The sequence below is a fragment of the Octopus bimaculoides genome, chromosome 2 (assembly GCF_046866305.1).
Source record: "Octopus bimaculoides isolate indiv1 chromosome 2, ASM4686630v1, whole genome shotgun sequence".
Taxonomy (NCBI): Eukaryota; Metazoa; Mollusca; class Cephalopoda; order Octopoda; family Octopodidae; genus Octopus; species Octopus bimaculoides.
Window position 1 is genome coordinate 11,054,415 of NC_142929.1, and position 72,089 is coordinate 11,126,503.

Consider the following 72,089-nt stretch of genomic DNA (forward strand, 5'->3'; position numbering starts at 1 on the left):
GTTCATCTTTTTCTGCCCCTTCACAATATGTTCGATATTTAACTCTATCTTTTTTTCCAAAGCTCTATATGTTTACTAAATATTCTCTACGTTGTTTCTCCGTTACGTTAGTTTGACAGGACAGAATCAAACCAATCTGCATATATTATGAATATATTTATTATTGATTATTTTCCTCTTTTGCATCCTTTTCTTTGAGATTAGCCGCTATTTTTACAATTAACTTTTCATATATATATATATATATACACGTGTGTGTGCGTGTGTACGTTTGTATGCACACACATACACGTTTGTATAAATAGTATTTCCCTGTAGTGGCCTCTTTCTTTCAATTTTTTTTCAAATCTGCTTCGTTCTTCCTATTTTGTTTCTGCTCTGACAGTTGCACATTTCATTTGCTAATTTTTCTTGCCTCCACCAGCTGACATTTCTGTTCTCTAAGGTTTCTACTTGAAACCTTTGGCTTCTCTTTTTTCTCGAGATATAAATTTTATTTCACTCTTTGAATTAATAACGTTTAGATAGACTTTAAAAATAATACTGATAATAGAGAAGTTACCTGCTGGTTTTCAAAATCCAGTAAACATGTTTCTCATAACTTTAATCCCCCAAATTGTACAACAAAGCTATATATTTTTGCTGAGATGACTTTATAGTTATGATCATTTTTTTAATATTTTCTCATCGATGGATGTGTTATCAACAAATGTTTCGATCGATATTCTTGGCAATACTCTACCGATTATATTCTTGAGCTAAGGAATTGAAAAACTGTTTCCAAATTCAATTGCCGGCCTGATTCAGGAATATATTCTAGTGACAAGTGAAATGAAGTCTGCCAAAAACTTTCTCTTAGCAACACATCCAAGGTGAAAGCATGGTATGAAAAGCAGACATCACTAAAAACTCCTTTGCTTCATCGATATTTCTTGTTTAATATATATTTGATTAATGGCCCCCTTCCCAAAAAGTTCGGGCCTTGTGCCTAGAGTAGAAAAGAACATATATTTGATTAATGGCGGCGAGCTGGCAGAAATTTTAACACGCCGGGCGAAATACTTAGAAATGCTTTCGTCTGTCTTTACGTTCTGAGTTCAAATTCCACCGTGGTCGACTTTGCGTTTCATACTTTTGGAGTCGATAAATTAAGTCCTAGTTGCGTACTGGAGTCGATCTAATCGACTGGCCCCCTCCCCCATAATTTCGGGCCTTGTGCTTAGAGTAGAAAAGAGTATATATTTGATTAGCTTCGGAATTGTAATTAAGTATGATAATTGGTAATGATAGTTGTAGAACGAAATTTTGTAGATGACATTTACAATTTTAATGAATCAAAAAAGATGGAACTGTTTATTCTAAACCTTATTACAAGTTTTAATTTGTTTTAATATTGCAGAAGCTTAGTCAGAGGAACAGAAGTACGCATGACATTTTTGCAGAGTTTATCTGATTGCACTTGAAATGGTTGAAAATACTGAGAGTTCAAATACTTGCAACAAAGTGAACTTCACAAAAGCAATTAAAGAATTTAGTGATGTTAGTGGAACCTTCTGTCATCTCCTTCAAAGCCAAGTGCTGTATAAATGAGAATCTTGTCTTTGAAAAATAAGAAAATTAATTTTAAACGCACAAAATCTTAAAGGCTTTATCGTTGCTTCTATTCTACTTTTTTTTTCGGCATCAGAGACAAATTAATTCAATAGTTTGCTTTGTATTTTAAAGAAAGAAGGTTTTGTTTTTTAAAGAAAGGTTTTTTTGCGGGAGATTCGGTTGCTGTGTCTAGCAGAATTAGTTCCATCGTTGATTCTCCATTGAAAGTTTCTATCGAAATTGATTTGTAAACGTTTCCAGTTGAAGAAAGCATGGAATAAAAGGAAAACTACTCAAAGTGCAAATTCCGACGGAAACTGACCTTTCGATTCAAATGCATTTCTGTTTTAACAAAACAACGAATTGGATTCTTAAGACTCCACTTAATTCTTGATCTTCATAAAATAAGTGATAATGCAGCAATGAAGTGTTTTTTGTTGACATTTTGCAATTTGGGGGATAATTTAAACTCGGATCCGCAGGTTAACGAATCGGTTATTAAAATTATATGAGTAATGGTGGTGCTCTAGCATGGCCGCAGTCAAATGACTGAAACAAGTAATAGAGTAAAAAAATGGAAAGGAAGAAACGTGGAACAAATTTCCTTTCAGTATTTAATTAACGCTACGTATGTACCGAGTTCATATCTCATTAGGATCTTTCTTACCTTGTATCCAACCGCTGCAACAATAAATACCAATTAAGTACTGGAATTGATTGAATCGAATATAATCCCCTCTCAAATCCATGGTCTCACACTTAACTAACTAATTATCATGATATATGCGCTATAATATTAATTAGACACACTTTTCATTCTACGCTGCCTAAGTTACGTAAAGCAAAAGATGTGGCGTCTGACAAAATACTAAACTTCGCTTCATTGGTTGAGTATCTCTCGGTCGACTCGCCATGACTTCAGCTAAGTACAAGTCTGTCAAATTTGTAAAACACTATTTTCATGCTGACTGTTGAATTACGCATTATATTTACAATAATTATATCTTCGAGAGAATTGTAATCAGCTTATATCCAACGTTTGTATTTTCTTCAGGACCTGTAAGTTAGGTTGTCGGGAGGGTGTACAACCATTACCTTAATTTAGATAAAGTTTATGTTAAAATAATGACATTAATTGAGATGTCAAGAGCAGAGATGTCTTTGTAGCTTATGATTGGTTGTAACTAACACCGTTCAGGCAAAGATATGTGGTAGCTATTCACGTGTTAATTTGTGTGTGAGTTGACACCAAATAGTTTTCTTCTATTGTAACTCTTTTGAACCGAATGATAACCGTTTCGATAAATTTCATGAAATCTTTTAAGTTCTTTATCTCTTTAGCCGCTGTAATATAAATATAATTTACGTTTTTAGTGCATTAAAATTTAATGATTTTACTTTTTAATAGCAGTTAACTATATAATTATTCTGTATAAAAAAAAAAACAAATGAAGATCTTGGAGTTCTGTATGGCGTCTTTTATTCATGTAAGTTTCTTAAGTTTCGTCATAAAGTTCTAACTAATAATCAACCTGAAAGTTAGAAAACTATTGCTTCTTCCTGGAGAAAGCTAATTTCTCAACCTTATGTTATAGTTATTCTGTAAGCAAGAGAAGATATAAATATATATATATATATATATATATATATATATATATATATAGGTTGTTTATAGAATCGTATGTGTTGTGTAAAATCTAACCTTCAGTTGCCAATTTCATTGCCATACATTTCGAGCAGCGTTTACTCAAATTCGCATTAAAAGTTTTAAAATATCCTTGTATCTTCATATTCTGTAAATTTTAATTGAATTCTTTCAAATTTTGAATTAACTTCCATCTTTTTTTTTTATTATCTTTTGCACATAATAATAGCAATCGATTTTCTCTATTGTAAAACTTGTTGCCTATAGGTCTTGCCTTTGGTTAAATTATGCACCAAAATCTGAAAATAGCATTAGATGTCTGTGAGTCTTAGCGGGGAATAAATTATGCACCAAAATACAGTGCTATTTTTTTGAGATATTATTGGAAATTTTGTTTCAGTCTTTGCGTTCATCATTTTGACGACAAAAACAAAACTGGTTTCCCTCTAAAAACCCAGAGAAAAAGTTATATAATGAATCGAGAAAAAAGCTACATAGAAATTGAGAACGCTAAAACAAACACAAAATAAAATCACAAGAGAGCTGTGCATATTTAAATAATGAGAAGCTGTATTTTCCGTTTGCATCAAAGAAATTCTTATGGTGGAGTATTTTTGTAGGTAGCAAAATGTAATCAGATCGAATCTTTACCATTTCGTTTCCACACAATGTCAAAACCAAATAGCAGTAAAGTAAAGCCAATTTGATTTAAAAGAAAAGTATATATGATTACTTCACAGTTCATAAATTGAACAAGTAAAAGAGTAAAAGAGTAGATATTCCTTGTTAAACACGTTTTATTTTCATATCTCTCGACATTTCTAAAATTCTTATAATATATATATATATATATATATATATATTCAGAGAAGGGGAGAAAGACAAGAAAAGAGAGCGAGCGAAAGATCAGTCGATAGATAGATAGACAGACAGCAGACAGATTCTTAGATGTCTGTCGAACATTTACAAATCATGTCTATTACAATCGGAAACTAGTGGCTTGCTTTCGATTATTTAGCGATTACACTCACATATATATATATGTGTGTGTACATGTTTCAAAATAAGTGTATGCAAGCTTTGCGTCCGTGACATATTGCACTTTTCAAATACTAAACAGACTGAAATAATGAGCTTAGACAATTAAACAAATTTTCTTTCGGAATAATTTTTTGCTTATTGCTGCATACGAAAGAATTAATTCCACTTGAAGGAAGTAGACGGTGATTCTGCTAAATTGAATAATGAAATATAATTTAGGTAAGTGTCATTTCTTTCTTTTAGGCAGATGCAATGGAACAGATATTTTGTATATTCGTTTCTATTCTAGGCACAAGGCCTGAAATTTTGTCGGGAGGGGACCAGTCGGTTAGATCGACTCCAGTGCGCAACTGATAATTAATTTATCGATCCGAATAGGATTGAAGGCAAAGTGGACCTCGGCGGAATTTGAACTCAGAACGTAAAGACAGACGAAACACCGCTACGTATTTCGCCCGGCGTGCTGACGTTTCTGCCAGCTCACCGCCTCAGATATTTTGTATATTATCATATAGACGTAGGAGTGGCTGTGCGGTAAGTAGCTTGCTTACGAACCACATGGTTCCGAGTTCAGTCCCACTGTGTGGCACCTTGGGCAAGTGTCTTCTACTATAGCCTCGGGCCGACCAAAGCCTTCTGAGTGGATTTGGTAGACGGAAACTGAAAGAAGCCCGTCGTATATGTGTATATATATGTATGTGTGTGTGTGTATGCGTTTGTGTGTCTGTGTTTGTCCCCCCAACATCGCTTGACAACCGTTCCTGGTGTGTTTACGTCTCCATAATTTAGTGGTTTGGCGAAAGACCGATAGAATAAGTACTAGGCTTACATAGAATAAGTCCTGGAGTCGATTTGCTCGACTAAAGGCGGTGCTCCAGCATGGACGCAGTCAAGTGACTGAAACAAGTAAAAGAGTAAAAGAGTAAAGAGTATACATGTATTGATCTGATAAGTTCGTGTCACACTAGGAATTACAGATAGACATTGTCTGAAACAACCAGCAAAAATATGCTCACTCCTCTCACGATATGTGTATTTTCTTTCTTATTCTGTTCGCTTATGTTGTATTCTAGGTTTATCTCCAATTATTAATTTGCTATGTTCCCTTAAGCGGATTCTTGATGTTTCTCATGAGTTGTGTTCATGTCTTCTGAGATCGAAAGGACAGCTTAACAGGGTGTGATCTTTTTCTATTATCAAAAGCGTTTATGCAACGTAATCTGATGCAATGAGCAAATAATTAATAGCATAATGTGTCTTGAGTAAAATAAGTCTTTTAAAAAAATCTAATATGCGAATACACGTGGTGACAAGTGAAACATTATAGGTGGTTGTGTATAAAAGGGAAAATTCACAAATCGATATCAATATATGGAAAAAGCTTCTTTTTGTTTACTAATGACGTTCTTGAAAACGGTATAAACTTTGCAACATCCTTCCCAAAATATGTACACTTTATCTTTAGACGACAAATATTTGTTAATTTATGCAAGAATGAAAATCGCACAACAAGAAGTAAGCTACTGACAAGCAGAGTTATCTTTCAGGATCCGTTTTATTTCTCACGTGTTAATGATACACTGTAGTGTGTAATAAAGTCATAATATTTCCTATCTATCCTGATATAAAAAAACGTAAACATTGTGTTTTGAAAAACTGCATCTACGTTAAACCAAACATAGCGAACGAATTTTATTAATACGGTTATTACTATAATGAAAACATACGTTAATGTTTTCATAGCTTATGAAATTAAATTATTTGTGGAAATATATTCCAGAAAAGTTTGCATTAGTTTCCGAAAATAAATCGATTAGATATCCTCATTCAATATACAACGGCTCTCAGTAAGAAGGATTTCAGGATTAATGTTCCTTACTTGAGGAAATATCTTTGTAACCATGTCGCTATACTTCTCTGCTGGAGAAAAGCTATAAAAGCAGTTGTTTCTTTTAAAAAATCTTTGTCAGAAACCAAAATAGTTCACAAAAATCGATTTTTCCCATCGTTCTATTACTCTGTGTAAGAACATTTTTTATCTATAACATTAAGCAAAATATTGAAGTGTTCTACTTGCAATTTTTAGGTTGTTTTAAAGATAAGAAAACAACCAAATGTGTTACTGACTTAAAGAACGTCTAACTTATACATTCAACGGATTAGTTGATAAAAAGATGCATTTCTAAAGTATGGAAAAGCCTGAACCAATAAAAGTTCATTTAATAGGATAAAATATTTCAATAAAGTTGCTAAATCGGGCATGTGTTTCAAATGAATATAGAAATACCAAGTCATTCGGACTAGAAGCAAAAAATATAGAATTTAATCTTTTTGACGTGACGTAGATTTGTACAGAAATATTCGTTTCAATATACATTTATATTTACATGAAGAAATATTTAGTAATAACTCATTTTTCTCAGCAATATTTTATGAGCTTCTACCTAGGTAACAAATACTTTTTAATATACACAATGTTTAATAAATTCATACTAAATTAGTCAAGTTCATAATACTGAAATGCTATTGTAATAATCGACGATAAAATACCGTTTCGAATAACATTCAGAAGTATCTTTTTTCAGTACTTGGATCCAAACTACGCTTTAAACTTTGAATCGTGCTATCACAATTTCCATTTCACTTACTTTTAATCTACCGAGATTGATTATATTAATTTCAGAACAATAACCATAAAACTATTGTGCAATGGTTTTATTTTGAAACCAATATATCAGTTCCGATGCAGTCTTAATGTTGCCAGGGAGTAAATGAATACCTTTTCAACTTGCTGGGCAAAAAAGCTTTCATACAAAATAAACTGAAGAGTCCTGACTGCGAACAGGTAAAACAATTTTTAAACATATACCGACCCTTATAGTTACTTATAAATATTATATGTTAGCATTTAAATGGTATTTCTATAGAAGAGTTTATCGTTTTCCCAAAACATTGCTGATCGAAAATGGGATGAGGACGATTAAAATTTCAGCTTAAAAAATCTAAACTAATTCCAAGTTACTTACGTGAATCGTTTTTTTATTTATCGTAAGTTTTACTTTGTATTATTATTCTTTTCTATCCTAGACACAAGGCCCGAAATTTTGGGGGAGGGGGGTCAGTCGATTAGATCCGCGCCAGTACGCAACTGGTACTTAATTTATAGACCCCGAAAGAATGAAAGGCGAAGTCGACCTCAGCGGAATTTGAGCTCAAAACATGGAGACAGACGAAATGCCGCTTAGTATTTCTCCTGGCGTGCGAACGTTTCTGCCAGCTCGCCGCCTGCTTCGTATTATTATTATCATCATCATTAGTAAGGCAGTGAGTTGGTAGAACCGTTAGCATGCCAGGCAAAATGCTTATCAGCATTTCACCACTCTATGCTCTGAGCTCAAATGCCGCTGAGATCGACGTCGCCTCATTTTTCCTTTTGAGGTCGAAAAAAAGCTGTACCTGTTGAGCACTGGGGTCGATGTAATCGACTCACTCCCTTCCCCAAACGTGCAGGTCTTGTGCCAAAATTTGAAACCAGTATTATCTTCATCACTTGGAATTTTCTTTTAATTAAGGTTCAATTCTTTTCTTCACTCATATTCAGCAGGTACAATAGGATACTTATAAACAGTAGACATGGAGGGTTTTGATAAGGTTAAGGGTTGTCATAGATGTGTGTTAGTTACAAGGGAACAGAAGGTGAGAATGTCAAAATATTTAAGTGGATATGATTGGTGGGAAGTAAGTTTTGATAAGAACGAACTGCCAGACTTTGTAACATATAAAATGTTGTTGGAGGACTTTGGTGGGGACATTCTAGAAGGATCAAAGTATGAGAGAAGTTAAAGGGAAGAAATAAAGTTGCCTGGAAGTGGGGCCGGGTAGCGCCACCATTGTTTTTTTCTCATTTTCATTGTCGTTCATATCCTCATACGTTTTGTGCGATTTCTTTTCTTGTTTTTCTTTTTATTTTCTTGTTTTATGTCCCCACATGAACATGTATTTTCCCCTCTATGTTCGCCCCTAATGGGTAATCAGAAAATCACAATAGGATACTTATGAAAGCGATGGATTTGTAGAAGCACAAAAGTCAGACAAATTTCTTTTTGAGTTATTTGTTCCGGATCCTAACATTCCAAGTTCAAATCCCGTCGAAAACAGTTTTATCTTTCATCCTTCGATGGAAAATAAAGTCGATATGATAAAGTACCTGTGAAGTATTGCTGTTAATTTATCCACTGTCCATCTGTGTTAACATGGGGCGATTAGCAGCAGTACAGTCCAAAATCTCTATCCAACTCATGGCAGGACGTAAAACAAAATGGCACACCGGTTAGTATGTACTGTGATTATATGAATATTGTCTAACGCAGGGTAACTAAATTACTACTAATACACCACATGCACACATTTCATCAGGCTCTCTCGCTTCCTCTCCCTCACTCACTTTTAAGATTGGACTCTCTTAAAGAGGTCCAACGGAAAAGACACTCAAGTTCTTAAGATCCTTCACAAAACATTATTTCATCACACTCACACATTTCAAATTATCGTATAATGTATTTACCTTATTGCATATATTTGTTCAAATGACACTCTAGAATATACGTGTGCGTGTATGTATGTGTGGTTATATATATATATATATATATATATATATATATATATATATATATATCCCTTGAAACTTTATATCAAAAATTTAAAGAGTTTGTGTAGTTACTTTCGAACTCCATGTTGCTGTTACATGCAACAATTCTGCATGAAAGGAAGTGTTTATATGATGTCAAAAAAATTATCTAAATACGATCTCTATTCAAGGAAACTTGGTTTTTATTGGCAAGCCTTTTACTTTTCATCTAAAGCCGTGCTTGTTTCCGTGAAATAGCTCATTGGATTTATTTGACATTTCCTAAGTTTCAGTGATATATTAAAGAAATTACCATAGAAATTTTCAATGTGAATGACGAGAGTGTTTCACCGACGACCTACACAATGCCACAACTTAGCTTTATCTTTGTAATCCCATCTGAAGAATGCAATAAAGAAAAGCTAATGATATTTTTTCTGAGAATACCGACACTGACATTCGGTTGGAATAAAAATCAGCGCGAAAGTGTATCATAAAGGAAGTTTTTTAATTGAGTTGATACAAAGATCGATAGTTACTGAATACAATTAATATGAAATCTAATATGTTATATCTTGCATAGTCTTATTTTATATTTGAAATCTGAGAATTCAGATACAAAACAGAATTGTGACTAATCGGCATTATCAATGACATTTCACTAAAGATGACTTGCTTGCAAACATCATGTATTAGTTTACTACTTAAGATGTATGTTCGCTATAATAGAGCGACTTACTACATTATCAGGAAAATAGATTAGCAACGAGTTAGAACAAATTTTACTGAGATTCTCAAAAGATTGTTTTCATTAAATTTTAAATTGTCTTTAAACTACAAAAACATTTCGGATAATTTCATTATGTAGCTGACATTGTTATAGACATTTCGTTCAAGTTAAACTCATTCTTTCACTTTACCATTTAATCTTTATTGTTTGTGTGCAGAATATGATTCCTTTGATGCGATAAATGTTTCTTTTTCTGTACACAGTAATTTCATATCTTAAGCAATATATTCACTGTAGCAAAGATGTTCTCTTAATCATTAGATCACAGATGCTCCTATGAATACATACTCAGTTTTGCAATGACCTTCATTATTCAAACTACTGACACATGTAACGTAGGTTCCAAACAATGCAGGCCACTTCTCCATTTTTTAAACTTATACGCAGATAAAATACTTACCAGACACTAATCGGCTTCGCTTCACTTTTATATATTATTCATATATGAACAGTCATGATTTTTGTTCAAATATTAAAAGCTTCAAAAGCATATACAATCAGTATTCTCCAGAAAAGTGTTCCAATGAATGAGTCGCTCGTAGATTCAATATTATACGATAGATCAAAATATAAGCTGGCTTTATTTCAATGATTATCACATTTTAAGTATTTATCATTAAAACTCCGAGATTCCAATAAGGTTTACGTGATAAATTTTCGAGTATTTGGAGTTTTGGGGTAAAAGTATACCGTTCAATTATTTTCATATGTAACATTTTACCAAATCCTTTGAGATTTCATTTACTTCATTACATATATGACATGTGATTTACGTATGTAGAAATTTTTTCATTATTGGTTTCAAATTTTGGCAAGAGGACAGCAAGTTGGAAGAAGTGGGTAGGTCGATTACTTTCAACCCCAGTGTGCGAAAAGCTAAAGGGCAAAGTTGACCTCGGTGGAATTTGAACTCAGAACGTACACATATGAAATGCAGTTAAGCATTTTACCCGGCGTGCGAACGATTCTGCCAGCTCACCACCCTAAATTTCTTTATACGTATTAAGGCAGCGAACTGACAAAATCGTTAGCACATCGGACAAAACGCTTAGCGGCATTTCCCCAGTTTTTACGTTTAGAGTTCAAATTCCATCGTGGTCGACTTTGTCTTTCATCCTTTCGGACCCGATGAAACAAGTACCAGTCGATCACTGGGCTCGACGTAATTGACACCCGCAAATTTTCAGGCCTTGTACCAATAGTGGAAACGATTATTGATATGTGTATTATGGCATTCTTTCTGGTTCTTTATGTTTTAAGTTCAAATCCCGGTGTGGTAAACTTTGTCCTTCACACTCCAAATTTGATAAAATAGAGTGCCAGGTTCAACGGCATGCACTAATCCATTTACCTCAAAATTGCTGACTTTGTCCCTAAATTAGGAAGCATTATTTATGTATATATTGACAAACTCTATCATTATAATCAATTTAATGTCCATAAACAACATAGTTTTGAAGAAATGGTTTCATTTCTTTGCATTTCAGTAATCAAGATAAGATGTGACCACCATTTTTAAGTTGTGGATTTTCTACTGAATAAGAAGTTTTAAATATCTGGATTTAGTAGGATTTAATATCTGGATTTGGTAAGGTTTATTTCATTCACCTTTACACAATCAGTATGTATGAATGTTTGCATGTGCTCACAGATAAACGAAGTATAAATTTTCACTTATTAGTTCATTCTAGGTGATAAAAAGACAACAAATAGTTTCTATTTTGGATATCATGAATAATTATTTAACAACAAATTTGAATCACGACAATTGAAATCAGTGCACATTAAAATATTTTAAACAGCCCTTTATTCTTAATGTCATTTAATGATAATGTAAAACCATCTTTGAACATTATAATCTAAAGTTCTGTTGAATCGCTAACTTTTTCATGCAAGGAAGGATGTGAATGCGAAAATTTTATGAGATTTATATTTCTTGTTAACTACCAAACAGTTAAACCAAAATCATAACGTAAAGAGTAGTGAAAAGATCCACAAACATGCTTATGAGCTCAAGGTTATAAAAGAAAAATTCTTCGTTAACTAAAAACAGAGAATGGCTTCCTCGGAGTAATTTTAAATATTAAAAAAAATCTTTCAAAAGGTAACAAGGTATGCGACATTCTATTTTACATTAATCAATTTAAACTGGAAGTTCAAATGAGCTATGTTAAAACCAGGTTTAAAGGAACAAATCCTCTCTTGTAATAGAAAATATTGAAACATAAAAAACTTCATTTTTTTCTACATTATTCAGGTTCCTTAGAGAACGAGTATTTCATTAAATAGAGTTTTAACAGAGATCTCCTAGAGATGAAGATAATTTTTAAGGTATCTGAATTATTGAATATTCATGACATAACATAAAATATTAAGAGCGTTATGACATGTTCGTATGAAAGCCAAATATACTCTTGAACCGAAGGAGTTGGTTTAATTCAATGCCTTACATAAAAATATCATTTTATTTAATAACACAGCGTTAAATTAATGTAGCATAGAAGCCAATCACTTCGGTAAACAGATAATTAAGCAGTCATTGGTCTTTCAACAGCAGTCCTTGGTCTCTCCATCAATATGTCAACACAAAAGTTTTAGGAATCATTCCTCATAAGAAGTTATTTAGAGGACTGGCACTAAGATTAAATTTGATATTGCCTTCAGGATAAAGGACCATGGGCCGTAGTAACTATTCAGTCGAGTTATGCATTTATGCATATTTAATCATCAATATTTTCAGCATATTTGATCTGTTATGCTCGTATCTGTTGTACTCATGTCATATGTAATGAATCTCATAGAATCAGGCATTGTCAAGTAAACACCATTGTGATTCTGGGCTGACTGAATCATCTGACTCGGTTTAAATCTTTCGAATTGCTTCAAAGCAATTATCTATTTCTCCGTTAATGCTATTGAAGCTACATTTTTTGTGCATGGCTAGGAATGTTCCTTAAATCGTCTGAATCGCCTTGAATCTTTTGAACCTCCTCAAGCAAAGCTTTATTCACTTCGGCAAGGTGTTAGCACTACACCTTCGATACAATATTAGCAATGTATCACTCGAATAATGTCAGCATATAATTCAGAATTCACTTACGATTCGAAACGTATCCTAAACTACACATACACACACACACACACACACACACACACACGCACACACACACGCCAACACCTTACATCGTAATTATCTCAACCAGCTCTGCCTTGTTCAACACCCTTACCATAAATACCCCATATTTCATACTCTTTGAAATAAGAGAAGAATTTCTTATGAATGATAATCGACAAACTAGCCATCCACATATTTCTGTTAACAATTGATCTCTGCGTGAATAACCAATAGGGAACAAATTCTCATTTAACTCCTTTAATACTAATTAAATGACAATATTATCGATGTTTTATCACGGTGTGGAATCTGACTAGATGAAACGTACTAAAAGTAAGTCGCTTTAGTTAATCTAAAATATAGCCAATGAGAACAGTTTCATGCATTTCGAATAATATTGTCGATAATGAATTGATAACTTTCTATCTATATTCATGCACTAATATCTTCTATGTCATTATATCAACCCTAAAACTTACTCAATGTTTGTTTTTATTTCAAGCCTAATCGATACATAAATCACTTGCAATGATATCACAAGGATAAAGGATCAATTAATATTGAAAATAAACAGAAAGAAGGAAGAGTAAAGATTGACACTCTAAACACAAGGCACTACTTTAGGCACAAGGTCCGAAATTTGGGGGGAAGGAAGCCAGTCGATTAGATCGATTCCAGTACGCAACTAGTACTTAATTTATCGATCCCGAAAGAATGAAAGGCAAAGTCGACCTCGGCGGAATTTGACCTAAGAACGTAACGGCAGACGAAATACCGCTAAGCATTTTGCCCGGTGTGCTAACGTTTCTTATTTCTTTATTGCCCATAAGGGGCTAAACATAGAGGGGACAACCAAGGGCAGATAAAGGGATTAAGTCGATTACATCTACCCCAGTGCGTAACTGGTACTTAATTTATCGACCCCGAAAAAATGAAAGGTAAAGTCAATCTCGGCGGAATTTGAACTCAGAACGTAAAGCATTTCGCCCGGTGTGCTAACATTTCTGCCAGTTCACCGATTTAATATAAACACATATTTCGTAGTTTATATAAACTTCTCTTTAAAATTCAGTTCATCATTGTAGAATATGCTTGTTGTTATATTATAAGAATTCGGTCTTGTTATGAAATATTCTCCGTTAAATTATCAGAAAGAAACATAACAAAAATATCCGATTTCGCATTATTACGGAAAGGACAGATGTTAGCAAAATATTTTTATAATCTAGTTTGGGCGTACACCAAAGATTCATAGCAATCTACTTACTAGTTGAGAGTCTGGCGTAGCTTCGACGAAGTTATCATTTTTTTATATTGATGTTCGAGAGAGAGAGATGAAATACCAAAGTTCTCGTCTCTTCTGCCTTAAAACTAAAAGGACACATTAGTTAATGTACTTCTCAAACAAAGATACTGTCAAATAATTGGTTATATATCTGCACGTTCAATATTGAACTAAGTCAATTTTCATGCCTCAATGTATCTCCAGTGTAATAAAATAAATATTTGTATTTACGTCTTCGTGGAATTACATTTTATTATCCCAGAACTTTCAAAGATTTGCGTTTATTTTTTGACAAAGGCATATTCTGTTCCAAATGATAATCGTCTACTTTCACTTCTAACTGTAAACAACCTTTTCTAAATCTCGTCCTCTAAGTAATATTGATTTTCTCGCATTTTCAACAATATATTTCTAGTCAAAGGTTGCTTCTTTCAGATTCTTTTTTATTCGTTTAAATGGATCTACTCCTTTCATAACATCTGTTCAATCATGAAAATTGAACTACGTAAAAGTTTAGTTTGCTTATGGAAAATTAAAGAATTTCTTAACGCTTCTGTTATAAAGTGAAATACGTATCCTACGGCAAAAGTTCTATAACTGCTTCTTGCAGATTATAGGATTATGACGACAAACAAATTCAAATTTCCTAGAACCTATTTCAGTGCTTCTTTAATAGAATTAAATGTAATCTCTTTCAAATCATTTATTTGTATGCTATACAATTTCTGTTTGAACTACGTTCTATCAACGATATTATTTCCCAAAATTCATTGTTTTACATGGACGAATCGACATAATCACCGGACAACTTCTTGCGATGTTTGATTATGTACCTTTACATTTTCCCTTTAAATACCCCCACTCCATGATTTATTTACTCTTAATTATTTCACAGTTGATTACTGTGAAGTACTAGTCAATTGATTACGGTAAAGTACTGGTCAATTTATCGAACTTGGTCAGTCCAAAAGTTTGTGATTGTAAGAAAATGTCTAAACATACTTTCACCAAATTATCTAAAGTTGGCTTCTTATTAATCTAATATCTACTAATAAATTCGTATTTAACACATGATGTGTTGCATGAAACAGTATAAAATCAAAGCAGAGATTGGATTTATTAGAATGAAATCTGGGAAATTCTATTGTTATTTGAAAAGTAATTCTTAAAATTCTCTAAGTCTAATTCTTGAAGCGAAGATTAGGAGTAGCTGGAATCCGCTTAGAATATGACTGCGTCTTATCTGTTGACCTCAGAATAATAAAAGATGAGGCCTTTTCCCAGCACAACTTCAACCTATGACGTAATGAGACAAAATTAAATAATAACGGTCAAACGATTTAGAGTTTTGCCAATTTATTGCTCTCTTTGTATCGAAGCCATATTACCTTAGCAGTAGACTGTCAAAATCGTTAGTCTGATGAGAAAATGCTTTGTGTTATTTTAATTATGTTGTTTACATCCTGAATTCAAAAGCCGTCGGGATCGATTCGACCGTTTATATTTGAGGTGTCTTCTTTTTATAAAATGAGTACCCATCGACTACTGGAGCTGATGCAGTCGACTTGTGATCGTCAGAAATCTATATAGACAAGTTGTCTATTTAAACGCATTTTTGCCTTTTACTTGGAAATTGAGTGGAGTTAAAATTCAATAAATTTACAGAAATTATAAAATGTACTAAATATCATAGTACTGAATATATTTAGTCGCGTATCGCTCTTAAACACAAACGCTGTATTTTTAAAGGATCGTTCAACTTTCGGTAAAATTACTATCAGATGTATACTGGAACTAGTTTGAGTAATTATACAATAAATCTTATATCATATATGGGTACGAACACAATATTAAGCAATTAACATGTATTGCAAAACTAAATACAGAACAAAAAGCAAGTTTCCACGGATGGCTCACTGGAGAAACTTCTCTTCTCTAACTTTATACTCTACAGAGACATCAGATTCGTTTCTTAATGCTTCTTTCACAATTCCCTCTGCAGTCATTCTTACGACATTTATTTGATTCCTTATCGTCGTAGAAATACTAATAATATAATAAAAATAAAATAATACTAATAATATAAGGAGTGGCTGTGTGGTAAGTAGCTTGTTTACCGACCACATGGTTCTGGGTTCAGTCCCACTGCGTGGCACCTTGGGCAAGTGTCTTCTACTATAGCCTCGGGCCGACCAAAGCCTTGTGAGTGGATTTGGTAGACGGAAACTGAAAGAAACCCGTCGTATATATGTGTATATATATATATATATATATATATATATATATATATATATATATATATATATATACATATATATATATATATATGTGTGTGTGTGTGTGTGTTTGTGTGTCTGTTTGTCACCCCAACATCGCTTGACAACCGATGCTGGTGTGTTTACGTCCCCGTAACTTAGCGGTTCGGCAAAAGAGACCGATAGAATAAGTACTAGGTTTACAAAGAATAAGTCCTGGTGTCGATTTGTTCGACTAAAAGGCGGTGCTTCAGCATGGCCACAGTCAAACGACTGAAACAAGTAAAAAAAAAAGAAGAGTATACATATATATATATATATATATATATATATATATATATATATAGTTTTAGGGGCCTACGTACAGTTAATTAGCTCCTTTCTGATTTCAGAAAGTTTTTGATACAGGTGGCTATATATAATTTTTTGTGCAAAGAGAAGGCGGATGGTATTGAACTCCCTGGTAAGTAATCCTCAAAATAACCGACTGATCCTTTTGTTTTGTGCGTGAGGAGACTGTAGAATCATTTGTTTACATGTAGACATTTTATTCGATTACATTCATAGTGCCAACTAAGACTAACACTACTACAATAGATAGTACTCTAAAGTAAATTTACAAATACTGATGAGTTTTATAATTAAACAAAATAGATATAAATAGTAATTAAATTTCAGACTGTTTTTATTTTCATTTTTATTGACAAAGAAGCAACAGAAAACGCAATTTAACCAAATCATAGATTCTTTCGAGGGAGTATTAAATTAATTAAAAGTCGCGAGTTCGTTCCACTTCGACTGGAAAATATTTATTATTGCTTAAGTGAAAAGCTTTATGAAGTTAGCGTTCAATTTTAATGAAGATTTCTTTACATCGAAAAATTAATGCTTTTCATTAGAAATTCTAATGAATATTCCAATTTTTTCAATTTTTTTATATACTCTCTCAATTGTTTTTCTCTAAAGAAAGCAAAAAATAAATTGATTTAATTATAACCAGATATAGAAAAACGTCTGTCTCCTGGTTTTCCCGCAAGGAACAACATATCTCGTAAACAATGTATATATGCATGTGTGTTATATTTATATATACAAATGTATATAGAATGTATTTTAAAGTGTTGTTACTATGTTCTAAAGTGTAGCTTCTAAGTTTCATATCAGCATCTTTTTCATCACGAGTAGCAGATTTCGTTCAGTTTATGTTGTTGTGTTGGGTTTTTTCCTTTTTGCTTTTTGCTTTCAGTAAGATAACGATCTGTATGTTATGTCAACCAGTTCGTGCTGTGCAACATTTCCACCAATGTCGACTGTGTTTCATAGTTTCTTCGCATGGTTTTATAGAATGCTACATGTGAATAGGTTAGTAGCTTCGAACTCAAAACTTCTCTATATAGATACATTGAATGGTTCTCTCAAACGCTCACAGTGCAGTCTCTTCTACTCTTCTACTTGTTTCAGTCATTTTGACTGCGGCCATGCTGGAGCACCGCCTTTAGTCGAGCAAATCGACACCAGGACTTATTCTTGGTAAGCCTAGTACTTATTCTATCGGACCCTTTTGCAGAACCGCTAAGTTACGGAAACGTAAACACACCAGCATCGGTTGTCAAGCGATGTTGGGGGGACAAACACAGACACACAAACACATACACATACATATATATATACATATATACGACGGGTTTCTTTCAGTTTCCGTCTACCAAATCCACTCACAAGGCTTTGGTCGGCCCGGGGCTATAGTAGAAGACACTTGCCCAAGTTGCCACGCAGTGGGACTGAACCTAGAACTATGTGGTTGGTAAGCAAGCTACTTACCACACAGCCACTCCTACACCTGAAACCATTTCTGAAAAAGAGAAAGAGGGAAGGATGCATGACTGTTCCTTCGCTGTCAATATATCTCAATACATCGCAGTAATGAAAGACAAAGATGACGCCGATGAGATTTTGAACTTAAAATGCATAAATCTGAAAGAATTATTGTAACAGGTGTGGCTGTGTGTTAAGAAGCGTACTTCCGGCTCACATGGCTCCAGGTTCAATTCCACTGCGTTGCACCTTGGGCAAATGTCAACCTTGAGCCTACCAAAGCTTTCTGAGTGGATTTGGCAGATGGAAACTGAAAGCCCATCGTATGTGTGTGTGTGTGTGTGTGTGTGTCCTTGTTTATATTTTGCCCCAACACCGCTTGGTAACCGGTGTCGGTGTGTTTACGTCCCCGTAACGTAGCGGTTCGGCAAAAAGGCCCGATAGAATATGTACTGAGGTTGATTCATTCGACTAAGAGTTCTTCAAGGCGGAACTCCAGCACGGACGCAGTCCCATGACTGAAACAATTTAAAGGCAACAGAAAAGATGAAAGGCAGCCCATTTGCTCGAAACAAGACCATGAGTCCAACCGACAGTCCTGTTGTGAAATCCATATTATATAAAAATTATTAATTCAATAAATGGCAACTCATGTATTCTAAATAGGATTCGTGAAAGTTATTTTTCCAAGTGAGCTTTCATGTAGATGCACGCATGATGTAAACTAGACACAAACCAAATGTAGAATAGCATGACTCTGTTTTGAACGTTATTTTATATAAAGACTATTACTTTAAAGTATAAACATATGAACATGAATTCCAGCGGCATGAAATAAGGTTTCAGAAATCAAAGACAGCGAATTATTTTTCTGAATGAAACCATATCAAAACCGAAATAAAATCAGCTATTGAAATATCATATATATATGAGAGTATGTCTACGTGTGTAAGTAATCTTTGGCTGTGTGTGTGTGCCATATTGTGTTCCGTTGAAATAGATGCGATTTACATACCTAGCCAAGTGGAATACAGTATTAACTTTTTTCCATTAAAATATAAAAGTTATAAATATCCCCCTTCAGACTGTGTCGATTTCAGATTTCAGACAATTACAAAATCTGATTTGTCTGTACATTTTCATTGGGATATCAGCGTGTTTAATTTGTTTATTCGTGCATAAATTTCAAAAACAAACATATTTTCAGTGATTGAGAGCAAGCATTTAACTAGAGTTTGCTCTATAGAATCTGTTCCAGAATGAAATACTAAAACAAGAGATCAAATTTTTATATGTTATGTCTAAGCAATATGTTTATTACTATCACTGATGATGACAGCCAGCATACAAGGTCTATGAACAATTGCATGAAACAGCACATGAATAATATTAAGTGAAGCCTTGATACTTCGAAATAATGACTTGCAGTGCGCGCTGCTTCTGTAAACAAGAATATTAATGAAAGCACTTTTATAAAAGGAAGACTGTATACTCTGAGGAAAACATTTTGCATGTATACATACATATATACATATGAGTATATATATTATATATATATATATAATACACACATACATATATATATAGAGAGAGAGAGAGGGAGAGAGAGAGAGGCGCAGTTGTGATTGTGTGGTAAGAAGCTTACTTCCCAACCACATGGTTCCGGGTCCAGTCCCACTGCGTGACACCTTAGGGAAGTGTTTTCTACCACAGTATCGGGCCGACAAAAGACACTGATAGAATAAGTACTAGGCTTACAAAAAGAATATTTCTTGGGGTCGATTCGTTCGACTAAAGGCGGTGCTCCACCATGGGCGAAGTCAAATGACTGAAACAAGTAAAAGAATATATATATATATATATATATATATATATATATATATATATATATATATATATATATATATATATATAAAGTATGTACGTGTGTATGTATGTATATTGCAAGAGAAAGCTGAAACAAATACTAGAAATGGAGATAAAAGTATTTAGAGCTTTGAATGAAAAACGCAAGAACAAAATGGTGTAATACAGTGAGTAGTTATGTTGGTTTTCTGACGCTTATCCGCAGATCATTTGTGAACAAGCAGAAGTATTACTGGAGCAATCTCAGACGAGCCAATTCCATCATTTCCGACTTAGTGTATGGGGAACTTCTTTCTCTTATGTACCCTTCTCCATAATCTGCCTTTCAACAACTTGTCCATTAAGGTGTGCAGTTACGTTTTAGAATGTTCGACCCATGGGCTTACGAACATAATGTCTTAGGTTCGAGTTTTGGACAGGTGGCGCGTTGTGTCTTTAAGTAAGGCACTTCATTTCCCGTTGCTCTGGTGCACTCAGCTTTATTGATTACCTGCTGGATGCTGGTAAAACTCTATCCTATCAACTACCACATCCTGGCTGTCCGCTGGTTCATGCGTGTGGGTTTAGAGAGTGTGGTTTTATTTGCTCCCAACTACACAGGCATTTTATACAATCAGCAAAAGCATGTTACATGCTATCAAGTCATAATCACTCGTCAGCGATAACCGGTGGTGCTCTACTTTATAGAACTTAGCAGCGAAGATAATGAATAAACATCTGGATAAACACGTGTTTCCAGTAGAAACTAAGGGTTGTTTCAAAGGCATGTAAGGCTATAAGATCAATTATTTCAACCAATAATCGATAACAGTAAAATAGGAATAAAGGTAGATCAAGTATTGACTGCCAGGAAAATTTTGACAGTGTTTGCTATACGTGTGTCCTGGAAACATTAATCGTAGAAAGAAAACTTCAATATAAGTATATACATCACTTTTGCCATGAGTAAGCGACAAGCAATTCTGCAGATGCAGAAAAAAGACTGAATTATAAAAGTAAGCCTCATTTATGTTAGAAGAGGAATATTTCAATGTAAAATTCACACACCATTACCGTTTTGTATGGCACAAACATATTTGAGGAAAGTGTTAAACCAAACTGAACTTGGATAAACAGACTATATTAACACTAAAAGAATCCACTATCTTTTTTATACGAAAGGCCTAACGTTGAATATATCGGATTATGAAGAACTAAGATACTGCTATTGATAGTAAATTATTTGCATCAAAAATTAATATGAGATTCGGATTTGAACCAGAGCAAGCCTGAAGAATTGAAAGAACACGCGTATCCTGTTAATACAAAAAAAGAATCAGATAAAAAGAAGTTCAATAAGTACTTATTCAAAAATACTTCGCAATCAATTAGCTTTGACAGCACACATCACATACAAATGAAATAAAGTATTATGATTGTAAATTATAGATGCATTAAAATAATGCTTAAAACATAGATAAACCCGAAATAAAACATGTTAAGGTGCATCAATATCTTAGCTATTTCAGTTCAAATAGTAATACTTTTGACGGGAAGCCAAATGAATTAGCAAAACTAGATAGGATAAAAGAAAATAATGACTACATTTAAAATATTCCATCCAAAATCTGACAGAGAAAAATTATATTCACCATGAAGCTAAGGAGTTCATTCTATTTCATAGTATCTACTGTATGACTACTAATACCTGCTAAAACATCTGCTAAAGAACGATGAAAATACGCATGAAAATAAAAATGTGTTTTCTGTCTTCGTGAAGACGATTAAATAGAAAACAAGTATCTGAAGTGACAGACAGTCGGTAAGTGAAAGAAAACGCAGATGATTACTTACGAAAAGAAAAGCAAACTAACATTCCGAACTAAAATGTAGTCACAGAACACCGTGCTAAACTGATGTCAAGAAAAGCATCAAATCAGACAAAATTGAATGAATAAGCATCCTAGAAATAAACCACCCGTGAGCATTTTCACTTTTGGGCAAGACGATGAGACTCTTCGTCTCTTTGACAGTTCGACAGTACTTCATAACCGATCGGTAGGATATTTACCAACAATCTATCATTTTTCTTTTTGATACGTTTGTACCCGATCTCCTCTTCAATTTCTACAATATTCATCTTGTTCTATAGCAGAATCGTTAGCACGCTGGACGAATGCTTAGCGGTATTTCGTCTGCCGCTACGTTCTGAGTTCAAATTCCACCGAGGCCGACTTTGCCTTTCATCCTTTCGGGGTTGATACATTAAGTACCAGTTGCGTACTGAGGTCGATCTAATCGACTGGCCCTCTTCCCCAAAATTTCGGGCTTTGTGCCGGGAGGAGAAAAGAATATTTATCTTGTTCTATAGCAGAATCTTTGTCACGCTGGGCAAAATGCTTAGCGGCATTTCGTCCATCCTTACGTTCTATATTCAAATTCCGCCGTGGTCGACTATGTTTTTCTTCCTTTCGGGGTCGATAAAGTAAGTACCATTTGAGCACCTGAGTCAACATAATTGACTTGAATCTACCCCCAAAATTGCTGATTTGAAACCAATTTTTTGCTGTTCTCCTCTTTAGGGGCTCTCAAAACTAGTTCCGTCAACGGTGAAATTCAGAAACACCAAAGAGGCGTGGACTCTCCGTTAAATTACTTTCCGCTTCTCATTTACCTTTAACCTGGAATTACTTTTAACCTTTTCTTTCTTTGCTTTCTTTTCTCCCGTATGATGAGACGCAGGTGAGTGACCACAACAATAACAACATTGTGTTACAAACTAAGTTCGATGACAGCTATTTTTAGCATCATGATGATGATGACGATGACGACGACGACGAAGAAGAAGAAGAAGAAGAAGAAGAAGAAGAAGAGGAAGAAGAAGAAAGTTTCTGGCCCATTGGAAACTCCCTTCATTTAAACATTATGCCACTATTTGTTTCTTTGGTTTATATATATATCGCTGCCGATTCATCAGTTAGCGTATATATGCGATTTTATTTCCGTACTTTCCATATATATGCTGGCGTAGGTCTGTTGCAAGACGCTTGCTTCTTAACCCCATGGCTCCCGGTTCAATCCCACTGCGTGGCAGCATGGGCAAGTGACTTTAACTATAGCCTCGGAATGACCAAAGTTTTGTGAGTGGATTTGGTAGACGGAAACTGAAAGAAGCCTATCACATATATATATATATATATATATATGTGTGTGTGTGTGTGTGTGTGTGTGTATACATATATATATATATATATATATATATATATGGTGGCGTGTGTTGTGTGTGTATTTGTGTCTCTGTTTGTCCCCCACCAGTGTTTGACAACCAGTGTTGGTGTGTTTAGTAACCCCCAAACTAGTGGTTCGGCGGAAAGAACCGATAGAATAAGTAAGAAGCTTAGAAAAAGATTTAAGTCCTGGGATCGATTCATTCCACTACAATTTCTTCAAGGCGGTGCTCCAGCGTATCCGCAGTCAAATGACTGAAATTAAAGAGAAAAGATATAATTTGCATATATAAAACTTTCCTTCAACCCAAGCGGATGCGTTTTGCTGAAAAGCATCGATTTCCATCACTCCCAAATGGGATTGAAGCTGAGTTATCTCGCCTGTCTATGATTCCAAGGTATTTTAACACCGGCGACATGTTAGTTATACACTCCGTATATATATTCAATAACACACACACTCTCTCACACACATACACACATACACACATACATACACACACACACACATATATATATATATATATATATATATATATATATGTGTGTGTGTGTGTGTGTGTGTGTGTGTGTGTGTGTGTGTGTGTGTGTGCATGTATATGACGTATAATATTTGTAAACAAACGCGAAAGGATGTGTAAGTTACGGAGAGAAATTTACTATGGAAGACTCATACAATAAAATATATTGTTATACTATTAGTCTTCCATAGTAGCTTTCTCTCCGTAACTTACAAAGCCTTTCGCGTTTGTTTACAATTATTATATGTAGTATTAGACAGTTTAAGTATATATTCATTAAATTTAACTGAAATTGATAGGTAAGCGTTTGGCTCAATCAGATGTGCAAGGAACCGTGTTAGAGTTGATTTGTGAGTTCGATTCTGGCTGGGGTTAGCTCATAATTTTTCAGTCATTTGTTTTTATTTTAAAATTGTTGCTTCAAATCGGAGAATAAATTATTATTATGATATATTATTATACAGTTATATATATAAGGAAAATATTTATATATGTGTAGTTGCATGTAATTATATTTAAAGTTAATTTGGAAGTCATGTAATAAATGCGTAGAACTACATCTACACTCCTGTACACCCGAAGGGAAAATGTGAGGAAGACTTGTATCATATTCCGAATTTCATTTGGTTTGGATTCTAAAGTTGGAAAGGTCACAGAGTATCTGACGAAAGTAAAACAAAACAGGCGTATTCATTCATAAGATATTCAGTTGCATTATACTATTTTTTTCATGTAGCCGTGTGTGTGTGTGTGTGTGTGTGTGTGTGTGTGTGTGTGTGTGTGTGTGTGTGTGTGTGTCTGTGAGGAAATCAAGAAGTCATGAAATCTGAACAGTGAGAAAGGTAAATAGAAAGAAAGAAAGATAGAAAATCTATGAAAAATACACTGATAACATGGAAGATACATTACAGACATATCTACCAAAAGCTTTCGTGTGTGAGAATACATCGCTGTCTTGAAGTCTGAAATATAGATATTCTGAGTTGTTTGTGCAAGAAGATGAACAGAGATAACTTTGACAATCAATAAATGTGCGCATCATTATTTAATATTCTCTTATTTCGTTTATGGATTTCTTTCGTTATAAATGTGTCACGTACATATATATATATATATATATATATATATATATATATATATATATATATATACATATATATATATATATATATATATATATATATATATATATATATATATCAGTGAGTACTAATTTACGTGTGTGTGTGTGTATGCATAGACGGTTTGCATACGACTTGCACATGCAAGTGCTACCAGTTGAAATCTCTGCATACCGGATGCTAGCAAGTGTATGGGGTCATCGGGAGAGAATGCGCGCCGTTTCGAGAATTAAGACGAAGGGGAGTGTTATTGTATTTTTTTAGTTCTTTGAGCACTTCAATCACCGCTGAAATGTGTTGGTGCATGTGCAAAAGAAAGTATCGTTAAATACATCGTATAAAGTTATTTGCTTGCTCAAATCTAAGATTAAGCTAATGATCTTTAAGCTTAACAAACGAAAATGGGTTTTCTACGCCACTAATTGCCTTTTTTTCTCGAAGGTAATTAATGGCATAATTAAATTAAAATGGCATTCAAATAGAAATAGAATTTGCATGAGAAATGTGTTTGTCTAAGGCTTATCTCCTCCTTCACATCGCTCTTTTTACACTTAAGATTATTCCATGGAAATTTTCGCCCTTCAAATATATATACCTTTTGGGGTTTTTTTATTATCATTATTATTTGAGAATTGTTTTGATTAAGTCTTTAAAAGTAACTAACAATAAGTCAAACCAATGAGATAATTGCTATGCAGTTGTCGAATCAAAAGTAACAGCCAAATTTTCCTTAAATCAGAAAACAAGCATCTAATCTTGTAATTGTAGATACATTATATCTGACAATATCACCGGATGAAATATCTCTGATCATAGATCTGCATCTTCAAAATTAGCTCGGAGTTAAACAACAACAATAACAACAACTTGAAGAAGTGAGAAATTTACTCGTAAATTATCCATAAATCGTGAACAGAGTTTAGTGTTTAAAGGTGATAACATGATAAAGCATCTATTTATTAAAAATTAAGAATATGTTAAATGTTTGAAAATGCACGAAAGCTTCAGGGCGATTTTATTCTTTACAAAAAAAAAAATCATATATAATCCGCTAAAATGTCTTCAAAAGATGTTAGCGCGAATGCATTCTGTTACACATCTCCTGTGAATTTCTGACATTGTGTCTCAGAAAAAGAAATCAATATAATTATACATAATCAAACTGATTTATTGATTAGAATATCAATAGAATGTCAATCAACTCACAAAGATATTTACATATCATAGTCTTGCAAAATCGAATATGATAATTGTGAGAATTTGACGTTTTATTTTAAATTGAAATGATATAAATGAAAAACAAATATTTCTGTTATTTTGATTTAGGTTTCAACGTATAGACTTTATTATAGCCTACATTGTTTCAAGTTTACATAGAAATATAGTTTTGTCGTATTTGATGAATACTAATTAAGTTTTATATTTGTTATTTGTCCTTTTATGACATCTCCGAATAAATTATATATTGTTCTATTTTAGATATAATTTGTTGTCTGAAATATTCTTTATTCTTCATTTTATATTTGCAATCCCACGACCGTGTGTTGCTACTACTGCTGCAATGCTAATATATGCACAGTTCAAAATAGGCAGTAATGCAACCAATTCCGGCGTTTAAAATATATTGATTCCTGATTTAAGTTCTTCGGTATAATAAACCAGACAATTTAGGCGAGTAATATGATATATTAGAAGTAGCTGTGCTTCAAAATAGTAGATGATGATACATTATACTTCAAGCCTTGTCATTTAACAAAACCAAATTAAAAGAAAATAATGAGTCTCAGTTAATAATACCGAGTTGAAGAAAAATATAGTTATTCAATATATCTGTTTTAACAACATTGTGAGATGTGAAGCAAACATTAAACAATATCCTACGCAGAGAAGAACAATGCGGCGTGGGAAGATGACCTGCAGGAATGAGTCAAAAGGCTGCGACCTAACAACCGCATCCAAATTTGATGCAGCCATCTTGCAGCGATAATTCTTTTTGTTTTTTGTTTTTTTCCAAAAGATAAATACAATGAATAGTGCTCATGAAGTAATGTATTAATAAAACACCACTATATTTGTAAATATTTAAAAAATATTTTTTTTTAAATATAAAGAACGAGATAAAACAACACCATACGTGTAAATATTTATATTCGATCAGATCATCTTTATTTTTTTTTTGCAGGTGTGAAAGGTGTGAGTAGAACTACACAAAATACGTCAATATTTTTTAAAAATCATTTTTTCTTTTACTTTTGCAATTTTCATTGTTATGCTACTTGACAACTCTCCAAGAGGTGTGATAAAGATAGGTGTTACTACTCTTGTGTGCGAACTAACTGCTAATTTATATCTAGTTTCAAATCCATTGCATGATGGCAGCAGCGTGTTGGCACTCCGTCGCTTACGACGTCGAGAGTAGCAGTTGATCCGATCAACGGAACAGCCTGCTCGTGAAATTAACGTGCAAGTGGCTGAGCACTCCACAGCACTCCCTTAACGTAGTTCTCGGGGATATTTAGCGTTACACAGTGTGACAAGGCTTACCCTTTGAATTACAGGCACAGCAGAAACAGGAAATAAGTGTGAGAGAAAGTTGTGGTGAAAGAGTACATCAGATAAACAATCAGTTTGACTTTTCCATGATTTGACTTTCGTAGTTTGGAAGAAGAGGTGTGCTATAGCCATCAGAGATAATCAGGAACCGGGTAATTTGTTGTCAAAGATTGCGCGTCGAAGTTGCAAGAAAAACATGAGAATCTAGGGATTTTGAAATGGCCGACATTTAACAGATAAAAACTGATCATATGAATAAAAGCAGGCATGATGGCTACTAGATACAACGGGGATGGTGAGAGTATCACAAAGTTGGTGTAGGACCTGCCAGCTCTGAGGTTCAAAACTCACTGTAGTAACACTACTTCCTTATCATCTACCCGTCTCTCTCTCTCTCTCTCTCTTACACTGACTATACACACACATACATACATATATAGAGACAGGAGGCGGTATGTCTATGAGCCATTTACGTCACTCTATTAGCATGTGGTTTGATACAAATCACTGCACTAGCCTTTGGCAAATTGTGTAGATTTTGTAATACGTGTTCGTTCAAGATTTCATTTCATAATTAAGCTTAAAATATTTCATACATTACTTTTACTCTTCATTCTGCATTGAGTAACTACTTTCAATACTTCCCTATCTACCCCCGTCTTTCTCTATCTATCTCTCTCTCTCTGTCTCTCTATCTCTGTCTCTCTCTGTCTCTCTCTCTCTCTCTCTCTCTCTCCCTCTCTCTCTCTTTCATACATATACACAGACACATTGAAGGACACGCATGCGTAGACACATACAATAGGAATACAAAATACAAAATGGCTGATAGTTAGCAAGGTGAGACACACATAAGAAAGAAGGAAACAAAGGACCACTGATGAGGTCACAGAAGTGTGACGAAAGAACTCTGGCCGAAATAAGATTAAGATTAAGATTAATGTAATATAAAGCTGAAAAAAAAAAAATTAACACCAAATATACAGTGCGTGTGTTTTTATTGGCTAAACTGGCAATATGACCATCCCCAAGTACAACAATATATATATATATATATATATATATATATATATATATATAGTGTAAATAGCAGTGTAAACAAAAGATTTTTCGATGACCTCATTATATGGCTTATGGAATATTTTACTCAAATATTAAATCTTACAATGAAAAGATAATTTCGCATTTAGTTTATTCTTTGCCTGCTTTTACCCATCATTGATAAACTGTTGTTATTACTGTTGAAATTTCCTATGATAGAGCAAATCAACAGCTCAGAGAGACATCTCTGATAAAACAAATTTTCTGGAACATTCACGTCCAGTTGGTGCCTGAATGCCAAGAGAAAAGTAACTTAACGTTTGGTTAGGGATATGAGGCAATTGCTACTATACGTTACAAGAAATTCCCTTGTATGAGTCAGGAATAACATTATGTTGTCATGGGTGTCGCTATAGGAAGCAATTTTTCGTAAAGGTTTTATACTAAGTGCTTGTGTGAAGTTAATTTTATTTACAACTACAATATATACAAATGTACAGTATGGCAACAATATCAACATGATATTTACAGAAGTTTGTGTTAGCCAGAGAGAGACAGAGAAAGGGGGAGGAAAAACAGCAATAGATAGATGCATATATATATATATATATAGTTGAAATTTACAGAAAAATAAAACACGAAGACAGGTGTATAAACAACAAGCAGGTGTATTAGTTTGACGCTCGGGAAAGAGAGAAAGTATTTTACGTTTCGAGCCTACGCTCTTCATTAGAAAGGAACACGAGGAAATAAACAGAGAGAGAATTTTAAAAAAAGCTTGTGGCTTTAGGTGTCAATCGTATATATATAAACGTAGTATGTGATATATATATATATGTATGTATGTATGTATGTATACAGACAAATGTATTTATGTATATATATGCTTAAACATATATAAATGCTTATATGTATATATATATATATATATATATATATATATATATATATATAAACGTAAAATACTTTCTCTCTTTCCCGAGCGTCAAACTAATACACCTGCTTGTTGTTTATACACCTGTATTCGTGTTTTGTTTTTCTGTAAATTTCAACTATATATTTATATATATATATATATATATATATATATATATATATATATATATATATATATATATATACACTCTTTTTTATCTGCTCCTGTCATTTGACTTCGGCCATGCTGGAGCACCGCCTTTACTCGAACAAATCGACCCCAGGACTTATTCTTTGTAAGCCTTATACTTATTCTATCGAGATCTTTTTGCGGAACCTCTAAGACGGGGACGTAAACACACCAACATCGCTTGTCAAGCTTCTTTCAGTTTCCGTCTACCAAATCCACTCACAAGGCTTTGGACTGCCCGGGTCTATAATAGAAAACACTTGCCCACGGTACTCCGCATTGGGACTGAACCCGGAACTATGTGGTTGTGAAGCAAGCTCCTTACCACACAGCCACTCCTACGCGTTATATATATATATATATATATATATATATATATATATATATATATATGTATATATGTATATATGTATATATATATATATATATATATATATATATATATATATATATATATATATATATATATATATATATATATATATATAATCGATTCTATAAATTAATATAAATTAGTCTTTGAAAGTTCGTCAACATGACTTCTTGCGTGTATTTTCCTGCAAGTCTGAAGATATTTAGATGGAATCTTTACAACTTAGTTTCGTTATTGATTTTTCCCAGGATAAAATTCAATATATTGACCTAGGGTTAGAGTGAAATGGTTCTTTCCGTCTGGCAGGACAGTAGCATTGCTTCAGATATGAAAGTTATCTGACAAAGCAATCGATTATTTACGCTAGTTGAGGAATAGTTTTAATTCTTAAAGTGTAACGCTTACAAACAACAGCTGTGTTTCTGCCACCGAGTTTATTTCTATTCTAAAACTATCTAATATCAAACACAATCTTTTCCTTTTACGCAGCTTCATAGCTTGTGCGTTAGCAGAGTATACGTGTGTATGTGTGCCAATGGGTATACCTTTAGCGCGTATATACATATATATGTGTTCGTCTGTATCTATATATGCGCATAGATATGTTTCCTTGTATGTGTACGCATGTACATATATGTATGCACACACACATTCATACAAATATATATGTGTGTGTGTGTGTGTGTGTATGTGTGTGTGTATATATACATGTATTATATCATTAATATATAGTATATTTATATGGTATTGTCTTAGATTATTTATGCAATTGTTTTTATTTCCTACAAGTAATATTCTTATCATTTCTTCTGATTTTTTCATTTACCGTTTTCCATTTCGATCTCAAATTTTATTATTAACTTAAATCAGAACATTTGTGGTCTCTTTTGTCAGTATTGCTAAAGAAGACTAGAAAAGCTATCCTGAATTATAAATTATTCTGGCAAGTGAGACCATATTATTGAAACAACCGATACGAACATTCAATGGAAAATTGAATCAAATATGTGCTTATTATGAATATGACAGTCTTTATATTTCATGATTCATAGATTCATAATGCGTGTGTGTGTGTGTGTAATTCTTACGTATATTTTTAGCATGCATATTCAATTTACTTATCTACACAACGATGTTACGTAATTCTTCCTATGTAGGTTCACGTTCCTATATTTATTGATAATCTGGCTTTTAGTTATTTACCAGTGATCGTCTGCTCCAAAGTTTTATATTCATATAATAAACGTTTGACTTGTCAGTCATTTCCAGTATGTTCATCTTCTTCCATATATACTACCATCTTTTCAAAGCATTTTTAGTAGTCACTGGTGGCTGAATCATATTTTGAAGGAGGATTTTGCTTGAATCTCTCGAAAACCGAGCTAACAAAAAACCTCTTTTAACAGCAGCCAAATATTTCATCAAATTACACTCTAATATTTTCAACAAGTGAAGGGTACATTGTATAATGTATTCCTAGATAACCTTGTAAAAGACGAGTTGTTCCTAACTGGAATGCTTTATATAATATGTCTCCATGCTCAGAATTTACTTTCTTTTCTAATTAATCTATTCTACTTCAAGCACATGGCCTGAAATTCATGGGTAAGGGGCTAGTCGATTACAACGACCATAGTATTCTACTGGTATATAATTTATCGGCCTCGAAAGGATCAAGGCAAAGTCCACCTCGGCGGAATTTGAATTCAGACTGTTAAGACAGACGAAAGGCCGCTAAGCGTATTGTCCAGCGTGTCAATGATTCTGTGAGTTCGTTGCCTTAATTAGGATTAAATGAAGGTTTCAAATTTTGGTACAACTCTTTCGGGGAAGAGGGTCAGTCGATTACAACGACTCCATTACTCAACTGGTACTTATTTCATCGACCCCGAAAAGATGAACGGCAAGGCCGACCTCGGCGGAATTTGAACTCGGAACGTGCAGTTCTATATTTTAAAGATGAAGAATTATGTACATTATTTACATTAACCACTATGCTATATGCTCGTGGGCTATATGCCCACGGGCATGTAGCGTAGTGGTTAATGAAAATAATGTAATGAAGGCCGGAGGGTATGTCAGCCGAAATTTTGTGTTAACAACAAACAAGATGAGGACAAATATCCGTCAATCTAAATAATGTTCAGAACGTACAAACAGACGAAATGCCGCTAAACATATTGTCCGACGAGATAACGACTCTGCCAGCCCGCTGCTTTGATTAGTATTACATAATCCTTTATATTATAGGCACAAGGCCTGGAATTTGATGGCTGGGGATAGTTGATCACATCGATCCCCAGTACTTGATTGATACTGAATTTATCAATCTCCAAAGGATGAAAGACGGAATTCGAACTCAGAACGGAAATACGGACGAAATGCCGCTAAACATTTCGTCCGGTGTGCTAACGATTCTGCCAGCTCGCCATCTTTGATTAGTATTAAATAATCCTTTCTTCTCAAAAGCACAAGACCTGAAATTTGTAGGGAAGGGAATAGTCGATTACATTGACCTAAGTCTTTCACTGGTACTTAATTTATCGACCCCGAAAGGATGAAAGGCAAAGTCGACTCCGGCGGAATTTGAACACAGAGCGTAAAGACAGACGAAATAACGCTAAGCATCTAGCCCGGTGTGCTAACGATTCTCATTTCTTTATTGCCCACAAGGGGCTAAACATAGAGGGAACAAACAAGGACAGACGAACGGATTGAGTCGATTACATCGACTCCAGTGCGTAACTGGTACTTAATTTATCAACCCCGAAAGGATGAAAGGCAAAGTCGACTCCGGCGGAATTTGAACACAGAGCGTATAGACAAACGAAATACCGCTAAGCATCTTGCCCGGTGTGCTAACGATTCTGCCAGCTCGATGCCTTTAATTAGTATTAAATAATTAACGACAATAATCAACCAGGGACGTCCTTGCAATCCACGCATTTTAAAAATTTTCTTTCTTTTTTTTTTTTTTTTGATCACATCAAATACTTTACACTATTCTTGACATCTTTCATCTTATATTTTCTTTTCAAAACGCAGCCATCGTTCACAGACATATGCCGTCTATTTACACAGCACATCCTTCCAAAAACATAAAATATTGTAATATTAGACAAATTAGTTAAATTTCACAAAACAAATTTACTAAAAGAAAAGAACTAAAATTTAATTTTTAACACGACAATTCCCTTGGAACTCCAACCATTCAAATGAACACACTTTATACATCTGACAATATAATATAGTTAAAAAGTGTATATCACACAACCTGTGTCACCTCCTTAGTTTCCAAACTTCTTTGTTTACAATGCAGAAATTCTATTCTATGATTGAGTGTTTTTAGTTTTACCTACTCCACTCCTATTCTCGACCATGTCTAAGTTAACTCTGTCAGTTTTATATGCAAACGTTTATACATCATTTCATCAACCTCTTATTCACTAACGATCTCCAGCGTATTTTGATCCTTCTACAATTACAACGTGCACCCAGCTTTTTTGAAACTTCCAATTCAATACCTTCCAAAGACTCGGTTGTTTCCACCATTATCTTTTCCTTCACATTCTGTGAAACCCGAGATTCTATGTAAAACACTTTTTATGGATTTCCCATTAAACTCTCTATAAAGAACTCTGAACATACTTATACGCAACTACCATCATTTATTATCCAGTAATTCAAATTAAGGAAGTAATTAATTCAAGACAGATAGATAGATAGATAGATAGATAGACAGACAGACAGACAGACAGACAGACACACAGACAGACAGGTACTGATCCTCCTAAGACACAACGATATTAAATACATGCCACCAACCACTTTGAGCTATTTCTCTTAGATTTTTTTAAAATTAAAACGCTTTCACGCAGCTACTAGTTAATGTGAAATTACAGTATTTATATCGATAACAAAAGATGTCCTTGATTGCGTTGATTCCTTTAAGTTCGAAACGTTTTGTAAATATATTTCAATTTTTATCAACTTCTTGTACTTTGGAGTTTGGTTATCTTTATTCTTCTGTTTGATAGTAGAAGAGTGTCATTATTTATCTCCAGCCTTCATCAGGTGTCTTGAGGAAATTTCGAACCTGGGTTCTCATTCCTAAGGTATTTTTCGAAGTTATTATTATTATTATTATTATTATTATTATTATTATTATTATTATTATTATTATTGTTCAGTAGTTTTATTTTTATAACGCGCTTTCACTTCACTACCGAGCGCAGCTCTGTGCGCCTTGGGTATGTGCTGTGGTTTGCTGTGGTGCTCTTATGTTTACTGTATTGAAAGTGTTTTGCGTAGAATGTGTGCAGTACCCAATAGTGCAATTTTCTGTATGTTATATATATTTGTAAGTCCTGGTGTTTTTGTTATGTATTTGTCTGAATATTTTTTATTATACCTAAGGCACCTACTATGATAGGAATTGTTTCTGTTTTTAGATACCACATTCGAGTTATCTCTATTTCCAGGTCTTTGTATTTTGAAAGTTTTTCCATTTCTTTTAGAGAAACGTTGTCATCTGCTGGTATTGATACATCAATTGGAAAGCATTTTTTTTCTTCATGATCTTTGACAACTATATCTGGTCTATTTGCCTTAATTTCTCTATCTGTGTGTATTGGCATATCCCAGAGTATGGTTGCCTTCTCATTTTCTGTGACCTTTTCTGGCGTGTGTTTATACCATCTTTTTTCTGTTGTTATTCCATAGTGTTGGCATAGCTTCCAGTGTATATAGGTCCCAGCTCTGTCGTGTCTGTGAATATATTCCTTCTTAGCCAGGACTGGGCAGCCAGAGATAATATGATTTATTGTTTCTTGTCTATCTCCACATATTCTACAGTTACTTGTTATATTTCTTTTCATTATGTGTTTTTGGTAATTTCTGGTGGGGAGGCTTTGGTCTTGTGCAGCAATTAAAAATCCTTCAGTCTCTGCTTTGAGTCCTGAGCTTCTCAGCCATTGCTGGGATTTTTCTCTGTCTATTTCTTCCGCATTTAGTTTAGCCCAGTATTTACCATGTAGGGGCTTTTCTTGCCATCGTTTTATCATGGTTCGTTGCTGTTCTAGTTTTAGTTTGGATTTCATTTGTTTTATAGCTTTTGTTGCTTCTTCTTCTTCTTCTTCTTCTTCTTCTTCTTCTTCTTCTTCTTCTTCTTCTTCTTCTTCTTCTTCTTCTTCTTCTTCTTCTTCTTCTTCGTATTTGTTAGGTAGATTGATTTCTTGTTTGTATTTGTCAGCTTCCTTAAATACTGAAAACAGCTTTTTGTTTTGCTCGTGTTTTGTGGCTATTTGTATTAGTTTCTCTTGCTTTTGGAGCAGGTATTTTTGCAGTCCTATGGTGGTTATTTTATAATAGTTTTCTAGCTGTATAAGACCCCTGCCACCTTCTGTGCATTGTATATATAGCCTTTCTATGTCAGATTCTGGGTGGTGCATCCTATATCCTGTCATTATTTTTCTTGTTTTCCTGTCTATTTTACATAGTTCGTTTAGTGTCCAGTTAAGGATGTTGTAGATGTAGCTTATAACTGGGACAGCTAAAATGTTGATACCCATTATTATCATTATTATTATTATCATTATTAATATTATTATTATTATTATTATTATTATTATTATTATTATTATAATTATTATTATTATCATTATTAATAATATTATTATTATTATTATTATTATTATTATTATTATTATTATTATTATTATTATTATGAAGGTCACTGCCTGGAATTGAACTCGGAATCTAGGGGGTTAGTAGCCTGCGCTCTTAACCACTACGCCATATGCTCGTGGGCTACTAACCCCAAGATCCCGAGTTCGATTCCAGGCAGTGACCTGAATAATACTAATAAAAATTAAAATAATAATAATAATAATAGGAACACCGGGGAAGTTTAAGGAACACCGGGGAAGTTTAAGGAACACCGGGGAAGTTTAAGGAACACCGGGGAAGTTTAACATGTGAGTACGATAAATCACTGCTCCGAAACTTATCCAAAAACATCGGAAATAAAGACATCGCATGGAGCCAAAAAATAGCTGACAAAGGGTTGGATTATACCCGAGTAAGTAATACTCATTGAAATTTATTCCTATTTTTCCAAATATAATGATGTATTTTAACTTGATACCTCCACTACCCGAACAGCGATCGTAAACACACGTGTTACATCAAAATTCAGATCATCTCCAAACCCAAACACCATGTACAAAAAATAGCTGACAAAGGGTTGGACTATATCCGAGTAAGTAATACTCATTGAAATTTATTCCTATTTTTCCAAATATAATGATGTATTTTTACTTGATACCTCCACTACCCGCACAGCGATCGTAAACACACGTGTTACATCAAAATCAGACCATCTTCGAACCCCAAAACACCATGTACAAAAAAATTACAAACATATTAAATAACACCGGTATTATTTCACCCAAGAATAACAACCGAGAAGTACGTACTGTAAGCTTGTTACGAAAAAAGTACGAAGATATGAACGTGCAAAACAATCTGACAACAGAAATAAACGAACCGGTACCCTACGAAAACGATGACCGTCAAAATAAAGGGCCGGACGTTGTTCTTCATGTCCCGCAAACAAAACCAAAACGGCATAAATGGACACGTGAGGAACATATTTCGATCCTACACGCCTATTTCACAGCAGTACTCTACCCAAAAAACGAAAACGCAACAACACATACATATAAAACATGGAAGAAAAATAATGTAAATATAGACCTCGATAAAACAATGAACCCTAACAAACTAGCTAACATAAGAAGATATATTCTAAAAGCAAAAAAAATATCAGAAATAGAAATAGAACAATTGAAAGAAAAAATACATCAGGAAAATCTAAATAGTAGTCACACAGCAATGCCAAATAATAATATAAACACTGAGATAGCAAAACACGAGGACAAACGTAACATTTCCGGCAAAAACGAAATAAACAAAAAACAACAAACCCAGACCGTAGAGATGTATAATAGTGTACAAAAAGCACCAATCCAGAACACCACAGACAAACATATGAATGAAAAGGAAGGCAAAACAAATATAAAGCCTGGAAATAACGAAGGGAAACCTAATAATTACGATACTATGAAAATGAAAATAACCGAAGAACTGAAATCCACAGATCTTAGAATGGACCACAGATTATATCTCCCAAAAATCAAAATAGACAATAAAACAACATCAATAATAAATAGCATAAACCTGGCCGTCACGGAACTAACAACCACAGAAACAATAGGCAATATCACTGAGCTAAATGACATAATATATGCGGCAGCCACTGCAGCCACAAAAGAAGCAGGATACTCACTCAAACCCATCCGAACAGGAGTTCTACCACCCAAACAGACCTTGTGGATAAATAACATCCAGAACAAAATTAAAAAAAGAGAAAAGATTTATCGATTCTCAACGAAATTAGTAAACAATCAACACTACTAAGTAACAAGAAGAAAACAAAAATACTGTACAAATACAGCATTACAGAAAAAGACTTACCTGAGGCAAAAGAAAAACTAAAGCAAGACATCCTTGCCAAAGCACAGAGGATCCGCCGGTATGAGAAACGCCAACGTTTCTTTGAACAAAACAAACAGTTCAAATCCAACCCCAAAAAACTCTACCAAGAACTGGGTAAAAATAGAATAGACATTACTTCAGCACCAACAGCAGAAGAACTAGAGAAATTCTGGAAACAAATATGGTCGGTGAAGCAACAACCCCAAAAAAGGACCATTAAAACAACGAACTTAGCACCTGAGCAACTCTGGGCCCCTATAACAACTGAAGAGGTCACCCAGACACTGCAAAGACTAAGCAACTGGAAGGCACCTGGACACGACAAGATCCCCAATTTCTGGTTAAAACACCTGCCAGCAATGCATAAAAAGCTGGCAGAAAACTTTAACAACATAATAGCAGATCCAGAGACAATGCCTGAATGGCTCACAAAAGGGAAAACCATCTTAATCCCCAAATCCACGGAAACGGAGAAACCACAAAACTATAGACCTATAACCTGTCTCCCTGCGATCTACAAAGCCTTTACTGCAATAATATCGCAGAGATTGAGTAAACACCTGGAAAATAACAACCTGTTTCCAGAAGAGCAGAAGGGATGCTGCAAGGGCTCATACGGCTGTAAAGATCAATTATTGATCAATAAAGCCATAACTGAAGACAGCCGCAGAAAGAAGAAAGGCCTCAGTATGGCCTGGGTAGACTACCAAAAGGCTTTCGACAGTGTTCCCCACACGTGGATTCTGGAAACACTAGCCATAAACTAGGTGGCACCAATTATCATAAAATATATAGAGCACTCAATGAACAAATGGCAGACAGTGCTACAGCTCCAAACAAAAGAGGGACTTGTGAAAACGAAAGCCATCCCCATTAGAAGAGGAATATTCCAGGGAGACACGCTCTCTCCACTCCTGTTCTGCCTGGCACTCACACCTTTAACAGAATTGCTAAATAGAACTGGATGCGGTTACAAATGCTATGGAAAAACAGTCAGCCACCTTCTATATATGGATGACCTAAAATTATATGCAAAAAACGACAAAGAGCTAGAAACACTACTACAGACAGTACACGGCTTTACCAAGGAAATAGAAATGAAATTCGGGTTAGAAAAATGTGCCAAAGCAACCCTGAAAAGAGGAAAATTAGTTAAAAGTAGCAATATAACACTAGATAAAGCCAATGAAATAAGAGAACTAGACGAAATACCATATAAGTATTTAGGAGTCAATGAACTAGGTAGGATACAACATACACAAATGAAAGAAAAAATAAAGAGAGAGTACTATAGACGAGTTAGATCAATACTAAAAACAGAGCTCAATGCTAAAAACAAGATAATGGGTATCAACACTTTAGCTGTCCCAGTTATAATCTACAGCTACAACATCCTTAACTGGACACTAAACGAACTATGTAAAATAGACAGGAAAACAAGAAAAATAATAACAGGATATAGGATGCACCACCCAAAATCTGACATAGAAAGGCTATATATACAACGCACAGAAGGTGGCAGGGGTCTTATACAGCTAGAAAACTATTATAAAATAACCACCATAGGACTGCAAAAATACCTACTCCAGAAGAAAGGGAAACTAATACAAATAGCCACAAAACACGAGCAAAACAAAAAACTGTTTTCTGTATTTAAGGAAGCTGACAAATACAAACAAGAAATCAATCTACCTAACAAATACGAAGAAGAAGAAGAAGAAGAAGAAGAAGAAGAAGAAGAAGAAGAAGAAGAAGAAGAAGAAGAAGAAGAAGAAGAAGAAGAAGAAACAACAAAAGCTATAAAACAAATGAAATCCAAACTAAAACTAGAACAGCAACGAACCATGATAAAACGATGGCAAGAAAAGCCCCTACATGGTAAATACTGGGCTAAACTAAATGCGAAAGAAATAGACAGAGAAAAATCCCAGCAATGGCTGAGAAGCTCAGGACTCAAAGCAGAGACTGAAGGATTTTTAATTGCTGCACAAGACCAGAGCCTCCCCACCAGAAATTACCAAAAACACATAATGAAAAGAAATATAACAAGTAACTGTAGAATATGTGGAGATGGACAAGAAACAATAAATCATATTATCTCTGGCTGCCCAGTCCTGGCTAAGAAGGAATATATTCACAGACACGACAGAGCTGGGACCTATATACACTGGAAGCTATGCCAACACTATGGAATAACAACAGAAAAAAGATGGTATAAACACACGCCAGAAAAGGTCACAAAAAACGAGAAAGCAACCATACTCTGGGATATGCCAATACACACAGATAGAGAAATTAAGGCAAATAGACCAGATATAGTTGTCAGAGATCATGAAGAAAAAAAAATGCTTTCTAATTGATGTATCAATACCAGCAGATGACAACGTTTCTCTAAAAGAAATGGAAAAACTTTCAAAATACAAAGACCTGGAAATAGAGATAACTCGAATGTGGTATCTAAAAACAGAAACAATTCCTATCATAGTAGGTGCCTTAGGTAGAATAAAAAAATATTCAGACAAATACATAACAAAAATACCAGGACTTACAAATATATATAACATACAGAAAATTGCACTATTGGGTACTGCACACATTCTACGCAAAACACTTTCAATACAGCAAACATAAGAGCACCACAGCAAACCACAGCACATACCCAGGGCACACAGAGCTGCGCTCGGTAGTGAAAGCACGTTATAAAAATAAAACTACTGAACAATAATAATAATAACATCGAAAAATACCTTAGTAATGAGAACCCAGGTTCGAAATTTCCCCAAGACACCTGATGAAGGCTGGAGGGTATATCAGCTGAAACGTTATGTTAACAACAAACAAGATGAGGATAAATAACTGTCAAATGTAAATAATATAAATAATGGACATAACTCCTCATCTCTTAAATGTAGAACAGAAGAGTGTCATGATCTCGGTTTAGGTAGAATATACGTATCGTGTATTTCGCTTTTCCTGTAACCATGAAACTTTGGCGGCTGATTGTGATGAAGTATTCGATGAGACACCTTGCTGTTAGAGTGTTTGGTTGTTACGTGAAAAAGTTATTGCAACGTACAATGTGTTCGTTGATGTTCCTAATTATTTTCCAGTGGATAAGAATATTTACAGTTCCTACTTTTCTTCGGCATGTATGTATACATGTGTGTGGAGGCACAATGGTCCAGTGGTTACGGCATCAGACTCGCAGTCATAGGATCGCCGTTTCGATTCCCAGGCCGAGTGTTTATTGAGTGACAACACCTAAATCTACACGAGGATCCGGCAGGGAGAGGTGGCGAACCCTGCTGTATTCTTTCACCACAACTTTCTTTCACACTTTCTTCCTGTTTCTGCTGTACCTGTATTTCAAAGAGCCAGCCTTCTCACACCGTGACGCGCTGAATTTCCCCGAGAACTACATTAAGGGTACACATGTCTGTGGAGTGCTCAGCCACTTGCACGTTCATTTCACGAGCAGGCTGTTCCCTTGATCGGATCAACTGGAACCCTCGTCGTCGTAACCGACGGAGTGCCACGATACCTGTGTGTGTGCGTGCGTGTATATACGCGTGTGTCTATACTTAAATGCCTATACACACGGGCATGCATGCGTTATTTCATATAAGTGTGTACAAATGCGTGCATAAGTGTAGAGAATGTATCCATACAAACATGTATATATAAATCATGGCTTTCTGTGCATAAGGGTATTGAAACCTGATTTTAGATTGCTATCAAACTGTCGAAACTTAAAATGATACATTATCAAAATGTTCTTGGATGCGTAAACAGTTGTCAGTAATTCTTGATATTTAATGCAGCGGGGAATCTCCATACGTCAATGTAGCTTTGCGTGGCTTCAAAGTTTAAATCGAAATAATTTTTCAAACTTTCATAAGCGATAAAATCTCCCTAGATACCTATATATGCATACATATTATACACGTGTTAGCGTATACTGGGAGACTTGTGTGTTGGTATGTCTATATATGTGTATTTGAAAAAATATATATGTAAATATACATTTGCATATACATGTACATATACATTTGCATATACATGTACATATACATACATACACAAATAACATAAGCATGTATATATTTTAAATACTACAAACATTGGAAAGAAAACTCAATGCATAGAGTATTACTCTTTTACTCTTTCATTTGTTTCAGTCATTTGACTGCGGCCATGCTGGAGCACCGCATTTAATCGAGCAAATCGACCCCAGGACTCATTCCTTGTAAGCCTAGTACTTATTCTATCGGTGTCTTTTGCTGAACCGCTAAGTTACGAGACGTAAACACACCACCATCGGTTGTCAAGCGATTTTGTTGGAGACAAACAGCCACAAAAACATATACACACACGCGTGTATATATATATATATTTTTTTTCCTTTATGTTTTTTTTTTCTCTCTTATTTTTTATTTTTTATTTCTTATTTTTTTATTTCTTATTTTTTGCATTATTAATGTGGGTGCTATTATTTCCTATCAATATTATACTATATTACCACGGTTGAAATGCCCCCAATACTCTGTATTTTGAATTTGAGCGTCCACATACTTTATTTCCTTTTTCTTGTTGACATTTTCTAATTATTCATTCTTTAAGGCCTTCTATGTTATAATTACCCTTTCCACCTCCTTAACCCTTTCATCATCGAAATAAGTGTATGTACCAATATAATAGATAAGTTCGTATACTTAAGTTGTAATTCGCCGAGACTGACCATTCACCACAAGAATATCATATTTCAAGTTTACTCTAGCCTGACGCCACTTATTTACGACCCACCACTGACATAGGCAGACACAGCTCATATATATCTATCACTTACGACCTTTAAGATCTCTGTATCTATATCTACTTATCTTCTTCTTCTACACTTAGACTTTTCCTCACCACCCTTCTCCAACCCGTCTAAATGGCTTAGATGTATCTTACTTTACTATCCAGATTTTCTCTTATTGTTTCTTAGATTATCCGCCCCACCGATTTGACTCTTTTTATTTTTATTTTTATTTTTATTTTTGTATGGATATCTGTGTATTTTTCTTCTTAGTATTTTATATTCCTTATTTTATTCTTTATTTTATATTATTATTTCATTTTTGTTGTATTGTTTTAACCACCAACTTATTCCCTCCTAACTAATATAAAATAGTATTGTTTACTTAGCGTTCACTACACACTGAATTGTGGCAAGGTATGGACGGATTCCGGAGTACCGAGGAAATTATGTATAAATATATCAAATTAAGAATTCTACGAGGTATATTGCAATACAAAATACCAAACGGAACCTCACCTCTTATATCTCATCTTTCTTCCTCCTTTAACTTCTATGTGATATAATTCTTGGGAAAGAATACATTTGCGGCTGAAGATAGCTTTATACTGTCAATTATACACTGATGTAACAACTATAAAGCTTGAAACACGTGTACCGCAGAATCCTTTGTGTTTTGTTTTTATTTTTACATTTACAATTTATATATATATATATATATAAGCGCAGGAGTAGCTGTGTGGTAAGTAGCTTGCTCACCAACCACATAGCTCCGGGTTCAGTCCCACTGCGTGGCACTTTGGGCAAATGTCTTCTATTATAGTCTCAGGCCGACCAAAGTCTTTTGAGTGGATTTGGTAAATGGAAAACTGAAAAGAAACCCCTCGTATATATTCAAAACAGACACAGTCCTCTAGTCTTAGATCTAGTAGCTGATAAAAATACAAATAAATTAGAAATGAACCACAATCCTTTACAAGCTATGACCCCAGTAAGCTTCATGCCTTTCTCCGAAGTGTAGTCTATTCTTAGCCATGATAAAACTCCGAGTTTCGGATTTCGGGGCGGAAACCCAAGCCGACATCTCTTCAGTTATCGGGCCATCGAGGAAAATGCTGTGAAAATCTACCCCGACATCGGAAACTCGGAGTTTTATCATGGCTACCGAATAATTGCCACATATCATCAAACATTCTACATTGAAAATCTTTGCGGATGATTCCAAACTCCAGAAAACCATAAACGGCATGAGAGACCGAACATGTCTTCAGTCAGATCTGTTTGTTATTGTCCAATGGGCGGAAAAAACCAATATACTTTTAAATGAAGATATGTTTGATTTGATTTCCTTTGGAAAAGAGGAAACTCTGAAATTATCATATGCTCTTCCCTCGGGCGACTCCCTAGTGTCATCCAGCAACGCCAGAGATCTTGGAGTAATTGTTGATAACAATCAAAGCTGGAGTTCCCACGTAAACAGCAAGGTTGACTTGGCCCGCAAGATGTGCTCCTGGATTAGAGATGCCTACACCAACATCCTTCTCTACTCTACTTTTGCCCGACCCCACGTTGAGCACTGTTGCCCACTGTGGTTCACCTCCTCCCATACGAAGCAACTCATTATGAAAGTAGAAGAGGTCAGTTGATGCCTGATTTGAACTACAGATGGATGAAAGCAGAATGTTCGAGAATGGAGTAAGTGGAGCAAGAACACTCACGGAAACGAAAATTGTCACTGAAGAGGTCACAGATGTGTGACAAAAGATTTCCAGACAATGGACATAAATTAAAATAAAAGAAGAACAGTAATAAATGAGTGAAGAAAAAAAGAATGTATAGTGCGTGTGTTTATTTGGCAAAAAAAAAGAAAGTAAATGACCATCCCGAAATGCAACAATATATATATATATATATATATATATATATATATATATATATATATATATATATATATATGTATGTATGCATATATGCATGTATGTATGTATGTATGTATATGTATATGTACACGTATATATATATACACGGTTATGAACTTCTGATGTCAAACCATGTGTTGAAACAGATATTGTTGTATTTTGGGATGGTCGTTTTCTTTTTTTTTTTTCTTGCCAAATAAACACACGCACTATATATTCATTCTTAACTCGTTTATTACTGTTCTTATTATAATTCATGACCAGAAACCTTTTGTGTGTGTGTTTATTTGGCAAAAAAATATGACCATCCCAAAATACAACAGTATATATACACATGGCAAATGAAAGATGGAAAATGGAGTATATGAGAATTTACTATTAATCACGACAATTGTTTCGACACATCTAGCATCGATTCCTTACGGGTGGTACACTCAACAAGTGGTTCAGGAGCATCCGGTGGTGCAGATTTATCTTATCGAGTGATAAATAGACACAACTCATTAAAAAAAATGACAGTTCCGCAGACAGCTGATTCATTTAAGAATAACAACCATGTCGCCAGCTTTAAGACAGTCAATAAGAGACGTTCAACATCTTTGGCCGCTCTTGTATGGCAACTGAAGGAGAATAAAATGAAGTACAGCGTTACTTGGTCCATAGCAAGGCATGCAAAACCATACAATGTAATTTCCAGAAGATGCCGCCTCTGCTGCGAGGAATCCTTGTCTATTCTGTGGACGAATGAGAAGATCATCAATAGAATTTCTGAAAAACTCTCGAGGTGCCTACACGCATATAAATATACTTTCGCACAATGCGGAAGGAAGGAATTTTGAGTAACCGTTAACGTAATTTAATTTACTTTAAAGTATGGATGACTTAAGTTTACTGTTAACCTCCCCATCCTTACAAACACCAAGTTGATAAATAACTCGCTTTGTGATCATAAGTGCACCAAACCTCACGTGTGCGCATGCTCACATTTTTGCCGATACCTGTATGAGCGAGTGTACTCGCACCATGCAACTTGACCGAGGGCGTTTATACATCCATATTTGTTAACGGTTATTTCTAATACTTTTCTCGCTGGATTGCGTGTTCGTTTCTCTTTTTGCCATCTGTGATTTTATTTTTGATCTATGTAAATGAAGATATTTCTTCCGTCTGCCTGTTTTTTCTTTCTACAAAATGAGAAGTTACATTGCGGAACAGTTATTTTAATGAGTTGTATCTATTTATCACCTGATGAGATACACCTGCATCGCCAGATGCTACTGAACCAGTTGTTGGGTGTCCCACCCAATAGGGATCGATGCTAGATGTGTCAAAACAACTGTTGTGTTTAATAATAAATTTTCATATGTTCCATCTTCCGTCTTTCATTCGCCATATACATAACAATCACTGTGAAAGTGACTGTGCTTTACCAGTAAGCTACCAGGTGTAAACCATTCGTTTTATTATCCAATGTGGTGTGTGCCAGAGGGTTTGCAAATCCAATGGGGGTCTTAAAAGACATGTTAGGATCCACAATGAGCAGAACTTACTTGCAGGTATTGGTAGTGCAAATCAGAGGTGCAATCTGTGTGGGTGTTTTTTCAAAACACTGTCTGGTTTAAAAAGCCACATCAGACGCCATGAAAGGGCTAAGGTGTAGGTGCAGGAGGTGGTCAAACTCTGTTTAAGGAGTAGACAACCACCAGATATATATATATATATATATATATATATATATATACACACATATATATATATATATTATTATTATTATTATTATTATTATTATTATTATTATTATTATTATTATCATTATTATTATTATCATTATTATTATTATTATCATTATTATTATTATTATTATCATTATTATTATTATGTGAGAGAGCAGTGCATGCCATAAGATAGAAGTAAAATAATATTATTATTATTATTATTATCATCATCATCATTGGCAGAATTGTTATCATAGATAGACAGAGAGACAGATAGATAACCTTTGAAGCTATATACATGTATAGGTGTATGCGCCTATGTATGCATGTATGCATGTATGTATCTGCGTATTTATGCATATACGGATACACATGCACACCAATACATAGATATATATTTTTCGGGAAAAATCTGTTAACCGATTTACAATAAAACCCAATATCATAAGTAGAAATTGAAAGAGAAATATTCAACGATTTATCTCCTTTCATCCTGCCTTAGAATTTCTTGTCACCATTATAACTAATGTCTTTTGGTTTTATCTAAACTGTATCTTGTAGATAGAAGTTATATTCACAATATTAATATTCTATTCAGCTAGCGGCACATTTACGTTCACTTATACAAATGCACACTCCCAAACACATCTGTATTGTGTCTTTGCGCATATCTGATTTCCATATCAATATACATATATATATATAGTATATAATCGCCGTGGTGGCGCTGTGTGTGTGGGGGTGCGAATTTGCGTGTATAAATGTGTGTGTGTGTGTCTGTGTGTCTGTGTGTTGTGTGCAGATTTTGAGATTATTCAATTTTATTAACAGCTCGTGCATAACTTAGATAGAGAGGTGAAAATCTAACGATAGCTGGGAAAAGTTGGTTTTTATGACATCTATATTGACGTAGGCTGCTGATAAATATTCAATAATTTTATAGCGTTTTTGATGCCAATAATATCATATCTATAATAAAATATGGCGCAGGAATTTCAACGCTTATCTTCCAGAAATACAAAATTTTAAATGTAATGCGTTAAATCTTTTTGTGTTATTTTAGAATCAGTTATATAAAAAGCAAATATATCTTCATGGTATGCTTCATGTTGGCCATAAAAAGAAACTTTCATTTGCGATTATATTCAATATACAATGTTAATTTTATTAATTCTTTCTGCTCCATCTAAAATCTTACGAAATGTCATTTGAAGTTTCCTCGTGCAGGATGAGGTTTTTTTAACGGTTTATGAAGAGTGAGTGCTTCCCTTGAATGAGATCAACATGGTTGACGTTCATCGCTAACAACAATAAGCTGATGATACCCAAGAAAGAGCAGAATATGGGTCACGAGAAGATGCGAGATACGTAATCCTGATAGGGCTTGAATATAGGTGAAACGAGACATGACCAACCTGATGAGTAGAACCGACTGTAGTTGAAAGTGTAGAAGATGCAGAACGAAGAGATAGGATATCGACGCATCAGATGTTTGGAGTGTTTCGTGTTATCACTGCAAGTATTGTTGGTGAGTGTATAGTTGTTGTTCTTATGGTTATTTTGCATCAGGCTTACACAATTTAGCAATCCTATGAACAAAAGGGTTTACACTAGACCAATTCCGAACTTTTCCCAGACATATTGTATGTATGGAAAACTATACAATCCTCGGAAAGTAGTTAAAGACTCTACTAAGTACAAACGTGGGTTATAATAGTTTGTCGTGAGAAAGAGGAAATGTGTATAACATTTCGAGCCGCCATCTGCACCTGAGGTGTAAGAAATACTAGCAAATTCTAAATTATAAGAGTTCTCTCCTACTCTTTCCCTCTCCCTGTATACATATTTATGCGCGCGCGCGTGCGTGTGTGTGTGTGTGTGTGTGTGTGTGTATGGATAATGAAAGTTCAATATGTACAACGTATGTTTCAGTAGCATAGCAATTTATTCGCAATTAATGTATTACATTAAAATCAACGCCCTCTTCTTCAGGCATTTCGACTGCAAAGAAAGCCTGATCTCGAGAAAACTTCAGAAGGAGTACCTTTTGATAATATCAATGGTAGAAGGAGCTGAAAAATAACTTCGGGAATCAAACATTAATTGCTAATAAATTTTCATGTTAGCTAAATGTTAGTAGCATTTATTGAGCTGTCGTTGTCCATTCGTCATCCTTTATTATATTTCTTCACCATGCGACATGTGCAGCTGATGTTGTTACATGGATTGGAGTTGTATAATGCTTGGTATTAAACAATTGCAATTACGTTAATTAATCATTGTGACTGAACGATAAAATAGGAGTAAATTTTTATTATTACTACAGAGAAAGCCTGTGCACAAATGCGTGGTAGCAATGATCTCCAGTACAGTGACGTCGGGGACGATATTTTACACTGTGATTTTAAGAGGGTAGAATGTAATTTAAGTAATGATTTAGCTACTATTTTTCACAGATGATCTTTTGAACTCGTGTCCAAAATGTGTATTATAGACAAGTTGATAAAGTTGCTCACTCTGATTAGAAATGTATTTTATGAAACGCGCTAATATGACTGATATATCTTTTCATGTTTTAGCTGTAATTTAAAGCATTAAAATCTAAGTTTAACTTCCAACAGACTGCTTTCTAGATTCGATCTCATAGCATCTCTGTCTCAATCTGAATCATTCTGTAATTTTCTCCTTGATATTGCCATTAAGGCGGCGAGGTGGCAGAAACGTTAGCACGCTGGACGAAATGCTTAGTGGTATTTAGTCTGCCGTTACGTTCTGAGTTCAAATTCCACCGAGGTCGACTTTGCCTTCCATCCTTTCGGGGTCGATAAATGAAGTACCAGTTACGCACTGAGGTCAATGTAATCGACTTAATCCCTTTGTCTGTCCTTTTTTGTCCCCTCGATGTTTAGCATCCTGTGGGCAATAATGAAATAAGAAACGTTAGCACACCGGGCGAAATGCTTAGCGGCATTTCGTTTGTCTTTACGTTCCGAGTTCAAATTCCGCCGAGGTCGACTTTGCCTTTCATCCTTTCGGGCTCGATAAAAGAAGTACCTGTTAAGTCCTGGGGGCGAAATAATCGACTTACACCCACCCCCAAACTGCTGGTCTTGTACCAAAATTTAAATCCAATATTTCCATATTTGGCACAACTAGCAGTATAACATTTACGTAGTCTATCAACACACTTCGTGATATATATTGCAGCCAATCACATTCGATGATAGTCGTGGGTGATGTTGGCAAACCTCAGCGAAACTGTCTTAGTTTCCGCGTGGAACTTACCAAATGAACTTATTGGGAATGCTTTGTACAATTACATAAAACATGGATTCCATTACGGGTCAACGTTCATTTCAGTTGTCAGTCTGGTTCATGACATAGAGGTTACTCTCGTAAGTTTCTTGCACTTCTTTCTCTCTCATACAAATGTATATATGCTTCCTAACGTTCTATCGCAATTAACAGATAGCAATGAATATGATTCCCAAACTTCTTTTAATTTCATCTTCAACTACCAGAAACATTTTCTTATACTGCTACCATCACCCTCTTCAGCATTACGACTACACCTACGCTAACTTCTAAACTTCTATGTTATAAACTATTATTTCATGACCAAATATGGCATATTTATACACACAAATACACACCTTGTGTAAAATTTTCGTGCTCTTGTGTCTGATAATCACAAGTAGGAGAGTTATCTTACAATACATATTTTTATTTCGTCTTCCTCGCAGCTTTAGAGAGAAAAAACTCTTTAATTTGCAGTCTGCTTCAAGTTTCAGAATTCTCTTTCATCACTGATATTATCAGAATAAATAATAGATATATATACATCGTCGCTAAAATCCACTTTATATTTTCTGTAGTTTTTAAAAATGGAACCTTGTTTCAAAAAATAACAAGTACAAGTAGAAATTTAAGTATCATGAATATGTGTTTTTAGAATTTTATAAGAGAAATTTTGATGTAGAGTTGGGTTTTATAATGTAGGATGCGAAAATTAAACAATGTTTAAATTTTATTTTGGATTATTTACCACAGGAAATAAATTAAAAGAAATATTGGAAATGTACGTAAGTATAAGGGAATTGTATCAAAATTTGATTAAATTACGATAAAAGTAAAATAAAATGAAGATGAATTTAATTTTTTTCGTTAAATGAATTTTGTCATAGAAAGAAGCCCCTTTGTGAGATAAATTTTATATTTCTTGCACAGATGAAATGAAGAAAATATTATTATTAATTACAGCAGTGAATGTCAAGTATCTCTCCTGTCTCTTAGCGCCTTATTTACAATATATATTGAGATATAAACTAACATTTAGAAAAATCTTAATTAAAACAAAAAAACGATTTTGGAATATACTTATGACTATTAGATATTCGTGGGAAAAGGCACTTATTAAAATTTTAGAAAGCTTTTATAAATAATCCGATTAAAATAATGAGTGAAAACATATTTAAAAAATTAATACTGCCTCCAAATTGTCTTTATTACTTGCTTTTAGAATCAGGATTATGTTTCGATACATACGCCTGTAACTATACATGTGTATGTGTTGTGTGTGTGTGTGTGTGTGTGTGTGTATGTGTGTGTGTGTGTGTGTGTGTGTGTGTGTGTGTGTGTGCATTCACATACAGGCGTGTATGTTTGTGTGGTGGGGGTGAGTGTTTGTAGAATGGAAATAACATATTAAGAACATATTTTAAAGTACTGTATAGACTACAAAAATGAATAAAGAAAATTGTATAGAGTGTGTGTTACAATTTATTTTTAAACACTTGACCTCATACCAGCTGTCAAGCACCGGCAGCGAGCGCAGACACAAAGAAAAACGCACATACACACACACACATATATATACATATGTGTATAATATATATATGTATATATTTTATAAATAGATGCAACATATAGATGTAACATGTATAAAATATAGATAGATATAGCATATATATATGTGTGTGTTACTTCTCCAGCCATGCCTGGCTCATCAGGGCCGGTTGCCTTGTTCCATTGGTGTATAGGTCCCCCACCTCTGCTAGATGCAGGAGGAAAGCGTGAGAGAAAGTTGTAGGCAAAACGTCAGCAGAAGTTCGCCATTACCTTCTGGCGGAGCCTTGTGGAGCCTAGATGTTTCGCTCGTAAACACACACATCACCCGGTCTGAGATTCCAACCTGCAATCCCTCGACTGCGAGTCTGCTGCTCTAACCACTAGGCCATGTGCCTCCAAACACACACACACACACACACACACACACACACATATATATATATATATGTATGCATGTATATATGTGTGTATGTATATATATATATGTATGTATATATGTGTGTGTATATATGTGTGTGTATATATATGTATATTTATGTATATATATATATATATATATATATATATATATATATATATGTATATATATGTATATATATGTAATATATGTCTTAGTTTCCGCGTGTATGTCTATATATATATATATATATATATATATATATATATATATATATATGTATGTATATAGTTGAAATTTACAGAAAAACAAAAGACGAAGACAGGTGTATAAACAACAAGCAGGTGTATTAGTTTGACGCTCTGGAAGGTGAAAAAGTATTTTACGTTTCGAGCCTACGCTCTTCAGCAGAAAGAATCACGAGGAAATAAACAGAGAGAGAATAAAAAGAGAATACATACACATATATATATATATATATATATATATATATATATATATATATATATATATATATATATATAAACAAAAGTAAATGAGTATATGCATATATACGTACAGGTATGTGCATACCGACATCCACCTGTATGTATAGGTGCATATCTGGGTACAGGACATTGCAAACAAACGTAGACGAGAACACACGAGCCACATAGAGAACATTCTACTTCATCAGCTACCCACGTTTTAACACCGGCGTTTCGACGAGCTTCGGGCAGGACGCAACGTTAAAACGGCTCGTCCCATGGATCGCAGATTAAATCTGTATACGCAAATTAAATCTAGCCATGGAGGAATGTAGTGGCGGACAAAAAACAAGACAGGAAAACAAACAGAAAAGGCTTTACGGCCAGACGAGAAAAATTATGTGTGTATGAACGCGATGAGGCACGGAACCGAGAGAGACAAAGTGGTGGCGTGTGTTACTTGGCGAAAGCCAAAGAAGGAAAGGATTATTGACCGGAAGCATGTGACCATGCCGGTGTAAAGGGAAGAGAGAGAGTGGTAGAGGGAGGAAGTAGAAGAATGGTGAGCAACGAGAGGGAAAAAGAAAAAGAGGAAATACGAGGGGGAAAAAAGAGATACGTAGTAGTAACAGAGGAAGAACAAGAGGGGTAAGGCGAGATACGTAGTAGTACAGAGGAAGAACAAGAGGGGTAAGGCGAGATACGTAGTAGTACAGAGGAAGAACGAGGGGGGGGGGGAGAAAGGAAAGAAAAAGAGAAAGAGATAGAGTAGCGTCGGAGGATAAGTTTACGAAAACTACTTACAATTTTTGTGAGACGCTGCGTTCAATCATGTAAAAACAGAAGTAAATGAGTATATGCATATATACGTACAGGTATGTGCATACCGACATCCACCTGTATGTATAGGTGCATATCTGGGTACAGGACATTGCAAACAAACGTAGACGAGAACACACGAGCCACATAGAGAACATTCTACTTCATCAGCTACCCACGTTTTAACACCGGCGTTTCGACGAGCTTCGGGCAGGACGCAACGTTAAAACGGCTCGTCCCATGGATCGCAGATTAAATCTGTATACGCAAATTAAATCTAGCCATGGAGGAATGTAGTGGCGGACAAAAAACAAGACAGGAAAACAAACAGAAAAGGCTTTTATATATATATATATATATATTTGAGCATGTGGTGCTTTCAAATAGTATTCAACTTTATTTTTCCCCGCCAAAACTAATACCACGTCGATAAAATTCTTTGGGTTGGATGTGATGCCACCGTTTCTGCGCATGCGTAAAAGTACTCGCGCCTTTAGGCCATGTCAGTTCCCGACTGTTAAGCCTAGGGTGCAGGCGTATAGGGCGCGCTCCTAAGATTTTTGTTTTCACGCAAAATGATCGAGCACCGACCATAAACCGATGTCTCATCGACTCTGACATTTACCCCCCACCCCTGAACAATAACCCTACCAAGGACAATTAGCCCTGAGGACAACAGATGATAATTTAAAGATTCTTAATATATTAGAGAAGGGGCAATTAACGTGGGGGTGATATAATCGACTTACACCCACCCCCGAAAATGCTGGCCTTGTTCCAAAATTTGAATCCAATATCGCCATATTTTGGTAAGCTTTGACACAACTAGCGGCAGAACATCTACGAATTTTATCAACACACTTACTGATATGTATTGCAGCCAATCATATTCGATGATAGTCGTGGGTGATGTTGGCAAACCTCAGCGAAACTGTCTTAGTTTCCGCGTGGAACTTACCAAATGAACTTATTGGGAATGCTTTGTACAATTACATAAAACATGGATTCCATTACGGGTCAACGTTCATTTCAGTTGTCAGTCTGGTTCATGACATAGAGGTTACTCACGTAAGTTTCTTGCACTTCTTTCTCTCTCATACAAATGTATATATGCTTCCTAACGTTCTATCGCAATTAACAGATAGCAATGAATATGATTCCCAAACTTCTTTTAATTTCATCTTCAACTACCAGAAACATTTTCTTATACTGCTACCATCACCCTCTTCAGCATTACGACTACACCTACGCTAACTTCTAAACTTCTATGTTATAAACTATTATTTCATGACCAAATATGGCATATTTATACACACAAATACACACCTTGTGTAAAATTTTCGTGCTCTTGTGTTTGATAATCACAAGTAGGAGAGTTATCTTACAATACATATTTTTATTTCGTCTTCCTCGCAGCTTTAGAGAGAAAAAACTCTTTAATTTGCAGTCTGCTTCAAGTTTCAGAATTCTCTTTCATCACTGATATTATCAGAATAAATAATAGATATATATACATCGTCGCTAAAATCCACTTTATATTTTTTGTAGTTTTTAAAAATGGAACCTTGTTTCAAAAAATAACAAGTACAAGTAGAAATTTAAGTATCATGAATATATTTTTTGAATTTTATAAGAGAAATTTTGATGCAGGTTAGCGTTTTATTATGTAGGATGCGAAAATTAAACAATGCGTTCTCAATACATGTGATTTACCAGTTAAAATGAACATTTGTCTTCCTTGCATGGATGTTAAACCTCAATGAATTAATTCTCAATGAATAATAATAACAATAATAATAATAACAATAATAATAATTATTATTATTATTATTATTATTATTATTATTATTATTATTATTATTATTATTAGTGTATGAAAACTCATAGCTTATTTTTCTGGGTATGATGGAATGTGTCAACTGTCCACAGCCAGCAGACTAAGGTGACACTTGTTTACTGGCCATGCTTCAAGAACCCTGCGAAGAATTCTTGCAGTTCCAAGCAATGCTGGTTTTTTAAGGTGTTCTACCTCCACACCTGCACAAGTCTTTTTCAGCCATGTTGCACAAATCTTTTTCAGCTAGTTGAGTGCTGAGAGCGCTTGATCTTGTTTGTTCTGGTAGATTCTGTGAGAGCGGACAGCAGCCTGTTGACAGAGGTCTTACAGGGTCTCTTTCCGCACATTATAAGCTCTGGTACTTGGTTGTTAATTATGGAGAGAGACATTCAACATCCAAGTACCAATCTCAGAATCCCAGCTGTCGCCAGCAGAGCAGTTTCGTGGCTTGCTCTGCTCTCAGGTCAATTCCGATTTCTCTGACATATTTCTTGAACGTGGTTCATATTTCTTGAACGTGGTTCTTAATACTCCGAGTGTCCCTACAACTACTGGAATGACAGACACTCTTCTCCTAGTCCACGTTCTTGCAATTTCATCTTTTAGTAGTCTGTACTTTTTAATCTTTTATAATTCTGTCATTTAAGCGTGCATCCCAGGTATTGCAATATCTATAATCTTAGTTTCCTTTTTCCTGCTATCTACCATAACAATATCTGGTCTCCGAGCCTCGATTAAGGAGTATCGCTGGATTGTAAAATCCCTCAGTATCTTAGGTTCCTTGTTCTCAGTGACTATTTCTGATTCATGTTCATACCAATTCCGTGCCCTGTTCAGGCCGTACTTTTCACATAGCCTCCTGGACGAACTTAGCCACTTTATCATGCCTCCTTTTGTAGCGCATTTGGACCAGCTTGCTACATTCACTCACAATATGTGAGATTGTTTCGTTTCTGCTGCCACATTCTACAAAGGGGCGATTCATTGCTCTTATCTATTCGGAACTTGGTGTAATTAGTTCTCAGAGTTTGTTCCCGGGTGCTGCATATCAGTGCCTCAGTGCATCCTTTCAGGTCACTTTTTCTTAGCCATCTCCAAGTGTTGGCCTTGTCTTTTCTTTCAATTTCTCTGAAGTATTGCCCATTCAGTGGTTTCATTTTCCGGTTGTTTACTCTTTCATCTTCATCTTGTTTCTTAAATGTTTGTGGGAGCCTCATATTTTCGGTAGTTATTATATTGGTAATTCTAACAGCGGCAAGCAAGGGATTCACTCTGCTGATTGATGTACCATCCCAGACTATTCTTCTCGTTAACAACACAGATCTTGCATCCTACGAGTCCTCTTCCTCCCCTGTTCCTAGGCACATATAGTCTGTCAGTGTCGCTTTTGGTGTGTACTTTCTTGTTAATTGTCATCACTTTTCTGGTTTTCCTATTCATCTGCTCAAGCTCGTTTTTTGTCCACCTAACAACACCTGCACCATATCGCATTAAGGAAGCAAAGAACAACATTATTATTATTATTATTATTATTATTATTATTATTATTATTATTATTATTATTATTATTATTATCATCATTATTATTATAAAAGCGGTGGATTGACAAAATAGTTAAAGCAGCGGACATTTTTCCTTTTTTATGTTTTTAATGTTTTCTTCTTTCTTTTCTTCCTATAAAAATATGCTGTTAATGAAACTCTTACTTACAACATTTTCAAATGTCAAGGCAACCAGTTTATTTATAAATGAAAATGTTGCACCAAATGGCACTGAGAAAATGGTGTGTCACTACTGACTACGAAACATGACTTCTTGGAAAAATGTCATATTTTCTCTTCCTTTTACTCGATTCCCTAAAATAAAACACCTTCACCAGAAATTCGCGAAAGCAAAACTATTTCGAGGTATTTGTTCCGTCTGTTTAGCTTCTGGTTCCAAATTCGTCCGAGGGTAATTTTGCCATTCAGTGCCCATTCCTGACAAAATAAAGTACCAGTGAAATACTGAGATCGATTTAATCGATTAGACCCGCAAACTATAAATCGATAGCCTTGAGCTTAAATTAGAGATTATTTCGATTATGGATCGGCAGAATTTCTCGAAACGTCCAATAAAATGTTTTGAGTTATTTCTTCTGTCTTTGTTCTTTCTAAATTGAAATTCCACCGAAACCAACTTTATGTCAGTAAAATAGAGTACTGGTAAAGTAATGAGATCGAGAGTATCGACTGACACCCTCCCCTCAAAATAATTGGCCTTGCATCAAAATTCAAAGCCATTTGTAGTTGTAGTAGTAATAGCAGCAGCAGCAACTGTAGTAGTAGTAGTAGTAGTAGTAGTAGTAGCGGCAGAAGCAGCACCAGTTGTTGTAGTAGCAGCACCACCACCACTTGTAGCAGCAGCAGTTGTAGTGGTAGTGTGAAAGGTTGGCAGGACAGTTAGAGCGTCGAACAAAATATCTCGTGGAAGTTTTCTTTTAGTTTGGACTCTACGTTTCGAATTCGAACCTTCCCGAAATCAACTTCACCTTTCATCTTTCCAGAAAGGTGAGATAAAATATATGCCAAGTGCTAGAATCAATCGTATTGACTAACCCCATTCTGTGCCTTAATTTGAAACCATTATTTTTTTTCTTCTCGAGGCACAAGGCCCGAAATTTTGGGGGAAAGGACCAGTCGATTAGATCGACCCCAGTATGCAACTGGTACTTACTTTATCGACCCCGAAGGGATGAAAGGCAAAGTTGACCTCGGCGGAATTTGAACTCAGAACGTATTTCGCCTGGCGTGCTAACGTTTCTGCCAGTTCGCCGCCTTAATTCGAAACCATTATTAACGAAACAATGTGAAACAGTATAAATACTGCTTACAGATTTTAGATTTTTTTTTATACATATTGACATACACTGATGCATCTCAAAATATTAATGCTCCAATTGAAAATACCATTTAAGATATGATAGAAGTAGTGTTTCATTTTCATTGAAACTATATGAATATATATGTGTGCATGTGTATGTATATTTGTGCATATATATATATGTATATATATATATATACGGGTACATCGACAACAGATTAAAAACCCAGAAGTCCGCCAAATACCACTGAGTAACCATCTAGCAACATGTGGTCATCAAACTTTTATTATATTTCCATTCCATAAACTTTACAACCGGAATGAAATTGAAAGAAAATGCAAAGAAAAGGACTTTATTAAGAAATTCAAACCCACTCTTAACAAACAATGATTAAATCCATCTCACTTGGGGTTTAAAAATCTTATCCCTGTAAACAAAACACAAAAAATCTCTCAGATATCATCATTTCTATAAATAGATTTGGCATCATTTCTAAGAACAGCCAAACACCTACTGCGGTTTAAAAATCTTATCCCTACAACCCACACAAAACAATAAATTAAAATATCATCATGTCTAAAAATAGATTTAACATCAATTCTAAAAATAGCCAGACACCTACTGCTGCCATCCAAAGGAATTGGTATAAAAGACAGAAAACCAGCCAACTTATTACAGTCTGTTAAAGATTGTCATACCGGCCATGACGAAGGGAAATAGCCCTGAAACTCGAGTCGCCTTTATATATATATATTTATATTTATATATTTATATATTTGATCCTTTATATTGAACACTCAATATTTCATCTACATTCAATACTTTATTTCATGGTGCCATCCATTTTTATTTTATTTTATATTATATATTGTATATTATATTATATATTGTATATTCCATATTCTATACCCCACATTAGTTCTGCAGGAATATAAATAAAACATAAAAAACAGACAGTGTTGGAACTCTTTTAAACAAAATAATATATTCCTCTATACACAATCATACAAAAAAATCCACCTTTTTTTGTATTTATTTTTACTCGCATATATATATATATATATATATATATATACACACATGTATACATGTATATGCATATATTTATTATATGTGTATATATACATGTATATAACCGTATATATTTATCATGTGTATATATATATATATATATATATATATATATATATATATATACAGGTATATAACCGTATATATTTGTTATATATATACGTGTGTGTCTGTGTGCGTCTATGTGTATGTATATATACATATATGTAAACGTATATATGTTTAATATACGTACATGTATGTGTATATATACACACATGCTTATATATATATATATATATATATATATATATATATATATATATATATATTAAATATATACTTTTATAAAACAAATTTTACAAAATATATAGTATCTGTTAACAGTCTTAGCCAAAAACTCACAGTTGAGTTTTTGTATATATATATGTATACATGTCTCTTAAAGGAGACATCTTATGATGTGGTTTATTTTTCCGGGATACCCTATTGAAATGTGCATAGGTTTGGCTTATTGTGGTTGTTTCTGTTATTATAATTGTTGCTGCAATAAAGTATCTTCAATGCATTGATTTTGAGCTCTATCCTTTAAGAGACATGTATATATATATATATATATATATATATATATATATATATATATATATATATATATATATAGAGAGAGAGAGAGAGAGAGAGAGAGAGAGAGAGAGAGAGATGTGTGTGTGTGTGTGTGTGTGTGTGTGTGTTTTAATATTGTTTTGGCATATCAGAAACCATTACTAGTGGAAATTCTTTCCAATCTTCTTTTAAAATTCCTTTACTTCTTGAGAAATAAATATATTTTCCATCTGCATTATTACTTTTACTTAACTTCTCATGGCTGCCTGTGCATTAGTATGTACGCTCTATAAGGGCCGAATGGTTAAGGTTTTGCAGTTAACGAGTTGTGCGGGGTTTTCTTTTCTCTTTTTACTTTTACTGTGTACATATCTATACACATATATATAACTCCAGAATACTAATTAAAGAATGAAACAAAAAAGTATTATGTTATAGAATGAAAAGAAAATGTAATTATGCAGGAGTGGCTGTGTGGTAAGTAACTTGCTTACAAACCACATGGTTCCCGATTCAGTCCCACTGCGTGACAACTTGGGCAAGTGTCTTCTGCTATAGCCTCGGGCCGACCAAAGCCTTGCGAGTGGGTTTGGTAGACGGAAACTGAAAGAAGCCCGTCGTATATATGTATATATATATATATATATATATATATATATATGTATGTATGTGTGTTTGTGTGTCTGTGTTTTTCCCCACAACATCGCTTGACAACCGATGCTGGTGTGTTTACGTTCCCGTAACTTAGCGGATCGGCAAAAACAGACCGATAGCATAAGTACTAGACTTACAAACATTAAGTCCTGGGGTCGATTTGCTCGACTAACGGCAGTACTCCAACATGGCCGCAGTCAAATGACTGAAACAAGTAAAAGAGAGTATAATATAAAATGAGAGAATCATGTAAAATGAACTACTGAAAATATGCAATGAAAAACCAGGGGGCAATTCAAAATGTACAAAATATAGCGGGTTTGAAAGAAAAAAACTTTCACAAAGTCTGAATCGCCTTAAAATGTGATTTTGAGAAGTGAGTACTGGGGTCTTATTTCCCAAATTAACTGATTTGCAAAGACATATCAAAATAGCTTAGTCGACAGAAAACGGAGAGAGCCGATTTAAAATGAGAAGAAATTAAGGAAAGGGAAACCTATATTTCAGTATCAACATGTCTAGAAGAATATAATTGAATTAGAGAATAATATTAAAAGCAAGCTAAATCTTCAATGCGGGAATTTTTTCCTCTTTATTCATAATACATTGCTTTCTGCTGTGCATTTAAATCTTTTAATATAATATTCTCGAAATACGAACGAACCGTTACAGAAATAAATGGCAAAGAGGTAGACTGAGCTTTCTGGAGATGTTCTTTTCTTTCAAAAAAAGAGGAAGAAAATGGAGGAAAATAGATTACTTGCCTAGAGATTCAATTTAATTTCTGTAATAGACAATATTTAAAGATAAGAAACAAATATGTTTGTTTCTCTTCCCATGTCAAAATAGTAAAACCAACAAAATCTAACTAAAAGATTTTGAGTTAAAAATTAATATCATACGATGTCTTATTTATTTGTAGTTGCGTATATATAATAAAACTGATTACAGCAACCATTGTTGAAGATGCTAACAACTGAACGATATACACTCGCTAACCTCCGCCCCCTCTCATTCTGTCTCTCCTCCTTTTGGAATATACGTGGATGCATCTTATTAATTTGAATACAGCTGCGCATGGAAACACGCATAGATAGATAGATAGATATGGACAAAAATTCCTTTGGAAACAATTAAAACTTTGTACGAGTCCATATCTCGTAGAATTCAAGCTGTAATTACTACCAAAGGCGGTCCCACCCGATATCAAAATAAATTTGTCTGAAATTTTAAGATGTTTCTATTATTTTGTCCGACCCCTGTATCCTGTTGCTCCAATAATAAGTTCGAAGCTGAAATTAGATACCTGACTTGCAAACTCCTTATGATCAAATAGACCAAACAATTTCAGTTAATATAAATTACAAGCGTTCTACTAATTCTGGTCATTTGGGAGCATGTTAACAACGCTGAACAAGTTTAGATCTTATTAGACCTCACCAGCGAATAACTGCATAAAAATATTTCTAGATTATAGAATGACTAGAAAGGATATTGAAATATTAAATGTGAACATCGAGTTAGATTATAATTTAATGGAATTACAGAAGAAAAATACTCAAGAACGTCTACAATGAAGAACATAAATTGAAAGCTTTATATAGTCAGCTTATATGAAATTTTAATTGATTCAAATTACTCCTATAGTGATGAGGAAAATCATTACATTAATGAGTGGTTCTTGACAAGGAAAGCGCGAGAGACTGCTCTGGAATTTAAAGTAACCAAAAGCAATTTGCAGAGTGCAGTGAGCGAGAGATGAGCCCGATCTTTCAAACAACGCGCCAAAACTTTCATTTGAAAGTTATTATTGGTTTTACACGCAAACTGATAGTTATTTGTCTATCAGTAATGATGCTTTTATTGTTTTTTATTCCGTCTCATTTTTATCGTAGTTTTTCACTAGGAAAAATATGACAATTTTTAAAACGACAGCTTCCCAGTAACTAATAGCCTGCAGCTAAGGCAATTGAGGCACTCTTTATTCTTCCATATATTTTCTCCATATACACACTCCGCTTCTTTTGTTTTGTTTCTTAATGTTTTTTTTTTTTAGTCATTGTTATGACTTCGCGCTGTTATTGCAATTAGATAATGCAAAACATATTCTCAAAACCTGAAACATATTATATTTTTACGTCTGGTTGGCAAAGAAAAATGTGACGTTGGTAATATAATTAGAATTTTTGAGACATATATTATCTAAATTCCAATTACGAAGCTAGAAATAACCAGGATTTTTCTAAAAAGAAACAATCTAATTTTCGTAAACCTACGCTTGATGGTAGACAAATGAAAATAAACACAGAAATAGGTTGAATCTAATTTCTCGTTTGTGTATGAGAAATTAGATTCAACTCACACACAAACACACTTTTACCCTTGTTTTTAGTTCTTTGGACTGCGGCGATACTACAGCACCTTCATTTTCAGTTAGTAGAACAAATTGACTCCAGCGCCTATTATTTTAATCCGGCACTTTTTCGATCGGCTCCTTTTTTGCCGAATCACTCGGTCGTGAGTTAAACTGGATTGAACAACATCATCACCACCACCATGATCATCATCAACTATTGACAACTACTTGTACATGCGTTGGGTACGAAGATGGACGTGCCACATGTTCCAGTTCCATCATCATTGCTTTAAATTAAATAACAGTCGCGGCACAACTCTACTCCATCGAGACCATACTCATGATCTCAGAAGCATACTTATGATCTTTCCCTGCGCGTCGGTTTACCAAACGATAACTTGGTTGTTGGACAAATCTCAACACCTCCTCAGCTTGCGCCAAGTTACATGTTATTTTGTTGCATATTAATCACATAGTGACAGACATCAAGTAGCGGCATAACAGCCGAATCTCCTGTCAACGATTTATAGAATATCACTGATATCGCCAGTGGGTTCAAATAGCCAGTGGGCTCGTGTCGGAAATAGCCTGTGGGCTTATTAAAAAATAATCGGTAGAGGCAGAAGCAGAATAAATACCAAAAGGCATACTTCATATCCAACTTAACGTGGAGATCACAGAATACCGAGTTATATCGCTACTGGATGTCTGTCACTGAGGAGTCCAAAAACAGGGTGAAATCACATGAGCTATCTGTTCCATCAATAAATACGAGTGCTTTTTATGTCCTATGGGTCCAGGTGATAGATCTTCTCAAGGCAAATACAGTAATCCTGCGACTATCGCGAGTGTTATGTTCCAAAACCCCATCTGCGATAGGTGAAAATCTGCATAGTAGAAGCAGTATTGTACTGTATATTTTTTATTATTATTTTTATAATCTGTATATATTTATTTTATTATGAATTCAAAATGAGACCAGACACGCGCCTCCCTAGTTTCGTTTTCCATACAGTATGTGCGGTTCTTTGTTTACTCATCTACGGTACACTGCGTATTTTTTTAATATATATTCTAATTAATGTGTTATACAGTGCAGTACTGTACTGAATTTCTATTTATTAATTTATTATTTTCTAGGCGTGAAAATGCTTATTTTACCACAGAATAATTAAAATCTAAAAAAATATAAATATCTATCGGCCGCAAAAACCCGCGATATACTGAGGAGTCCGCGATATATATTTTCATATATCAACCAGAAAATCCGCGAAGTACTGAGGGCGGGATAGGTGTACCGCGACATGGTGAGTGATTACAGCAATGCAGTTTCTGTGTTCTAACACCCTCCGCATTAAGTTAGAGATACATATTGCCATTTAGTAATCAGTTATTGTTGTTTTCTTTTTTTTTTCGAACTATTCTTTATCAAATTAATCCTTTATTTGTGAGATGACCTTTCTCTAAAATTATGGTCAAATAATCTCCAGTTGTTTTCAGATTATGATTCAAGGAAGGGTTGTTTGGGGTGAAGAAGTAAAGGCGACTGTAAATGTTTTTTCAGGCTAAGAACATTTCACCTCACTCTAATAACATTTTTATTATATGCCAAGACAAAAATATTTTTATTGCAAATTACTTTCATTTTCTATGTCTATTGGACACTGCGCAAAAAGCAAATAATAATTAGTTATTTCCTTAAGCTCACGTTTTATTAATATGCAAATTACTGCTGCCAAAATTATTTTCAACTCTTTTTTTTTATTGATAATAATCTATGTACACTGCGCTAGCAGGTTTAAGATGACTAAACACTGAAACTTTTCTGTAGCCACCACGTTGTTAATGCTGACAAATATGAGATTTTTTTCCCCAAGCATGGAAAATAATTATTTTCCTAAAACTGATTCGTAATTTTTTGAAATTATTTTCCTTTTCTCTGAAAGTCGATAATAATTGCTTCTAGGATTTTGTCTTCTATGCTACCTAAGAGGAAACTATCAATTCATTGACAATTTTCTAGGTAATTCATTTTGTACATCACATTCTATCTGGAAAGTTAAGATGCTTGAACTTAACTTATTACATTTTCGATTGCAGTCCGTCACTGAGTTCAATGATAATATTCTCTCTAGTTTCATTTGTGATAGCCACCACAATGAGAGCCACTAGTGTGTTCGTCAAATGCTTTTTATCTTGTGAAGGATGTGGCTGACACCTGTCTTATTTTGTTTCTTCTGCTTTAATACAGGTTCACCGAAATTTTATGAAGTTGATTGTACGAGTATTGTTTTAATATATTGACGAAATATACCTACAGAATCCAAAATCCGTGCATTTCGGAAAGATGAGATATATACTTTTTTTGAAACGCTAACAATTGATGCATCTAGCGCTAGCCAGACAGAAAAACAGAGAATGGTGAGAAAAACGATCGGGTATTTGCTCATAGTTTAAATCTAGCAACCAGTCCCTCCAAGATCTCCCAAGTGAATTCTCATGAATCAATGTTGCCTTAATGCTTTCAGGGGTGTCTGATACTATGAAGGGACTGAATGCCCTAAACGAAACGATTTAAATATATATTATTTTTTTTTGGCAGACCCATTATGATTTCATGTTTTCTTGCTTAAAATATCTGAGAATCCATCTTACCAATTATTTGTGTGTTGTAGACATCTCAGGAACATAATATTGATACAGTATATCATTATTAACCTCAAGCAAATTCTGACTTTGGAATTACAATCACTTGTATCAAGATTGTAATTTTATATTTAATGATACAGAGGTGTTTGGCACATTTTGGTGCTGAATCGCTTATTGATATTAAGTAGACCTAAGGTGGTGGGCTGGCAGAATCGTAAGCGTGCCGGGTAAAATGCATTTCGTCCGTCGTTAAGTTCTGAGTTCAAATTCCACCATGGTAAACTTTACATTTAATTCTTTCGGGGTCAATAAACTAAGTACAGGATCAGTGTTGGAGTCGGTGTAATCGATTTACTCTCTTCCCGGAGTTTCTGGCCTTGTGCCAAAACTTGAAACCAATATTAAGAATCCGGCGATAGAAGTGGATAAAAGTGTCGCCAGGTGGTTCAGCAGCCGCATAGGAGATCCTGAACATCCTGATCAGGGTTCAAGACTGAACAAAGTGGAGATATATTATTAAAGGAGGTGAGCTAGCAGCATTGTTTGCACGCCGGGCAAAATGACACTGTCGATACGATGAAGTCAGATACAAATTCCTTTTTAAACTCTGTGTCTTCTATCATGGATAGACCATCCGTCTTTGAATTTTTGGGGAGTTACACACACCCAAGTGAGTTTCTGGAAAACATTATGCAATGTTTTAGCATTTTTGTGTTCATTTTAGGGGTTGCTGAGTTTTGGGATCATTTTATATAAAACAGATATTACATCTTTGTTAACGATAAAATTGACAGTTGCCACTTCTCTTTGCAAATTTATGATGATAAAAAAAGCTATTTGCAAGTGTACCAACAAGTTAGTGAAAATACTGTAACGTATTTCATTTAATATTCAAAGGACAAAGGGATTAAGTCGATTACATCGACCCCAGTGCGTAACTGGCACTTAATTTATCGACCCCGAAAGGATGAAAGGCAAAATCGACTTTGCCTCGACGGAATTTGAACTTAGAACGTAACGGCAGACGAAATACCGCTAAGTATTTCGCCCGGCGTGCTAACGTTTCTGCCAACTCGCCACCTTAAATTTTGCACGTTAATCTCACAAGCAGGCTGTTCCGTTGATCGGATCAACTGGAACCCACGTCGTCGTAACCGACGGAGTGCCACGATATACATTTGATATATAAAGCCTGTATTGTTGTCATACATTATCTTATTTCAATTTTAAACGGTGAGCTGATATAATTGTCAGCACGCCGGACAAAATGTTTAACAGCATTTCGTCCATCTTTATGTGATGAGGTCGACTTTGCCTTTCATCCTTCAGTATCGGTGAAATCAGTACCAGTTCAGCGCTGGGGTCGACGTAATCAAGTAGCCCCCTCTCACAAAATTTCCAGCCTTGAGCCCATTATAGAAAGGATTATTTGTCATATTTCATTGTTTTGTACAGAGATCATGAGCAAACTCTGCTTTGTGTAAATTCTGTTTAGACGGAGTTGATAGGATTTATATCAGATGCTGTGCTACGGGATCATCTTCAGGAGACACATTGTTAATTCTACTGTGTCATAATGAAACTTATGATAGTCACCTTTCCATCAAGGATGTGCTATGCATTACTTTCCAATAGTCACCTTTCCATCAAGGATGTTCTATGCATTACTTGTGTGACATAAATGTAATCGATCGTTTACTTCACTTCAGTGCACAGCATGTTGGTGAGATCATGCAAAAGAATCTACTTCTGCTTGTAATCAAGTTTTAATGCCATAGGTACCATATGAGATTCGTAAGAATTGCTTTAAAAGAAATACACTGCTGTGTTGAACCAATATTTGTATCATTCCAAAGCTCTCTACAAAAATTATACCACAATTAGAGGCATTTAGTGAATTCTACGTTGTGCACATCACCACATTGAACTACTTTGTACGTATTGTTAGTTTATTTCACAAATAGATTAATAGTAAAACAGCAGAGCTCATTGTATGGAAAGGTGACTATGGAAAGGTGGTTATGGAAAGGCGATTATGGAAAGGCGACTACGGAAGGGTGACCATGGAAAGGTGACTATGGAAAGGTGATTATGGAAAGGTGACTATGGAAAGGTGATTATGGAAAGGCGATTATGGAAAGGCGACTATGGAAAGGCGACTATGGAAAGGTGACTATGGAAAGGTGACTATGGAAAGGTGACTATGGAAAGGTGACTATGGAAAGGCGATTATGGAAAGGCGACTATGGAAAGGCGACTATGGAAAGGTGACTATGGAAAGGCGACTATGGAAGGGTGACTATGGAAAGGTGATTATGGAAAGGTGATTATGGAAAGGCGACTATGGAAGGGTAACTATGGAAAGGCGACTATGGAAGGGTGACTATGGAAAGGTGATTATGGAAAGGCGACTATGGAAAGGTGACTATGGAAAGGTGACTATGGAAAGGTGACTATGGAAAGGTGATTATGGAAAGGTGACTATGGAAAGGTGATTATGGAAAGGTGACTATGGAAAGGTGACTATGGAAAGGCGATTATGGAAAGGCGACTATGGAAGGGTGACTATGGAAAGGTGACTATGGAAAGGTGGTTATGGAAAGGCGATTATGGAAAGGCGACTACGGAAGGGTGACTATGGAAAGGTGACTATGGAAAGGTGATTATGGAAATGTGATTATGGAAAGGCGACTATGGAAAGGTGACTATGGAAAGGTGACTATGGAAAGGTGACTATGGAAAGGTGATTATGGAAAGGCGATTATGGAAAGGCGACTATGGAAAGGCGACTATGGAAAGGTGACTATGGAAAGGCGACTATGGAAGGGTGACTATGGAAAGGTGATTATGGAAAGGTGATTATGGAAAGGCGACTATGGAAGGGTAACTATGGAAAGGCGACTATGGAAGGGTGACTATGGAAAGGTGATTATGGAAAGGCGACTATGGAAAGGTGACTATGGAAAGGTGACTATGGAAAGGTGACTATGGAAAGGTGATTATGGAAAGGTGACTATGGAAAGGTGATTATGGAAAGGTGACTATGGAAAGGTGACTATGGAAAGGCGATTATGGAAAGGCGACTATGGAAGGGTGACTATGGAAAGGTGACTATGGAAAGGTGGTTATGGAAAGGCGATTATGGAAAGGCGACTACGGAAGGGTGACTATGGAAAGGTGACTATGGAAAGGTGATTATGGAAATGTGATTATGGAAAGGCGACTATGGAAAGGTGACTATGGAAAGGTGACTATGGAAAGGTGACTATGGAAAGGTGACAATGGAAAGGTGACTATGGAAAGGCGATTATGGAAAGGCGACTATGGAAAGGTGACTATAGAAAGGTGACTATGGAAAGGTGACTATGGAAAGGTGATTATGGAAAGGTGATTATGGAAAGGCGACTATGGAAGGGTGACTATGGAAAGGTAACTATGGAAAGGCGACTATGGAAGGGTGACTATGGAAAGGTAAATATGGAAAGGTGATTATGGAAAGGCGACTATGGAAAGTTGACTATGGAAAGGTGACTATGGAAAGGCGATTATGGAAAGGCGACTATGGAAGGGTGACTATGGAAGGGTGACTATGGAAGGGTGACTATGGAAGGGTGACTATGGAAAGGTGGCTATGGAAAGGTGACTATGGAAAGGCGATTATGGAAAGGCGACTATGGAAGGGTGACTATGGAAAGGTGACTATGGAAAGGTGGTTATGGAAAGGTGATTATGGAAAGGCGACTATGAAAAGGCGACTATGGAAAGGTGACTATGGAAAGGTGACTATGGAAAGGTGACAATGGAAAGGTGACTATGGAAAGGCGATTATGGAAAGGCGACTATGGAAAGGTGACTATAGAAAGGTGACTATGGAAAGGCGACTATGGAAGGGTGACTATGGAAAGGCGACTATGGAAAGGTGATTATGGAAAGGTGATTATGGAAAGGCGACTATGGAAGGGTGACTATAGAAAGGTGACTATGGAAAGGCGATTATGGAAAGGCGACTATGGAAAGGTGACTATGGAAAGGTGACTATAGAAAGGCGATTATGGAAAGGCGACTATGGAAGGGTGACTATGGAAAGGTGACTATGGAAAGGTGGTTATGGAAAGGTGATTATGGAAAGGCGACTATGAAAAGGTGACTATGGAAAGGTGACTATGGAAAGGTGACTATGGAAAGGTGACAATGGAAAGGTGACTATGGAAAGGCGATTATGGAAAGGCGACTATGGAAAGGTGACTATAGAAAGGTGACTATGGAAAGGCGACTATGGAAAGGTGATTATGGAAAGGTGATTATGGAAAGGTGACTATGGAAAGGTGACTATGGAAAGGCGATTATGGAAAGGCGACTATGGAAGGGTGACTATGGAAAGGTGACTATGGAAAGGTGGTTATGGAAAGGTTATTATGGAAAGGCGACTATGAGAAGGTGACTATGGAAAGGTGACAATGGAAAGGTGACTATGGAAAGGCGATTATGGAAAGGCGACTATGGAAAGGTGACTATGGAAAGGTGACTATGGAAAGGCGATTATGGAAAGGCGACTATGGAAAGGTGACTATAGAAAGGTGACTATGGAAAGGCGACTATGGAAGGGTGACTATGGAAAGGTGACTATGGAAAGGTGGTTATGGAAAGGTGATTATGGAAAGGCGACTATGAAAAGGTGACTATGGAAAGGTGACTATGGAAAGGTGACTATGGAAAGGCGACTATGGAAAGGTGACTATGGAAAGGTGACAATGGAAAGGTGACTATGGAAAGGCGACTATGGAAAGGCGATTATGGAAAGGTGATTATGGAAAGGCGACTATGGAAGGGTGACTATAGAAAGGTGACTATGGAAAGGCGACTATGGAAGGGTGACTATGGAAAGGTGACTATGGAAAGGTGGTTATGGAAAGGTGATTATGGAAAGGCGACTATGAAAAGGTGACAATGGAAAGGTGACTATGGAAAGGCGATTATGGAAAGGCGACTATGGAAAGGTGACTATGGAAAGGTGACAATGGAAAGGTGACTATGGAAAGGCGATTATGGAAAGGCGACTATGGAAAGGTGATTATGGAAAGGTGATTATGGAAAGGCGACTATGGAAGGGTGACTATGGAAAGGTAATTATGGAAGGGTGACTATGGAAAGGTAACTACGGAAAGGTGACTATTCTCGGTATTTCCGCATTGTCTTCTTTCTTGTCAGTAACAAAGATGACTATTTGTTGTATATATTTTACCCCTCATGTGCTTGCTGATGTGTTTGTATGTTTTATGGATGTAGCAAGTTGAATATAACAAGTTTTTTTGTTTAATGTATGGTAGAGAATTTTACATATATTACACGGTTGAATTAATAGTGAATAATTAAAGAATATAAACTCATTATATTAAAGAACATTAAAGAACGAACTTAAACAAATTTCATGAATCAACCGTTTTATTATAATTCTACTCCAATGTATATTTTCCGTTACGAATAAAGATTTACCATTGGAAATTCTTTTAATTCGACACTAGAAAATACATACAGTTCTATATTTAAGAGATGAGGAATTATTTACATTATTTACATTGTTTACATTTGACGCATATTTGTCCTCATCTTGTGTGTTGTTAATACAACGTTTTGGCAGATATACCCTCCAGCCTTCGTCAGGTGTCTTGGGGAAATTTTGAACCTGGGTTCTCATTCCTAACGATGTTACTATTATTATATTATTATTATTAGGTCGCTGCCGTGAATCGAACTCGGAATCTTGGGGTTAGGGTTAAGGCGTAGTGGTTAAGAGCGCGGGATACTAACCCCAAGATTCCGAGTTCGATTCACGGCAGCGACCTAATAATAATAATATAATAATAGTAACATCGTTAGGAATGAGAACCCAGGTTCAAAATTTCCCCAAGACACCTGACGAAGGCTGGAGGGTATATCAGCCGAAACGTTGTGTTAACAACAAACAAGATGAGGACAAATATCCGTCAAATGTAAATAATGTAAATAATGCAGAAAATACATTCCTCACGAAATATTTTTAATTTATCCTCAACCAACATTTCATTTGTTTATACACTGTAGTTCTTAAACACAGTACTTGTACTATGTTACCTAAAATTGTTTATAATTGCAAGTGTAAATTAACACATGTTGATGAAACCGGCGTTCGTGTTTGCATTTCTTCAATGTGCGGGTTGTACACTTAAGGAATTGTAAATGACCTCTGACAGATAGAAAAATGTCTGTAAGGGCAATAGATTAAAATTCAATGCATTCTAGATATGAGAAATGGATGATGAATAAACGTTATAATTGCCTGATTATGCCACATTCATTACTGTAATAACTATAGGCCAATTAGCTAGTTAAAGCTATGACTTGCGTTAATTAGATTGAAAATAATTACTGCACACGTTCTCACACATACACACATATGTGCATGTGTGTACGCGTATGCATGCATCCACTTCAGGCCAACTACTAAAACGATGTCTCGTGTGAACTTCACAAGTTACTTTCTATTGCTTTAAAATTTTGAAATAATAGTCTTAAGACTTAGGATCTTGTGAATTTAATCACGAATAACTGATAAATTTTAACTTATGCTTTAAATATACACTTTAAATGTTGCCTCAGATAATTCTGAACTCTTTTAATTAGAGGGGTTGAAATTTTCGAAACCAATATTATGCTTAGGTTTAGTGAATTCGTAAATGTTATTTCAAACTCGCAGGGATATTTTTTTTCTGATAAATACATCAGTAAGAGTTTAAAGCACAATACTTCGATGTATCAATAAGGAATATAAATTGCTTCGATAGATTTTGCTTTCGGATTTACTTTATTATGAAACACATAATCACTAGGGAGCAACAGTGGAATTTAAGGCTCGAATGGAGAAACAATTTCCACGTAGAACCATATTTGAAACATAATGCAAAGTGCTGTTCAAGACTTGCGACGCACATATTCCTCATGGGCATGTTCTCCATAGAAGGATGAAACGAGTGGTTAATTCGAGTTCAAGCCAATCTCCTCACTTTGAATCGCAACCTTTGCCTTGTCTTGGAGGTGTAAGTGCTTTTAATTCGAATATAGCTATTTAAAAACGTATTTACGTTTAAAATGACACGCTAGATGCTTTTATAACATTGCGGAACAAGCCCAGGTTTCTCGTAAGTAGATATTAATTGCTAGAAAGAGACAATATTTCACTTTGCAACAATAATAAACTACTAAGTATATTTAAGGTTTGCAAGTCAATATTATGCCTATTGTGTTAGCAGTGCATTAAACGAATTCATATACGAAACATCGTAACTTTCAGTAATGGTTCTGAGCTCTAAAGAGAATCTATAGCGATAAACTTAAAAACTCGTGAGTAGAATGCATAATTCTAGTTTGTTCCAAACAAATATCAAATCACAACAACGTTTAGCTAGCAATTTTAATAACAATTAATGTTCATACGAAATCCATTGTTACATTTATAAAACTTATATATAGTTGGATAATTATATAACTTTTATTTTTAAAATATTGCATATAAATCTATGTTTGGTTTATTTAACATAAAATCTGTTATTAACATCAAATTTATTATGG